Source organism: Carex rostrata, chromosome 20 (assembly GCF_964058835.1).
Source record: "Carex rostrata chromosome 20, lpCarRost1.2, whole genome shotgun sequence".
Lineage (NCBI taxonomy): Eukaryota > Viridiplantae > Streptophyta > Magnoliopsida > Poales > Cyperaceae > Carex > Carex rostrata.
The window spans coordinates 1,206,264-1,277,387 of record NC_135937.1 but is presented as its reverse complement, the minus strand read 5'-3'; the positions used below and the strand labels follow the sequence as shown (position 1 = coordinate 1,277,387).

The following is a 71,124-nucleotide window of genomic DNA, read 5'->3' as shown; positions in this document are numbered from 1 at the left end:
AGAACAAGTATTTCAGTTTCTATTCTTTGTAGACATTTGCTAATACCCGTTCGGGTACTACCCGTTTTACCCGGTCTGTACCCGTTACCCGTACCCGTGTCCGGGTATAGGCGGGTAAACGGGTACACAGGTACGGATTTGAGACGGATAGGGTACCAATATTTGAGAAAAAACTAGCTCAACCCGTACCCGCCTTACCCGTACCCGAAACCCGCCTACCCGGACCCGTTGTACCCGTACCCGCACCCATTTATCCGAACCCAAACCTGCCTACTTTACCCGTTCTACCCGCACCCTTTACCCGTTTAACCTGTACCCATTAACCCATTTAATTTTAAAATTCAAATTTTAAAAAAAAGTTCCCGCCTTGTAAAAAAAAACACAAAAAAAAAACAGTAAAAAAAACACAAAAGAAAAACACAAAAAAACACAAAAAACAGTAAAAAAAAACAGAAAAGAACCAAAAAAAAAAAACCCGTACCCTACCCGTTATCCGAGATGGGCATGGGTTTGAAACGGGTAAGGTACACTTTTTTAAAAACCTACCCGTACCCGTTCTACCTGACTACCCGTCCTACCCGACTACCCATCCCGGGTATACCCGAGGTACCCGTACCCTACCCGAGAGCAAATGTCTAATTCTTTGTACCAGATTTCTTGTAGTCGTACCTGTATACACTTTATGACTGGTACATACTTGTACCAATCCGGTATGGGAAGAGCAGATTCAAAATCAGAACCTTTCAACAAAGATAAGTTTTTTTTTTTTTTTTTTTTTTTTTTTCTTTCTGAAAAACCACACTCCATTACAGGTTGCACAGAATTTAGAAACTTTCATGGGTTAAGATTTAAGAAAGATCCATAATTACTTCTAGATAATTTTATATTACTATTCTAGTCCCTTTTCACTTTTAGGTTGTGTTCCGGAGAAAGAGAAATATCACTCATTAAGGGCCTGTTCGGCCGACAAATGGGAATGGGCGTGGGCACAGGATTTGAACTGAAAAACACTGTTCCCGTGGAAAAAATAAATTCAATTGAACTGAATTTTTTTTTTCCCACGTGAATAGTGATCTGGCCGAACAGGCCCTAAAGGAAAGAAACATGAGAGAAGGGAAAAGGCAAGTAGACCGAATCTGACCGAGGTCGTTCTCTTGCTCCAATAGAGGAAAATCAAAGAAGTGGAGGAGAATGGAGGGGAGAGAAGTGGAATTCGCTGCATAAACTCATTCAAGTTTGTCACCCCCAAATTGAAGTGTAGGCAGAGTAAACTAATCTCCGATCCCTTTCTTTCTTTCATGTTCATTCCCTCTACCTTACGTTTTCTGGAGCACAACCTTGAAAGAGAAATTATTTGATAGCATCTTTTATTTGAAATTTTCTTAGACGTATTCCACTACAAGGATCCAGCATATGCACATCTCCCTTGTTTATAAACGTCCTTATTTCTTCCTTATATTTATCAAAAAAAAAAAAAAAAAACGCACACAAAATAATAAAATTTGGTAAGCTGATGATAAAGTTGTTTCAATCTTAAATTGTATAGAGGCCCTGTTCGGTAGACACATGAGATTGGAAACAGAATTGGGATATGAATCAAATTAAACTGTTTATTACTGTGTGCGTGGAAAAAAAATTCAATTTTTCACGCGCATAGTAACTGCACTGAACAGGGTCTGAAATTCACACTATTCCGTTCCAGACGAACAACATAAATTTTTATTTATAGAAATTATTTCAAAATAATATAGGCTAAGATAGATTGTACTGATATTTCAATCTTATAGAAAGAACCCAAATTTCCTTAGGAATTCTTAAAAGTAACTGGGAAATAAAAAAATTTATATATATATTATTAGTAAATGTTGGATGTCAAAGTTTTAAATTAGGAATCCATAAGAAATTCTTACATTCAAGTTTTGGACATGTAATTTTCTATAAAAAGAGTATCGTCTTTGTTACTACACCAAATGTTGGAATTCTCTTTGAAATATTATAATTTCTTTTATGAGATCGAAATATGTATGCAATTTAATTATATAATAATATGTATTATATTATAATAATTTCTATAAATAAAAAATTCCGGATAAAAAGCTCCTGTAGTCGGAACCGTTTGTTGGAACGAACTCTGCTGCTTTTCTTTTCTATAAGAAAAGCAGGGTCTGCTTTTCTGATCTCAACTATTCAAATTTGTGCATAAAAAAAATTCTTTATAGAAACACGTGAATAAATTTTTTTGAATGATTGAAATGGAAAAAGCAGAATCCTGCTTTTTTTATTAAAAAGCAGCAAAGTCGGATCCCCGTTTGTTGGCAAGGACCATGCGGTACGACCATATATATTTTATTAAAAGTAGGTACAGTATACACGCTCGTGGTTATGAAATTTTTTTTTTGATTTCAAGCCCTTAGGCACGTGGTTATGAAATTTATTTACCTCACTTTAGATTCAAGGACGACCTAGCAGGATAGCACGGAAGTAGTACGGAAATGTACTCTATATATCCATTTAAAATATATGTAGATAATAAGTATTTTTTTTTTTTATGGTTCATGCTTTTACCTTGTGAGCATGAGTCGTCAAAAAAAGTCTTTGATTTGTACACGGCTTACAACACGAGCGTGTTGTTAATGAACTCGCTCGGCTCGACTCGTGATTGGTTCGGTTAGTTTGGACTTTGGACACGATCTAAGTTCAAAATTAGGCTAATTAACTTGACTCGACTGGGCTTGTTTACAGCAGGTCCACTATTAATTAGACAATTATGTTGATGGTCCACGACTCCACGTAAAAAGAAAAAACAACAAACAAACAAATTTTCAAATAGGGATCTTACGGTTGTGCTGCGGGCCCAACTGATCAGCGCGTTAAACGAATCTAGATTTGTTATTAGGATGCCGATATATACAGTGAGAGAGTGTTGGGTTAGGATGAGTTGAAAATTTGTTACTATTTGTTTAAATTTTTTTTAAATTATTATTTTCTATAGTTCATAATTAATCTATCCAAGAACAATAATTTTTTATCCATCTAAAAAAATAGTAAAAATATCTTCAAAAATGTAAATTGGTCTCCAATCCCATTTCAATATGGAGATCATGTTGAGTACGTATGTGTGTGTCTATTATATAGACACACACATACAAATATATATAGATCCGGACCGTTCAATATGATCTCCATGTGAATATGTATTTCCAAATCAAATTTTACATTTTTTAGAATTCTTTTTTCTATTTTTTTAGATAAGTAGAAAATCACTTGATCTAAAAATTCTGTACGATTCATATCAAGTGATTTTCTACCTATCTAAAAAACTAGTAAAAGAATTCTAAAAAATATAAAATTTTGTTTGCAAGTACATATTCATATGGAGACCGTGTTTAATGGTTTGGATCGATCGTTAGGATTTTGAAAACTCAATTATTGTGTCGTTGCACGAAGGCCCTGTATGCTACGCGTAGCACCGTAGCCAACACCTGTAAGAAAATGCTAATATGCTACGCGTAGCATAGAGGGCCTCCGTCCAACGGGTAAATATTTGAGTTTTCAAAATCCTAACGGTTGATCTGAACCATTCAACATGATCTCCATATGAATATATATTTGCAAACCAAATTTTACATTTTTTAGAAATTTTTTACTATTTTTTTAGATAGGTAGAAAATAACTTGATCTAAAAATTTTGTACCATTCAGATCATGTGATTTTCTACCTGTCTAAAAAAATTCTAAAAATGTAAAATTTGGTTTGCAAGTACATATTCATATGGAGATCATGTTGAACGGTTCAGATCAACTGTTAAGATTTTGAAAACTCAAATATTGAGCCGTTGCACGGAGGCCCTCTATGCTACGCGTAGCACCGTAGCCAACTCATATATATATAGGCTGTGGCTAATTTGCTGCCGTTGTTTTTTTTATTTTGTGATGTCCAAACAATAAATCCTGTGCTGATTTTACTAGGGCCAACGGTGGCTGATTTTACTGGAGCCAACGGTGGCTGCTGATTTTACTGTTTTTATTTTGTCCCCAGTAAAATCAGCAGCCACCGTTGGATCAACAATTTTGTAAAATACTTAATAAATAGTAAAAAAAATCAGAAAAATGTAAAATTTGGTCTCCAAGCACATATTAATATGGAGAACAAGATGAACAGTTTGGATCTGTCATTTGGATTTTGAATTTTAGATTTATGGTCCAATGCACAAACCCCTCCATGCATTGCAATGCACCATAGCCCATCTCTCTCTCTCTCTCTCTCTCTCTCTCTCTCTCTCTCTCTCTCTCTCTCTATATATATATATATATATATAGGGTCTGTCTAAATTGCTGCTGGCAGCATTTCGACAGAGGTGCTGCCGGGGCTATATTTAGCCGTGTGATGTCCAAACAACAAATCCAAACCGTTAGATGTTTAATCTATATTATAATCTACTTGGAGACCAAATTTTACATTTTTTTGAATTTTTTTACTATATATTAAGCTGGTTTGAAAACCGCTGATTTCAGTAAATTTCTGCAGCATTGAAATCAGCGGTTTTCAAACCAGCTTAATATATAGTAAAAAAAATTCCAAAAAATGTAAAATTTGGTCTCCAAGTAGATTATAATATAGATTAAACATCTAACGGTTTAGATTTGTCGTTTAGATTATAATATAGATTAAACATCTGCCGGCAGCAAATTAGCCACAGCCTATATATATATATATATATATATATATATATATAGTATGGCTAAATTGTTATTGTAGCACTTCGACTTAAGTGCTTACGGGGACAAATTTTAGTATTTGATGTTTAAACAATAAATCCAAACCGTTAGATGTTCAATCTATATTAAAATGTGCTTGGAGACCAAATTTTACATTTTTTGGAATTTTTTTACTATTTATTAAGCTGGTTTGAAAACCGATGTTTTTCAATGCTACAAAAATTTAATAAAAACAGCTTTCTTCAAACCTTTGTTTATATTACAGGGGATCAGTGGCGTAGCCAGGATTTGAGTCAGGGGTGGGCAAAAATCGGGTTCGAATATTTTTTTAAACGGGTTCGGATTCAAATCGCCTTCGTCCGCCTACCAAATTACATTCTGCCTATCGAATCGGTTGTAAAATTGCATGTGCATTGCCGAATTGAACAAAGATTTAAAAATACATTTCTTTCCTAATTAGATTAAATGACTCACAAACCATCTTTGAAATATGAACTGACAATCGGTACTCCGAATTGAATCTAGAGGTAGGCAAAATCAAATTCAGAGGTAGACAAGACCTATTAAAAAACCTAGTCAAAAGAAGAAAAAAATTTCCAGGGGTAGGCAGCTGCCTACCCCTGTACCACTGTGGCTCCGCCACTGCAGGGGATATTCTCATTGTGTGAGTACGAACAAAAAAGATGTGAATAAAACTAATACTTAACAGGTAAATATAAAGTAAAGATATATAAAACTAATTTTATACATATACGATATAGATATGAACATGTTATGTAATTCGTATTGTATTAATTCGTTGACGCCCCTATAGCAAACGTATCTTCTCGGATCAACATCCGTTGTTTTAATTTCTTAAGTGAAAAGCAGAATCCTGTTATCCTTTTTCTCTCTATCTCTCTCTTCGAAAAAGAGAGGAGAGACAAAAAAAAAATAGAGAGAAAAGCAGAAAATAGCACATATTTTAAGAGCATTGGATCTCATTCCTCTCTTCTCACTCAAAGATTCGCGCTATAAATATAGGTACTTCATAAGTCGTAGCCATGATTTACAGTTCGTATATACCATCTAGCACATCTCACCATCTATACACCACTGTTAGTTACAATCCACGTGTGTACGTAGTCAGTCATACATCTCTTGTCCTGGTTGTTGCTTAATTTAGATCCGGTTCCCTCGAACTTTCTGAAATTCATATAACTAGCACTGCAAAATTGGCCCGGTAATTAATTATGGATGCCAACAACTATATACCAATCATGTTTAGTCTAGTCACATCAAGTCATCAACTATTGCACGTAAAAGAGAGATCGAGCTTCAATCTCCACACGAGTGGGTTGGTGCATGTGCATGCATGCATGGGGTCGGTCGATCGATCTTTCCTACCATCCACACGTACCCTGTAGCACACTATAGCTATTAATTTCTCATTATTCCAACCTTTCTCCATCTTCTTTTGTTCGTTGAAAATGACTCGATCCCACATACATCAAACTATCTAATTAACAATATATTAATTAATTAGTATATTACCCATCGTTTTCCATCGGAAACTTTCTAATTAGTTCGTTTCTGATCTTCTACTTATGATTGAATTCGTTTTGTTTTATTCGTAATGTTGCTTTCTGTATACACCAAATTACGATTCTTATTTGATTAATTTACCTCTCGTAATGTTCTTTTTTGTTTGTTTCTGAACGCCCGTCGGCCTGACAGTTGTGAGTACTCATTATTGGATCGGTGTCATTTGTAAGTTTGCTGATAGAGTAATACTTCACCAAATTAATTCCTGATCAGATTGGGAAATGACAGCGATAATTCAGGTTCCTTTTTTAGGTAGGAATGTGATATTAGGTATTGCAGAGGAGAAACACACGCAACTATGCAAACTGCAAAAGCATTATAGCTAGGAAATTACTAACAATATTAATTTTCTTGAATCTAACTGTCTGTGGACTTAATTTGTGTTGGAAGGAAATGGTGCACTGTGATTTGTGAATGTATTTTTTATTTTTGTTGTGATCTATGATTTTGATTAACACAACAGGATTGTAAAACATTATTAAATGCACTTTTCCAATCATTTGTTGGTAGCTAGGTTGTGTCAACCTTTATTATACTGGGCACCAACTTGTCAACTGTTTTCATAACAGAAACAATATATCATTATGTATGAACTTGTCAACAGTTATCATATATTCATATTCAACCGTGAATATATTCAACCGTTAGTGATGAGAGAAGATCACTGACGATTTCAAAAGAACCACCAGCTGTTAGAATTCCAACTTATTTATCATCAGTTTGCCGCCAAGGATTAATACTGACGCTGATTTACAAGAACTGTCACTGATGATGTGTTATGACCGAAATTATTATATTGGCCATTAAAAAAAAAGAAAGATAAACCAATAAACTACGAGTTTGTGGTAATTCCATTTTTATCATGGACGCAATAACAAATTGCGGCCACCAAAAGAGTGACCGCAATGACAAGTTGAGGCCACCAAATTGTGTTACAACAATATTGACAATATTGAGCAATATTGGTGGCCGTAATTTGTCGTTGTGTCTGTGATATATTTGGAATTCAACGTGCATGGTTTATTGGTTTTTTTTTTAAATGATATATTTAAAAATTTCGGGTGTTATGTACCAGTGAGTAGTTCCATATATAACTGACCCGCTAAATGTGACTTGGTAGAGAAACCAAAAAGAATAATAATGACATATATACATGCAAGCGCACGAAAATTCTGAGCCTTTCTGGTTTCTACTTGTGGCTCGAATGTGTACCAGCTGTATTAAAAAACTACAACTTTCTTTTTGGGCCTCGGTTTGAGAAAGTTCTGCAATTTCTCTAGAAGAGCTGAGCTTGTTGTTGGATTGGTTTGGGCCTTTTGGGCAATGTTGACCAGTTTCTTAGTAAAAATCAGCCTGGTCGGGGCTTCGAGTAATCGACAATCTCGAATGTCCACGTGTACTCACGTGCACAGAGAGTCGGGTCCGGATCTCTAACTAAACATTTTGAGATTCGATCCGAACTGACCGATCAGGAAGTCCTTTAATATTTATGCATATTCTATTCCATCATGACATTAATTGTTTTGTCATCGTGATTAATTATTTAATTTAATTTATAACTTTTCTCATTTAGGGCATTAATTGTCTTGTTGTCGAGATTAATTAGTTTATTTTCTTTATAATTTGTCCCATTTAGTTTCATTATGGCATTATTAATTGTCTTGTCTTCGTGATTAATTAGTTTTATACTCCTTATTCACAGGCATAGTTTACCTAGAAATAAATGCATACTTCAACATAAAGATGTTCAGTTGTTCACTATCTATATGAATTAAATGCATGATTGATCACAAATATGTTCGCAACCTATATAACATAAATGCGCATGCTTGATCATAAATATGTTCACTATCTATATAAAATAAATAAATGCTTGATCATCCTCATTATATTTACCAAGAAAGGGTTAATTTTCTAGATACCCTTCAAAACAACTTCAATTTCTTATTTACCCCTCAAGTCTTAAATTTATCTTATTTATCCCTTAACTCTTACAATAGTTTCTTATTTACCCACCACTTAACTAATTCTATATTATCCCTAGCTAAATTATAAAAAACTCTTAATTCAACTTTGATTAAAAAATAAAAGACAGTCTTACCCTTCACTACATGTTGTTCTCATTCTCCCCTCTTTGCACCTGCTATCTCTCTCCCCCCCCCCCCCCTCCCTCTCTCTCCGTAGCTGCTCCTTTGTCACTTTTCTTTTCTTCAATTTTATTAAAAATAATAAAAGATCGCTAGCTAATACATTTACAACAGAAGAAGATAGTGAAAACAATTCATCCCCTTCTTTGTTTCTCTTCTTAATCTGAATGCTTGTTTCTTTTCTTTTCTTATCTTGATAATATGATGAAAGAAAAATTAATGAAGTGAAAATTTTCCCGTTTCTTACCTACGTTGTTCTTTTCCTTTTTAGATTCTCTTATGATAAAGCAACATTATAGAGTTTATAATTGATCAATAGGATTATTCATAAGAGAGAGGTAATAATTTCTGTCAAGTTTTTTTTATTTAGTAATTGTAAATATCTTTATAAATTAATCAACGTTTACATGGTCCTAGACCTCATACTTTACCATTAAATACTGAAATACATTATCACAGTATAAGCTTGATTCGGAGAATTGTTAAAATGCTAAAATGCTAAAATACATTAAATACTGAAATACATTATCAATGTTAAAATGCTATATATTAAGGATGGGAGATATTAAGGATTATTTTTAGAATTTTAAGACTCTTGTATGTAATTACTTGATACATTTGAGGCCAGAGAAGTTGAAATCTTTATTAATGTGTATAAATTAAGCACCACTCAGCAATATGCTCCCCAAAAAAATCCAATGCATTATGATACTATACCTATACTAATCTCAGTTGAATTTTTTTATCTACTGGTACTCTAATCAAGGTAACGAATTAACGATTATCTTAACTGACTGGTGTCTGAGTCGAAATGGTACTTTATCGGAGAAGTCTATTGAGATCAAATATACCTGGACTAAAAGAATAACACAGGGATTAAACTATACTCAGCAGAAAATTAATAAGCAAAATTATAGATGAAAAGTTATTGTGCAGCTGCAACAGGCCCCTTACTCTATTTAGCGGCAAACGGCATGAAAGTGATATAGTGACATCTGTAGTGAGGTGATTGATGTTGAATTTCATAACAAGGCCACATGTACCTTTTAATGGTTCCTCCTTAGTATCCCATTTCCGATAATAGCGAACCAGGTGTTTTGCAAAGAGCCAAATCGGTTCTGTTGTTGGCAACATTTTCAGAAATAAAAGAGAAGGGAAAAACTGTTTTTTATTTTTAATCAAAGTTGAATCAAGAGTTTTTTTATAATTTAAAAAGGAATAATATAGAATTGGTCAAGTGATGGGTAAATAAGAAACTATGGTAAGAGTTAAGGGATAAATAAGATAAATTTAAGACTTAAGGGGTAAATAAGAAATTAAAGTTATTTTGAAGGGTATCTAGAAAATTAACCCTACCAAGAAATTATTATAATTTATATGGCGTAATGATTGTAGGCGACTCTCCTGTTTATGCTTATAGTAATATTGATCGGTCTGTACGATATAGTCATACACCTAGATTAAGATATTACTTTAGGGATCACTTCCAAACTAATTATGTTCATCATTGTTACTAGAGAGGTTTTCAATACCAAATTTTTGTATTTCAATATTTCAAATTCAAATATCAAATTTTAAATGGTATGTTTTACAAAAGAAGATTAAGTAAACGTAAAATCTGATGATTTTTTTTTAACTCATTTTATACTAGACATTCAATGCATTTATTTTCCAATAAACGATTGAATCTAATTAACTATGACAAAAAATAATGTGTTTATTTTAGTATAAAATGAAATATCAGTTAATATAATTTTAGGTGGATTCCCCTCATAAAAAAGAAAGAGCAAAGATTTGAATTTGATATTTTTTTTTTCAAATTTTAAAATATAAATAAAAAGTGAAGCTGTGATTTTTTTTTTTTTTTGGGGTTGATATCGTGACCCGTAGGCCGGAGTTATGACTTTCAGCGGCACATAAAAAATTGTGGTATAGAAACCGTTATTTCGTTGATAAAATTAAATGAACTAAAAAATTACTATAATTTTAACTTCCAAAGTTCTATTTGCTTCGTTATTATGTATAAGATATTATTAAACGCAAACGTCATATTGAGATTTGCGACAAAGAAAAAGAAAAAAAAAGTTTGATAATTCGATATTTTTAATCTTGGGCAAAGACAATATCTTATGTACAAAAAAGATCACATGTTTCAAATTTAAATATAGTTTTTTTTTTAATATTAAAAAGTCGTATAACTCAACCTCTACCAATACTGTATGCATATTCTCTCAAAAAAAAAAAATACTGTATGCATAAATATGTGCGACACAGATTTCTACAGAGATAGTACCACAAGAAACTAACAACGGAAGCACACTTGCACAATTCACAGTAACGCAGAGCTGGTCAGTCACGTGCTAGACACGTGGTCACGAATTCCAAGAAAGGGAACCTCAGGGGTTTACTGGAATGTCTTTTTCCTTTTTCTCTATTCTTATTCAGTTTTTCTCTTTCTTCGTCGATAATCCATTAATAATCGGTCAATTCCATTAAATAAAGGATAGTAAGATATTCTGTGATCTCATGCATTAATCCTTCCCTGTAAATATCTTCTGACAAGAGCTTTTATTTGTTGATTTTTTCTTCTTACTTATTATTAATAATAAAAAGATAATATAATTATATGTACTTATCTAAATTTAAGAAGAATACTGCGAAGTTATTGAAAAAGTCGATCCTTTTTACTTCTTCACAGATTTGACCACGTTGCATAAAACGCGTAAAATCTAGCGCAAGGAATAAATGAAGAATGAACTAAGAATAGAGAGAGCCACCTTTCTCCCTCTCCTAAGCCCCTCACCTCCTCACCTATTTTCTTTTTATTTCTGACTGATTCAAGAGAAAAAATCCATAAGAATAAAAAGGAGGTGGAAAGAGGAAGTCGATTCAAGAAACCCCCATTGTTTAACAAGGTATCGAGGGAACAAATAAAAATGAGAAGAGCCGAAAGAAAGACAAGTGACGGGATAAATTGATGATGCTGGGGTATTTCATGATGAGAGAATTTGAAATTTCGCGGTATGTATCTGTTTATTTTTCTTATCATTCAGCTTATCTTCAGTTTAATTTTCTATCAAAGTTTTTCATTGTTTTAATTTTTGAACAAGAAATTTGGTCTTTATGTGCCAATTGCTCACAGAGGAAGAATATTCTTGGTTTATGTGTCTTTAGGGATTGTGAAATTTTTGGAGGGCATTCTTCGAATTTTCAAACTGGTGCGAGTTGTTTAGATATATAAATAAATAAATATACGTATATTGACACTATTAATATTTCAAACCAATCCATAGAAACTTATTATGCATCAATATCAATGCATTCCAATTGTCATTTATGTTTACTGCGAATTTGACAATATCACTCTTTTCTGCTCCAATTTTGAAATTCCATTGTAGTAGCAACCTATTTAGCTTAACACATTGTAATTATTTCAATCTTGATATCTGCATTAATGAATGAGGCATCGATAATCTTTTAGCCGTTATCTCTACTAGTTGCTAAAAGATGGTATGCATTCTTTAACTTGCTATAAAAGTTAGAAAATGTGGCATTTTCGTGTGCCTATGTTAAGTTGAAGGTGCTTGCTTATGCAATAAGAAATATAGCAAAGACCAACCATAGGGAAACAATTTGATACCAAATGAGCCTATTTCAGTTTTAAGCATTCATCACCGAGTTATGTTTATACCCTCATACTACCCTAATGTAAAGTCTATCAAGCAATGGTCAAAACCACCGAAGAATAATTTGTTACCGAATGCTGTATCTTCTCCTATGTTACCCGAATCAATTGGAGGTTTAATTCTTCTTAATTTGAACTGCATGGTTTCAGCTAATTTAAGATGTTATGGCTTTTAAGATGCTGTTATTGTTGAAACAGTACCAGCTAATAGGTATGTTGGTACCAAATTATCCCAAGCTCAGAGCGACTGGAAAAAATTAGAGCTTGTAATTAAAAAATTTACTTATGGCAAGCCTTGGGCATTGTCATTGTCATAATTAAAAATATATCTTATTATTTGTACTTCAGCATGACAAACTAGTTCTGTGTTAATTTTTATTTACCATTCCAGGTGACCAAGTTCGGTTACATTGCCCCTAACACCATTAAACCCTACCAAGCGATGGCCAAAACCATCTCTCCTCCCTCCACTCCCTCCAAAACCACAAGACCCCCTAACCTCCCCTTCAATCCTCTTCTCCTTTTACTACTTCTCCCTTTCTCTCTTCTCACCTTCTCTCTCTACCCGCTTCCCTTCTCTCACCGCCACCTGACCTACCTCCTTCGCCCCCTTTGGGACACACCACCTCGCCCCTTCATCCATCTTCCCCATTTCTTCTCTCAAAACCTCTCTGTCTCTCAGCTCTGCGGGCTCCATGGCTGGTCTGTTCTCCCCTCCCCTCGCCTCATCTATGATGCCATACTCTTTAGTAATGAGCTCGACTTGCTTGAGATTCGCCTCTCCGAGATGTCCCCCTATGTGGACCGGTTCCTTATTTTAGAATCCAACTCTACCTTCACTGGCCGTCCCAAACCCTTGTACTTTTTCTCCAACATATCCCGTTTTGCATCTCACAAGATTATATATGAAATATTACCTATCACTTCCAGCCCGTATTACCAAAGGGGGGACCCATTTCGGCTTGAGGCGATTCACCGTACAGCCCTGAACTCACTCCTCCACCGTTCTGGTATCAAACCTGGCGACATAGTTATCATGGCAGATACTGATGAAATACCCAGCCCTGAAACCCTACAGTTGTTAAAATGGTGTGATGGTATACCACCGGTAATGCACTTAGAACTAAAGCACTACGTGTATTCCTTTGAGTTTCCAGTTGATTATAGTAGTTGGAGGGCGACGGCACATGTGTACCATAACAATACACGGTACCGGCACTCACGCCAGACTGATTTTTTGCTTTCGGATGCTGGGTGGCACTGCAGTTTCTGTTTTAGGACGATTGAGGATTTCATTTTCAAGATGACAGCATATAGCCATGCTGATCGGGTTCGGAAGAGAACCTACCTTGACCCGAAGAGGATACAGAGGATTATCTGTGAAGGTGGAGATTTGTTCAATATGTTGCCAGAAGAATATTCTTTTAGGGAGTTATTGATGAAAATTGGGCCGATACCGAAGTCAGGTTCTGCCGTAAATTTGCCAGCATATTTACTTAGTAATGCTGAGAGGTTTAAATTTTTGTTGCCTGGCGGCTGTTTGAGGGAAAAGTGAAGAAAGTGAAGCACATGCTGATTTGGTGACATTTTACCATCATTAGATCAGTTCCAGTGAATTTGTTTGAAAACCTTGTATTGGTTTATCCGTGGCTAGCTTAAACTTAGCCAGTTGTAGAATAGAAGGATGCTAACCCAAGAACAAGGCTTAGAGAAGACACTGTCGGAACTAAATAAACTCATGCTGTTAGAATTTGTATGATATATTGATATAGGATGTACATTGATTTTTATATTGAGTGTCATTGATTTCATTGATTTCATATTTTTTTTATTTACCACCTGTGATGTGATGTGGATAAATTTGAGGGGCAATATGCAGTGATATTATCACTAACACTCTAAATTTTGTATCCGTTAGATGGATGCCTGCTCTTCGTTTGTAATTATAAGCAACTTTTCCATGCTTGAGCTGATGAAAATTATCTGCTTGATATGGTTTGGTAACATAAAAAATTTCCTATAGTGCTAGGCTAAAAATGCATGCAGTAGTCAGAGGTCATTTGAAATGTCCCTCTAATCCATTTAGTATTGCCAAGGAATTCTTACGGGATCCAAATTTCATAATTAATCAAACGATTCTCTTCAAAATTGTGATTTTGTTTTTCTTTATCCTGCTATGTAATAATATTGTGTGATATTTTAACAACACCTTATGTTGATAACCTTAACAATATCTTTTCAGACATGTCAAAAATAAAATAAAATTAGGAAAAAAAAATATAGACATGTTTGTTTTTTTTTCCTTTATGTACTGGTTGAGTGGTTGTGTATTAATTTCATGCAATTCTAAAATAATAAATATGTACCATTAAAAAATTTCTGTCGCTTAATGAACGGTAAAACATGCTTCTAATTATAATTTTTTCAAAATTTATAATATGTATGGAGTATATTATGTTTTACTTGGTTGATCTTAAAATTATTAAGTTATTTTTAATGAAAGAAACAAATGGCTTCAATTTTTAAAAACTACCTATCAAATAATATAATAGGAGACGTTGTACGGACATGCAATTAAACAGTGACAAAGTATAAAGGCGACTTCATTTGGAAGGCTGGTTTCAGCAAGACGACAGAATGCATTAAGAGTCAAAAAGTAATATTCATATACTAATATTTTGCTGCCCGAGCAAACATGCCACTATAAATTCTTGAAAGGCGACTTAGGCCGTTAGGCGAAACTTCTGAGTTCTGACATAGTACAACAGTCAACAGAGATGCTTCAATGCCTCAGGGATATGGTCATATTAAATCTGTGCTGTAAACAAAGAGGGCCGCAGAGTCCCGTGCTGACATGTTTGATCCAGCCATTCTCTGAACCTATAAGAACAAATTGTGTGATAGGCAAAAGAAAATGAAGGAATAATAGAAGAGAGAATTATGATGTAAAATTTTACTGTTACAACTTACAAAGGTAAAATAATTGGCAATGGTAGTGATACTTCATTTTGGCTTGATAGATGGCATGGTGAATGTGCTTTATATTGTTTATACCCTAATTTGTTCAAAGTTGTTGCTGATCCAACTATTACTGTTGCCTCGGCCTTTGCTACTAACTCTCTCAATTTACATTTTAATAGGCAACTCACTGGTCTTTCTCTATCTGAATGGCATAGTTTACAAACTAATTTTAGTACCATCCCTATACTTGCACATAACCCAGATCTTATTACTTGGAGATGGACTAACTCAGGCCTCTTTACTGTACATTCTCTTTATCTCTGGTTAGGTTTTGGGGGTATCCTAAGTAAACTTTATGATTCTGTTTGGAAATCTAATATACCCCTCAAAATTAAAATTTTACTTTGGCTACTTAGACAAGATAGAGTTTTAACTAAATGCAACTTAATTACCAAGGGGTGGCAAGGAGACATTTCTTGCCCTTTCTGTGGTTTACCAGAATCGAGTAATCATTTGTTCGTCACCTGTTCTTTTATATCTTCTATTTGGTCATGGATTGCTACTCATAATGACTTTGTATTTAATTGTGATACATTAGAAGATTTATGGCTTATTGATGCTTGCATCCCTCTAAAAGATACATTACTTGTAGAACTTGTAAGAGCTGCTACCCTTTGGGTTGTTTGGTTGACAAGAAACAAAATTTGTTTTAACGGTTCATCTATTCCATCTCTTGCGAGTATAGGAACTGCTATTATTGCTCTTGCCTCTTATTGGTGTAAAGTTAAACACGATAACATTTTTTTTAAACTAACTTTAATTCTACCTATGGATATTTCCTTTTTGGCTCAGATGGACAGCGCACTTTACCTGTCCACTACAAGTACCCCGGAAAGGGGAAGCTTCCAGCAAGCATCCGAGGGAGAGCCAGAACTTGGAGAAGAATTTGATTTGTCTGCCTATTTTAGAGATTTAGATGATATTGCAGTTCTTGATAGTGCTGCCATACCAATCTCCTCTGATTCTGACTCTTCTGGTTCTGCATCGGTTACTTCTGATTCTTGGGATTGTCCTAATTGTAATAATTGATACTGTACTTTGTTATGTTGTGTATTTTGTCTTGCTCCTTATTAGTCAGGATTTCCTAATATGCTACTTTCTTACTTGCTGATTAGGTACCTAAGATGATCTCTTAGATCTCTTATGGGCATGTTCTATTTTTCGTTATATTTTGTATCCAATGGATTTATCCATTGCTTTTGTAATAACTAATATTTGTTTCAGCTAATGAAACAGGTGGGTCACTCCCACTTTATTCAAAAAAAAAAAAAACTTACAAAGGTAAAATGCAATCCATGGAAACGACAACCTAAATTGGTACAACTCGAGCGCTCTTCGCATGCTTTCCAAGAGAATTTATGTTGAACCTCGAGCGCTCTTCAGATTCAAATTAAGATGATTCTACTTGGATTATTCTAACATCATAGTCCACTAGGTATTTGATGTTCTGCAACTTGCTTTAGCTATTCACTAACCCGGTCTAAAAACAAATAGTAAATATAGCAATTCTTGCAGTCTAACTTAATAATGTTTATGATTTTGGCAGTATTAAATAATTCTTGACAAAATAATTGATTTCTATAGTAGTTTTTTTTTTTCTTTGAAAGTAGCAGGTCATTGGCGGTTATATTTCATTCAATAAGCGATAGCAAGGCCATTTATAAAAATTATCCAACAAAATTGCTTCAACTAGAATTAGGAACATAATTAGATTGATAGAGAATGAAATTCGCCTACAAAATTAAGCAAAACAGATACCAGCAGCAGATCCTACCAGGCAGAAACAAAGCATCTGCATTTCAAACTCAAGGTCATAAACACCATAATAACTATCCTCGCGCATTCCGACTCATTCAAGCACCTCACTAAAGTAAAACCGGAATACATGACCAGTTTCCAAGATTGCTACGAAGAAATGCAAAAACTTAGGCACCACAAGTAATAAAATAAAAATAATAAGCAGACAGCACGATCAACCTACAGCAGGTATGTAAACAAACTATTGAGGTACAGAAAATCCATTGGTGAAAGCTAAGAGCCTTTGGCAGATTCATCAGCTGGCAATTCATCCTCATCATCATGGTATATGTTCTCAGCCATCTGCCATATCTGAAGGATGTTGTCTTCGGCCACGCTGGCGATGACCCAGTCCTCGCATGGGTTCCACGAGAAGTCAGAGATCTTGCTTGTGTGGCCCCCGTGGATGAATAGCAGCTCAGGGGGACCATCCTCTGCATCCTCTGGTGTTTGCTCCGCATCAATTCTTTTTATGACATTCAGATGAAACAATTGTAAATTATTAATCGAGTTTTCTTTGAAGAACAAACTTCAAAAGCAAACACCAGTTTCAGTATTATACTAATGAACTGTTGCTAATAATTCTAAGAAGTTAACTGGAGTAATAATGAACAAGGTAAATTGAGGCACTTGCAAGTAAAACCAAACTGTTTGATTAGTGCAAGTATGTGATAGGAAGGTACATTGCTAAATATTGACAGTTACATAATTTTCTTGAGTGACTGAAGGAGCCTCGTATCAATTGCAATCATTGGAAAAATATACAAATTATTAGGATAATTTACAAGAATTTGTCTTATTTACTTCTCATTTGGATCCAACTATTATATCTCAAGGAAAAAAAAAGAGCAAGAAGATGGATATTCACCTGCTAAGATCCCAGACCATAAGCCTCCGGCCGAGACAACAAGATGCAAGTATTGTTTCATTCTTGGGGCTCCATCCTACTTGGAATACGTCCTCTCTAAACATGACAATACATTCAATTACTATCTAGAAGTTTGCTATTTTCACCTCATTGGAAAATAAAAGGGTTGTAAAGGTGTTGTGGCCCCAGCAAAACTATAGAATTATATATGTTCATTGAAAGCACGAAAAATAGTCATGCACCCAAAAAAGAAAATTCATCCACCTTTTTGAGGTTTCTTCAAAAATGAAATAAAATTTTACACATAATGTGTGTGGTTTATAAGCACTGCATGTTATTTTCTGAGTATGATGCTCTTAATAGATAATCAAGTGTGAACAGATAAGACTTACTTATGACAGTCAAAAGTGTGCAGAGCTGTGCTAATTTTACGCAGATCAAACAACTTGACTGTTTTGTCAGTTGATCCTGTTGCCACAACCCACTCATTGAATGGATTGAATGCCAAGCAATTCACCTAGAGAAATAGAAGAACAAATAACTGTTGTAACAAGTAAATACTATATAGCATGTTCCATGCACCAATAATCATATTAGAATTACAACAGCAACCAGTAGTTCTCCTTGTTGCATTGCATCAGTAACATACTTGTTTCGGCTGTTTGGAAAAATACACCCAACCATTCAAATGAAGGTTAAGTAAACACAAGAAAGACTAAATCATCCTGACATTACCATACCAACCATCCAACCAACTAAATGACCCCCAACTCATGCAAACTTAGAAATTAACATATATTACTCCTTTCAGATTACTACATAACACATCCAGGTGACTACATGACCCAATGCCTCCATATGACTACATAACCCATCCAGACGACTGCTTAACCAGTTCATGCAAACATAGAAATTAACATATAGATGTAGACCTTAGGAAAAGAGAAAAAAAGTGTAAAAGCTTTTTTCAAAGCAGGGAAGTAGAAATAGGCACATACCTCACCTTGGTGAGCAACGACCTTCTCAACAGGCTGTTGGCTGCGAGAGCGCAAGTCCCAGATGAGCAGGTGGTGATCATCACCAACTGACCCAAACAAGTATTCATGCCTAAGGTGCCATGCCACATCTTCTACCACCCCTTCATGATACTAAGACAGCACAAAGCACAGACTCATCGTTATTAGATCAATAGAGATTCGGTTGTGTTAATCTGGGGTACAATTGAGAATTTTTTGGCAAAAAAGTTGCGACTCAATTTGGTTTAATTTAGGAAAACTGAGGCATAGTTGGACTAAATCAAGCCTCAGTTTTATTTGCACGTGCCAAGCACCTTTATCCCCAGTAGCGTTCTGTTGAATTAAGAATTCACAGAGCATTTGGGTTTAATCTGTGACTTCTCTTAGTAGCAATAGAACTACGCTGGTGCAAATATATTACAAATTTTAGATAACCGTAAGAGTGCATAATAATAAGGATATCAGGATAGGCCTGTATAGTAAAAATTTAGTTTGTTATACCAGTACTAAACCAGATAAACAAGCTTTCTTTTATTATTTTCTCTTTGCTAGCTTAGACTTTTTCCCAATACTCCCTTTTGCTAAATATCCCTATTTAATCATCAAATCATTTTCAATCGATCATAATAAAGCCTCCACTATTAATCAGGAAACAAAACAAAATAGAAAGCAATGAGAGAAGAACAAACCTTAAAAATCTGAAGAGCATCAAGGGTTTTGTTCTTACTATTCCCCTTGATATCCCACATACAAATCTGAGCATCGTCGGAGCCACTCAATAAATGTCCATCCTTAAAAACGCTCCAAGAGAGGCCATACCCCTCTGAGCTATGGCCTCTGAGCCTCAAATCTGGGTTGCATGTGCCATCTAGTGGTGGCTTAGAGGGGTGCTTACTGTAGTCGAACACATATACCTCAGCACTGACAGTTTTTGTTGCAATTATGAATTGGTTTTGAGGCATGTACCGTGCCCGGTTCACTTCCCCATCATGGTTTATTTGTTGGATTATTTGCACCTGTATCCAGAAGAACGTCGAATTTGTCTTAGCAATGCTGTCTTAGTGGGGCCCTACTTATGTTCAACAGAAGAACCTTAGTGCTGATTGGCTGGCTTACAAAATAATCTTCCTTCTAAAAAAAAATTGGAACACCAAACTTTGGTAGTATGTTTAGGCTGTTCAAAACAAAGGAGTGTTCTTTAAATAATATAAAGAATGATGAAGTGCCTTGAGCTTTATTCAGGTTGCCGGTAAATCTTTTTGAAAGGAGGAAACCTAACCATGCTAAAATTTAAAAGGATTCAACAAAAATTGTAAAGCCTTGTAGAAGAACCCATGCAAAGATCTCAGTACTTAACAGATTTATTGGAGGGGGGACAAAAACAAAAATAGAAACAAAAATTAAGGTATAATCACAAATTAAGCATATTACATACCAGATACTAAAACTAACCGACAGTCTACATCTAGAACAAAGTTAATCTAAATCCCACTGCACGATATAGATTAATTTCATTGGCAATTGAAACAAAACTAACCCAAAATTCCAAAACCCTAAACCTAAATTTTCAGTACCTTTCCAGTGGCGCACCCAAACCCTCCAATCTCGCCATGCTCATCCTCGTATTGTCGCGCATCCCCCTCAGCATCCTCCACGGGAAGCTGGACCTGGGCCAGCATTAAATAATTGGGTTCATTATCTGAAGTGTGGGTCCCTAGCACCATCTTCTGAACCGAGTAGTCCTTACCCGCCGGCTCATCCCGGTCAGGCAACCACTGCACGGTCAGAGACGGCCACTCTAGAGCATGCGTCACCACTAGATCGTACAAAAACGGCGTGTTCTTCTTCCAGATCTTGTACTCCTCGTTTATTAGCCGCTCTTCAATCTCGGCGCGCATCTCTTCGTCGTCCTTCGGCATGGTGGCTTCAGTGTTAGATAAAGAGGTTTATTTTTTTTTTCTTTTTTTTTTCTTTTTTAGGGTTTGGGAGTTGGGAGGGAAAGGGAAGAGAGAAATGGCGCGGGGAAATGAAGGAGAGAGAAAGTTATGCGAAATAGCACAGGTTTTGCCTACAACTGCACATAGGTTTTTTTTTAAGGCAAAGGATCCAAACTTACCAAAATCGGACCGGACTGTTTGACCGGGAAAGGGTCTGGAGACTTCCGGTTTGATTCTTTGAATAGACCGGTTTTCGGATAAGAAGAACTGGGCTCTGGCCTCTGGGGCTCTGGGCATAGGAACTGTTCAAAACAGGGCTACTTAACCGATTTTTGAATAAAAATCCAGTAACCGTTTAGCAAAAAAAAAAATAAACGGTTCAATAAGATTCCTTAAATTATCGAGATCTCTTTGTTTCTCTCGTACAATTAGAAACAAATCAAATCATGCAAAAATTAGAGTGATCTTTTTCCTCATTTGCACATAGGTTAGTGTTCTGGTAATAATTAGAGAGATCTTTTTCCTCATTTGCACTACCAGTTCTTCTGATCCTCCTAAGTAACAATAAGCATGTTCCCTTTTCTCATTCATGGCCAAATTTATACGCAAGTTCTTATGGTTTATCCTCCATTCGTTTTTATCAAAAGCTAGAACCTATCTGAATATCCGATTTTATCAGTTGATTTTTTAAAACATTTCCTACTACTAAAAGTTTTAAATATTTAAATATGGCACTGCTGATACGCACAATTTTTTTTTTGCATTCGTCTTATTTAAATGTGAAATTTCCAAGTATTAAATAAAAACAATCGAGTCGGTAACGATCCTTGTTAAAATTTTCACCAAAGAAAATTTAGTACGTCATACTGAAAATAAAGATAAAGAACTATAGTTGAGATGGGAAGATAATGCATAATAAGTTGGCTGTTAAGCTAAGCTTTCTGGTTTAAATCTGTGGTGGAAGATTTTTTTTTTTTTTTTTTCAAATACGGGGGAATCAATCTCTCGACCTTCAGGTAACTAACAATTTTAGGACTTTTCTTCTAGCCAACTGTGCTACCTCCCCTTTCTCATGGCTAAAGATTTTTTTTAAGCATTTTCTAAGTAAATTGTAAGGATTCCTTGCATTAAATCAAATTAATGAAAAAAGAAGGTGATTACAATTAACCTCCATTGAGTTGGTATGAAGTTAGAAAGCATTTTCAGTTACTTGTTTGATGGTTAAGGATACCAATAGCCTCTACAACCAATTTTTTGAAATAAAGTTTTACAATTTGAAATACTGGACTGGCGTAAGTATAGGATGGCAACAAATCATTACATAGTGTCATTTTATCCTTTAACCTATAAAATAACCAGTGATTAAACAAATACCTTATGTAGGGAGCTCCACCTGCCTGTGGAGTTTAAAAAGCTATCATATGATATGAGTCTATCAGGTTTGTTAATATATTTTCTCTTATTTACGGTTAGACCGCCTTTGATTTTACTGGGGTGTTTTTCCCTTGAATATTAAGCTATGATGGATTCAACTAAGGCTATCAGGTTTGTCTATACTGTTCACCTTTCAGTTTTCTTGTATTAATCCAGATATGTTATGGTAGCAACTCTTTCAACCTTTTAGGTTCTTCGTAGATGTTGGGTTCCAACCTTGAGCCAAGAAATAATTGCCGGAACCTCAAACCAGATCTTTACATTTATTCAACAACTAATATTAATACTTCGACAATGGGGCACTACATATGAGCTGGTATCTTATTTTGTTTTACTCCCACTGAACACAATTATTCACTGCCCCCAAAGCAATCATAAATGATGCCATGTGTTCTCATATTTTATCACAAACAATCTGTTTTTGCTTGAACATTCGAGCTAGCCAGTGCACCAGTGATTGTTGGTCTTGGCAACTTCAATCAGGACTGTCGGCAGGAGATTCACATTGCCACAATCACTGAAATTATCCTAAAATTTTGCCACAGAAAAAAAATTCCCAAGTTCTCTGGCTTAACTTAAGCACCTAGCTAGAAAGCTTGCCAAAACTGGAACTAGTCTCTTTTACTATGTCCAGTTACGGAGCAGTCCCTAAAGCATCCCTATCAATTTCCAGCACTGTGCAGTACCAGAAACAGTTACATGTGGGTACTGGTAACAGAATCTGCCTTTACTGGCATGATATGGTATGATATCTAGAGAAAAACTTGTTTGATTAATACATACTGGCGCGCTGAACTCCGCTGCTCTCCAAATAGGAGAGCAGGACCCTGCTATTCAAAACCTAACCGTTCATCTGTGTTGAGATTCGTGCATAAACAAATTCAACGGTTAGATTTTGAATAGGGTCCTACTCCCCTATTTGAAGAGCAGCGGAGTCGGATCCCATACTGGCACAGTACAAATGGTCTCAAGAGTTCATTGTTCTGCTTTTTCTTTGTTGGAATTTCATGTTCACCCTTAGTTATACTAAAATTATGCAGAAGGCAAAAGTTTCTCTGAGCCGGATTGTTTTATGTAGGTTTAGAACCTTAAGTGACTTTTCCAACCCTAGTGCGCATTGCTTCTTTAGTGAACAAAATGAAAAATAATGCACAAAGTACCAAGTGAAGCATTATTTTACAGTCATTACAGGTGTTAATGAACAAAATCAGGACTTTCTTTTCACTGCAATATATATTGCTTTTCACCGTCTAACTTGCAAGAAACTACAAAATTTACATGAAATAGCCCTAGACAACTATCTACTATATACAAAACCAAACCTGTGTATCTACCTGCCTGTGGAAAACATCGGATGATAATTAAATTATAACATTGGCGGCTAACTAACCCTGACGAGAAAAACCGTTGTTCAGATTTCACCCTGTAGCTCTCTCTTGATTAATTTGAGAATCTCCATCACCTGTGAGAAGTTCTAAGATCCTTAAAGCATATAAGAAAAAAAACATAGGGGAACCAAATGGCATATGGTTGGTGTGGAGTCCTATATTAGATTGTAGGTTACAGGCGCAGTGTGTGGCAGATGTTGTGCCATATGCCATATGCACAAATCATGAATTACAGAATTTTTACTTAAAAAGATATTTGAAACCGATTTCGTGCAAATTAGTGATGATTGGATGTTAAAAAGAAAATAATGGATATATGTAAAATTTAAAAGAAACCTAAAGGCTTATAGGGTAATTTTCTAATTGACATTTCTAATTTTATGTTAGTTATATAAGTAGGGTAAGTTTAGGTGCCTTGTCAATATAATTTTTTTTATTAAATATTATGATGTAAAACTATAATGTTTCCTTAAATCTCCTCATGTAACTAGTGATTAAATCCTAAACTCTTGATTTTTGTATCCTTGTGTGGTCCATCCCTTTTACCTATATAGCAAAACTTTTAGCCGTCTAAATTAGGTGTTCACTCCATTTCAATATATGATTCAAATTTGATGCTGGATCCGGCATAAAAAGGTTATAGTGTATGTACTTTTGTGGGAGGATAGGAGCTTTATTTTTAATCAGTTACGAATTTGAAAAACAAGTTTGACATCAACAAATATCCAATTACTGCCATTAACATGATGCAAAAAAATAATATATATATATATATAGAAGAGATCTTACCCCCGGATAATGTACAAAAACTGGAGAGTAATGATCGAGTGCTATGTATAATTTTCCCAGTAGACTTGTTAGTGCATCCACCTCATCGCCTAACAAATCAACCTGATGCAAAAAATCACAACAAATATCCATTACAAAGATAAAACAATAATTGTTATAACCATGGGGTTATTTGATTATAAAATTGATTGAAATGAAATAATACCTCAGCTTCAGCCTTAGCTAAGTTAGAAGTTCTGATTTCAAGCAATTGCTTGTAGAGGAGCTCATTTTGCGTTGATTGGTTGAATTGTTGTGCCAGTGTACCAAACTCACCAACCAATGTTCTTAACCTGCACACACAATATCCAATTTATTTCAGTGTTCAAGAAGTTGACATCAATATAGAAAATGACACTTTTAGTCTTAGTATAATCCAATTTATTTCAGTACCCTTAAAAGTTTGTAAGTGGAAGAGAGAGGTCAAACAGGGTTTGGGTCATTTGGGGCTGATATGGTTTCAGGTTTCAGCTGAAATCAAGTTTGCATTAATGAATTTGCAGTTGCTTGACTGATCATTTGTCTAGAGTCAGGCTGAGTTTAGGTCAGGAAATTCAGGTCAGATCTAACATTTTTTAGCTAAAGTTCACCGTTTTTGGGCCTTTTTATGTTCTAAATATATAGGTCGCAATAATCAGCAATGAACTTAAATTGACCCAGAGAGGGATTATTAATACAGTTATCAAATTTAAAGCTCTAAATTAAAAAGAACTTAGCATGAAAACTCTGATTTTGTATCTTTTGCAACAAATTGTTTCTCAAGCATCAAAAAGAGAAAAGATACCTATTTTCACTGCTTTTAATACTCTGCTGCAGTTTATTCTCAAAATCTCTGAATTCAGCCAAAATTTTCTCCTTAAAGTTGGAAACAAAATCTAATACCACATCCCCCTCTTTCTCCTTCCTCAGGAGCAGAGATGAAACCATTTGGTTCTCTTTTCTATTTCTATCAATCAAGTCTCTTTGTTTCTCTAACTCCATTTCATACCAAGCAGCTTGCACCAAGGCCTCATGTAATCTATTTTTTGTTAACTCAATTTCTCTTTTTGAATCCGATGTAGAATCAAATCGAGTCTTTAATTTTTCTCTTAGAGTTTCAATATCACCAATGATGATCTCAATTTTCCTGTTTTGTATTGCTAATCTTGAATCAGTCTCTATTGTGAATTTCTCATTTTCACCCAAATATACAGAAGCTATCTCATTTAACTTTTGCATCTGTTGATCTATCCCAACCAACGGCTTCTCTTCTTCTAGTTTTTGTTTTGTTATGATAGATTTGAGTTTTTCATCTTCAAATTTGCATCTGCTTTCATATAATACTTCTGCTAAAACAGTTTGGTTAACCGTTGTTCCCACCTCACTTAAAATTTGCAAATCTTCAATTTCAGCCGAGAGATCCTTAATTTTACCAAAAAGCTGATCTTCTGACAGAGACTGTACTTTTCTGGTATTCTCAAGCAAATCCCTTAAGTTTCTATTCTCACTAAGTAGACAGTCAATTCTACCTTTCAAAGCTTCAGTTTCAACAGAAAGTTCTGAAACTTTTTCTATAACCCCCTCATCTAACAAAGACTGTGCCTTTCTGGTATCCTCTAGCAAATCCTTCAAGGTTCTATTCTCATGCACTAATTGATTAATTCTGCCCTCCAACCTACGTATTTCTTCTACCTTATCCGCACAGCTTACACGCAACTGCACCTCCTTTAACATGACTTCATCCAGCTTCACAATAACCTCAGGTAACCTTTGCTTTACATATTCAAAATCTTTATCCTTTCGTAGAGGTGCTGAATTTCTTACTTTTAGCAGTTCCCTTTTCAATTTAAACAATTCTTCAGTTCTCTCATGCATGGCTGTTTCATGCTGACGCCTCATCTTGTTTATTTCACATTTAAAATAATCTATTGTGTCCTCTTTCGACATGTGCTCTAAATGAACCTCTAAGATTGCCATTTCATTCTCAGATAAAGTTTTATCTGTACCAGCAACAGTAGTAGTATCATGGTCTTTCACCTTCACAGAAGCAGTGGCCATTTCTGACTCCAGTAAGGATTTCGAAATCAAATTCAATTCTTCCCGCAAGGTATTAAGTTCCTGGAGCACCAATTTCCAAGCACCTAACTTTTCTTGCAATTTTGATTCAAACTCTTCATAGAAACCCTCAAAATAGCTTCTGAAAACAATACTGCTAACTTCCTTCTGCAACTCGTGCTCCCATTGGTTCTCAAAAATGACAGATTTTAAAACCCCAAAAATGTGATTTATTTGTTCAAAACTAAAATTCAATACTGAATTTAAAGCATCAATTTTTTCTTGTTCCACTTCCCCTTTTAGTGCTTGAATTTGTTCTTCCAAAGAAGCCCTGAATTTCTCAAATTGGGCTTGATAACACAAATCCAGGCCTGCTTCCATCAAACCCTGGCGCAGCCGCAAAACTGCTCTTGTAATTTCATCATCTATTACAGCAATATTCGGTAATTTCACATCAATATCCGTGTTTTTGTATTTATGTAATTTACTATTAAGTAGATATATTTCCCTTTCCTTTGAGGCAATCTTGTCCTTAGCCTCTTCACACACGGCCTTGACCATTTCCCGCATGATTGAATCATGTACAGTCTGGGATATGCTGAACCGGTCACCAAGCTCATCCCAGTAGGTGTCAAAATCCTCCAAGAATTGATTCTCACTATTAATGGAAAGGGAATTATCTCTTAAAATGGAACTGCAACCATTCCCATTCCTTAGGTGTTGGTTTTCTCTGATATCAGGTGTAGTTGGTGTGGTAGAGACAACAGAGTCACAGGCTGAGCACTCCATTTGTGCCTACAAAGTGAAAAAACAATTAATATGGTTTAAACTTTTGCAAACTGAGACCTCAGTAATTTAACTGATTTGAAAATATCAAACCAATATTTCTTGTATGTGCAGCAATAAACAATGTTTTTATTTTATTGGCAAATAAAAACTCACCATTATAACAAGGATAAAATTGAACAAAGTAACTAATTACCCCATGCTACATGTAGTTTCAAGCAAATACCTATATTTATTTGGCATAAATTTCAGTCAAATTTGGGCTTAGGTAAACAAATGATCTCTTGAGATAAGAGCAGATTGTCACCATCTATAATAGAACATGTCTTTTCCATCAGACTAGTCTAAATATTGAATTTTCAACTGAAAATACCTCAACAAATGTTCGGTGTTAGTTACAACATAATAAATAATTAAATATCATGTGTTATACCAAAAAACTAAGAAAAATCATTACATCTAGCAAAGTCAATAAGAACTTGTTTTAGAATAGGTAGGCACCGAAGGTACAGAGGAGCTTTTGTATTAGATAGGTACTTGTTATCCGGGGGGGGTGAGGGTGGACAATTCACCAAAGAGCTGGCTGCAAATTTTTCAAATCGTACCAGTTACACTGTTACCAAATTGGCAACTGTGAGGAAATGGTCTACCAATGATGTTCAATTTTTTTTTTCCCATACAATAAGTTTCAGTTGGCAACGTACAGTAGAGTAGAGGTCATTCCATATAAAATTCATGCACGGTACCGATATGTAAGAATAATGGTACCGGCGTACTGCACGTGAGCAGCAATGGTTCAGAATTCAAACTATGGAGCAGTGCTCTTGGTTCTAATAAGTAATCTGGCCACAAGTATGGTTTACAGGGATTTTGTAACTCTGCCCAACGAAGGCTTGAATTTCTCAATAAAATCACACGGGTTCAGAGATTCAAATGTTAATCGTGGTAATTTGACCTTTTTCTTTAAATTAAATTTACAAAGAACTACCGAATTTTGTAAACAAAACAAAGGAAGAAAAGAAAAGAAAAAATCCGGCTCTTACTGGTATAATGGAACAGAATCAGAAGAAGCGAACTAAGTATTCAACGAGCAAGATAATCGATTCAATTACCTAAAGAGAAAGCAAATTACGCAAACTAAACGATGTCCAAACTCGTTTAGTTGCGAAAAGCCAGCTTCGAATTTCCCGCCACAAGTTCTTCTCGTTCAGATAATGTTTTCAAATTTGTCTCGTTTCTCCTCTTCCATATACTAACTGGCGTCTGGCGCCGAACAGTGGAGAGAAAAAGCAGGGACTTCCTCCCGAAATACCGAATTTATTTTTCCCGATTGATTTTATTGTATTAGGTAGTACGGAGCAGAAACGGATGTAAATTATACAAATAAATGAAATGATAAGGACAAAAAGAGAAATAAATGAAAATAGAATGAGACAAGGCGACAGCCAGCCGAGAGAGCGCGGCCTTTGCAAGCACACTGGAAAATTCCCGGGTTGCATGTGGCGCTTAGTTTGTGCTCCAGTGTGCTGGAATGGCAAACTCGCCCGAGTCGGCCAGTCGGGTCGCATGCGCTTATTTTTGGTTCGTACGTGTTTGACTTTGGTAAAACTGGATTGTTGTTATGATTACTTGATTAAGTTACTAAGTTTTCAAATGAAAAATAGTACATATTTAAATAACTTAAATAATAACGCCTATAAATTGAATATATTTCATTTAAAATTGAAATAAAGTACATATGTAAGTCGGTTCGGTCAAAAGAGTCATTTGATCATTAAATTTTTCGATTTGTTATCTTTTTTTTTCAATCTATTGTTTAATCAGATCATATTCAAATAGAGCCTATAAACTGAAAAAATTGTCGCTAAATTGAATACTGATGATAGTAGCAACGATGTATCTATATATTAACTCTCAATCAAAATAATATCGTATTTTCAATTTACTTTATATCTCAATTGATTTGATTTTTCTTTAAAATTAAAGATAAATTAGTTGGATTGAGATAAAAATAAATTTGACTGATTTCTAATCTAATTTCTCATATGAACATTCAAGTTTGATCTAATATCGAGTTGTGTTTTTGCTAAATTCAAATATAATTTTAATGTCAAGTCAATAGTTCTAAATTTCTAATCTAATTAGATAATGATTGGATTTAGTTGAGAACATGAGAGGTAGAATACTAGAATTGGCGTTTTGTTTAGTACAATAATGCTTACGAGTAGATATTTTTATAAGTTCATTTACTTAACAATTATGTAGATGTGTGAGTGATAAAAGAATTATTTTTTTATTTTAGTAATTTTACGGTTTCATGAAATATCTGGTACTATGCATATCACGGGTTGTTACCGTGCTACGGTTCTATATTCGAGTTTTCAAATCCTAACGGTCGATCCGAACCGTTCATCTTATTCTCCATATTAATATGTGTTTGGAGACCAAATTTTACATTTTTTGAAAAAAATTTACTATTTTTTTAGATATTTAGAAAATCACTTGATCTAAAAATTCTGGACCATCAAAAAACAGTGATTTTCAATAAATCTAAAAAAATAGTAAAAAAATTTAAAAAAATGTAAAAATTTGGTCTCCAAACACATATTAATATGGAGAACAAGATAAACAGTTCGGATCGACCATTAGGATTTGAAAACTCAAATATAGAGCCGTAGCACAGTAACAAATCATAGACTCACTCATTCATAATTGTATCAAGATTAATGATTTTTCGTGCGGAGTTTGTTACAGCAGTAACAGCACGGTGCTGCACAGAGAGAAACACCTGTTCGATCTAGTTGTACATTTGCAGAGCTGTCAAGTTTGACCTGTTCAGTCGGTCACGAGTCAGTTAGAATTATAGTTATATTTTTTTTGCATGTGGCGCTGCGCTGCGCTGCAATCATATCACCAAAGGTAACAAAATATCTCTGTTTAGATCTGGGCCGTCCATCAGAATCCTCACGAATACCAAAAAAAGAGCCATGCATTTAACTTCGAATCGAATTGAGCCGAATTCTGATCGAACGGCCCGGGTTTAAACAGAAATAATCTGTTACCTCACAGATAACAGACTCGCTGTGCCGTTTCCCGTTTCTATCGAGAATAATGATCGAAGAATTTGAATTTAAGATGTTTTACAATTCGTTTAAATATATATATATATTGCTATTTGTCAACCTACGCTTTTCCAGGTAACACATTAATTAAATTTAGGACCACTGTAACGCTGTCCCAACCAGTTCACCAAAAAGTTTGTCGACATTTATTTAATTTTTGAATAAACCCTCGGTACAAAACTTTTTATAAAAAATAGAGCATGGCTAAAAAATGTAATATATTGTTGTATCCGCAGTTTATTGGCTAATGCAAAACTCTGGCGGCATATGCCATGAATTCTAAAAAAAAAAAAAAATGTTAATTATCCAATTTAATAAGAGTAAGTAGAAAAATATTTACTTTATTTGTAAGACTAGTTTCTAACATTTAATAAGAAAAATTATTTTTATATTAATCATATTGGATTTTAATAAATCTCAATAATATAGCATATCATTCAACCAGATAAGTATAAATCATATGATAATTGGTGTACTAGAGCAATTTTCTTAAGATTTTTGCAAGGAATTCTACACGTTTGATCATCGTCATTATTTTGGCCCCTATTTCTTTTGTCTGTTTTTAGAAAGAGCGAAGGCATCGGTTCCGTTATATTAAAAGCCAAATTTTGACTTATCGTTAGAGAATCTCATATAAATTGCCACAATTCAATTTGTATCAGACGGTCTAAATTGGGACTAAGCAATCACTTTTCTCTAATTTTAAGAAATATTGAAACTTTTATCAAACAGAACTTCTCTATTAAATTTTTTTGAGTGAGGCTATGGTAGACGTTTGCTAAACCCCTAACGGGTTCAGCCCGTTTTGCCCGGTCCGTACCCGTTACCCGAGCTACCCGTACCCGTTGCCCGGGTACAAACGGGTAGACGGGTAGACGGGTACGGGTAATAAACGGACCGGACAACCTAATTTGAAAAAAAACCCGTTATACCCGTACCCGTCTACCCGCCTACCCGTACCCGCCTACCCGTACCCATCTACCCGCATACCCGTACCCGCCTACCCGTACCCATCTACCCGCATACCCGTACCCGTTACCCGTACCCGACCCGTTTCACTTCAAAAAAATTTGAATTTTTTGAAAAAAACAGAAAAAAAAAGGGAAAAAACAGAAAAAAAAAAAAAAAAAAAAACCGGGCGGACCGGACCCGTACCCGGATACCCGGATCCGTACCCGCGGTACCCGTACCCGTCAACCCGCAACGGGTACGGGTAATAAACGGACCGGATAGAGGTTTTGAAAAAATTACCCGTCTACCCGTTACGGGTTTTACCCGTACCCGACCTACCCCTTTACCCGTCCTACCCGTTACCCCTAACGGGTAACCCGGAACGGGTCACGGGTAACCCGTTAGCAAATGTCTAGGCTATGGTACTTTACAATGCGCGGATCGTACCGTACATTGGATTCATACTTCAATCTTCAAAGTTCAAATAGTCGATCCGAATCGCTCAATATTATTTGAAGACCAAATTTTATATTTTTTTGGAATTTTTTTTTCTATTTTTTGAGGTAGGTAGAAAATCACTACTTTCGGATGGTTCAGAATTTTTAGATCAAGTGATTTTCTAATTGTCTCAAAAAATAATAAAATAATTTTAAAATATAAAATTTTATCTTCGAGTATATTTTCATATTATAATAATTTTGAGCAGTTCAGATCAATTATTTAAACTTTAAAAACATAGATATGAATCCAAACAAAACAATCCGCACATTGTTTAAATACTTGCATTTCTCATTACAAAATTCGAATTATATTTTATTCGCAATGTTCAAATATTGTTCCAATATAACTAATATTTATGGGCCGTCATCAATATGTTATTGGGATTAGCATCTACATCATAACTAATTTAATATGTGAATTAAACAGATCACAAAATTGATGATTCGTAATTATATTTGAGTAAAACATACCTCACGTGCATTCGGCAAGGTAGCGACACTTTTGAAAAGTCTGTCTCCTGGAGACAAATTCGCATCATATAGAAAGGTTGCCGATGAATGCGTAGTGGTCTAGTGGATCAATTTTACAGTAGGTTGCAGATGAATGTGTAATGGATTAGATGTGTTAATGATATTTTCTTATTCGTTCTATGAATATGATTGTTTTTTCGTTAACTTATCAAATACAAGTAATTAATAAAAAAATCATTGCTGGCGGTTCTTAATCGCTGTTCATGGTAAAAAAAAAAGAAAAGAGAAATGTTAGCTTACAAGGTAAATGTACAGATAAAAACAATTTTTGTATCCGTTAGTAATTAATAAATATAAAATTATATATGATAATTTTTTTATACATACTAACTATATAATATTTTTAGTGAGGCTATAGTACTATGCATAGTGCGGATTGGTCCATATTACGAATCAATATTTTTATTTTTAAAATTATAATGATCGATCTAAACTGTTCAATATAGTTGTCATATGAACATGTCCTTGTAAACTAAATTTACATTTTTAGAAATTTTACTATTTTTTAGATGGGGAGAAAATCATTGTCCGTGGATGGTCCAGAATTTTCAAAATAAGTAATTTTGTATTCATCTAAAAAATAGTAAACAAATTATAAAAAATGTAAAATTTGGTTTAAAAGTACATTTTCAAGTAGAGACCATATTGAATGATTCGGATCGACCATTAAGATTTTCAAATTGAAAATTTAAGTCTATAGCGTACGTCAATATGCGTTATGGCTTTAAATACATGATATATTTAATATTTTTTCATTAAATTATATATACTATCAATTCATTCGTTGATTATCGCTACTGTTAAGCTACATGTTATCTTTAATAGATAAGAATAGAGTATGGATAAGCCAATATTTAGATTCAGCTCGAATGTCATGAAATCCATGAAATTAGATTTGATTGAGTTGAAATTCCCAATCTTTTCCAAACTCTGCTCGGATGGCCCAATATTTTTTCCAAACTCAACCATATGTTATTCCCAACATGTTTCATTTCAGTGTAGTTTTTCTGATTCAAAAAATATAGACTCAAAACTCAATTTTTTTTTTCTACCAATCTTCCCTCTTCTTTTGAGCTCATTTCAAAAACTAGATAGTTTTTCTTTTTTGAGTCGTACTCTTTCTCTCCCAACCCCACGTGGCTGAGCTCATCTCACTCTTTTTTTTTTCTTCTTCACACACACATCTCATCATCTATATATAATGATCCGAACAATATATTTATTCCCACTGTGGGACTGATAAAATGGTTAGGATCCAGACATGTTTTTTTTAATCACATATTTTAAATGTTTATTTGCTTATAAATATTTATGTTTTTATTTCTCAATCTTTCTCAACCTCTGTTCGGATGATCCAATACTTTTCCAAACTTAACCATATGTTATCCCAATATTTTTCTGGTTCAAAAAACCTAGACTCAAAAATCAATTTTTTTTTCTCAATCTTCTCTCTCCTACTTAGCTCATTTCGAAAACTGGATATTTTTTCTTTTTTGAGTCGTATTCTTTCTTTCCTAATCCCACGTGGCTGAGCTCATCTCTCTTTTTTTCTCTCTTCACACACACATCTCGTCATCTATATATAATGATCCGGATAACATGTTTATTCCCATTGTGAGGCTGATAAAATGGTCAGTATCACATTTTTTAAATGTTTTTCTTCTTATCTCTCCTCCTTATTAAGGAGCTTAATGTCTAGATCCTGCAATGGTCATGATTTACTGTTTTTTTCGGAATGATGCTTAGCTGTTGAATTTCCAGATTGCACATAGATGAATTTTCCAAATTATGAGCTTCAACACTTAAGTATGCACGGGTCGCGCCGCATATGATCCCAGTGCCCGTAGACCGCGCGCTGCACCCGTGGAACGCGCCTCTGAACCACGCACGGCACCTGCGGACCGAGCCTGTGCACCGCGCACCCTTTTTCTTTTCTTTTTTCTGCTGAAGGCGGGATTCGAACCCAGTTGGGTTTTGTTGGTACCAAAATTCTTACCACTACACTAAAGTTCACATGTGTTATCTTGTAGATAAATATAGTATTTAACTATTTTTCACTACAAATTTGATTTAAATTATCTCTCCTCCTTATTAAGGAGCTTAACGATTTCTACTACATAATTTGCTCCCGTTGCTGTGCACGGGCACGATTACTAGTAAATATTTATGTTTTTATTTATTTCTAAATGTTTCATCTATTTTATTTAATTTCATTATTATAATTTTATAAATAAAAATAATTGTATAGTATCAAATGTTTTAGAAAGAAAATAGAATTTCTTACATTTAATCTCAAGGTATAACCGAAAATCTATTTCAGTATATTTTCATAATTAATTTTGTGTGTATCGATGATTCGATGTCCATGAGTAACATCTATCTCACAATTCCGTGAGTTTCCATCCTCGTAAATTTTCATACTGCACAATCACGTGACAAACAAACAAATAGATTGATCCTTAATATATTCACCCAACTCATATTGTACCCACTGACACCCCAATTTTAAGGGGATAATTGAAATCTTTAATTTAAAAGAAGCAAAAAATTTAACCTGACAATCTCCGCTGAGGTTTAAAAAGAAAGAAAAGAAAAATATAAGCTGCAGAAAATTATACCTCAATTTTGACGAGCAAACTTAATTTATTAAACAACCGTCTACCATACATAAAATATAAAGAGAAAAGTTTTTTCTTCACTCATAAATCTGGTACATGCTTCTGACTCCCATTTAATATTCAACTGTCGCTATTTTAAATCGGTCCTGTTTTCTTCATCAATTTTTTTTCCAATAAAAAATAAGTTCTCTGCTCACCTTGTAAAGTCGCTCCTATTTTCTAGATCAAATTTTTGTCTGATTAAAATGAACACATTAACTTATATGAGAATTTAATTTATCTGCGAAGGTAAAAGGAATTCGTATCCTCTGAGATATCTCAAACTTTGCGTGACTTTATGGAAAATCCCAACCATTTAAATACGCTCTGCACAAATCTCAAAGCATACATAATACTGACCCCCTACATCCCCGAATAGGCACCAGATACGTCGGTCACGCAAAAGTTGAGATATCTTAGAGGATACGCACTCAGGTAAAAGTACTTAATAAATAATAATGTTAGTGTGTTCTTGTGAAATTTACACTCCTTTGATTTTGTATTGATGCGGATCGAACGGTCCAGATTCTTTTTAACTACAAACAATATGAATTCCAATTAAAACTACTACTTATAAATTTTACAGTAACAAAACAAAACATAAGACTCCATGCACTTAAAAAAAAAAAAAAAACAGTGAACAAAAAAAACTTTTAACAAAGTCTTATTGGCTACCTAGATGAAAGTAAATTATTATTTCTCTCTTCCGTTGTCTTTTCAAATAACAAGATGTCTCCGTCTACCAATGATTTTTTTTTTTTTTTGAAACTTGTTGTTCTAAAAAAAATGTTAACTCCACTTGTAATTGATAAACGAAGCGAATAGATATAGGAGGTACGCTGCATTACTTGTATTATTTAATTTCATGGAGAAGCAATTGAATATATCTGTTACCTTATTACAGATAATATAAAACAGGAACCGATGACTTCAATCTCGTCGAAATTATTAATTTTTTAAGGGAGACCGGGAAACATCTCTTTTTTTCGCCAAAAAAAAAAAGAAGGAAAAACAAATAGATTATGCACGTCTTTTTCCAATTCAAATGCGTGTATAAGAGTTTCAACGTACCCGTCGATTCGGAGATACTTTTTGATAGATACACTCATTTAAAAATATTTGCAAATCAAATTGGATCATTTTTGTCAAAATTCAAACAAAATTAAGAAATCTTAAAAATAATAAAATTTAATACCTCGCAAGGTTTTGAAATATAAAATGTACTGAGCAACTTGGATCCACCGTTTGGACATGAAAAACTATAGTTTGAGTAAATTGTCTTTTAAGTCGAAATACAAATATTTTATACAATAGGCTAACTCATATTTATAAAAAAAATTTCCGGTTTCAATACCAATTTTCGGAAAATTTTTTTTCGAAAATTGAATCCTAAATCCGGAATAATTTTTTCCGGATTTAGGATTTTTTTTTTAGGCAATTTTTTTTTTCCAAAAATTTTTCTTTTAGGAAATTTTTTTTTCGGATTTTTTTTTTTTCATTTTTCAGTTTTTATTTATAATTTATTTATTTTTTGTATTGAAGTATTACAAATATTTAATATATTTTATAAAAAATATATGGAATACTATATAATTTGATTTATTCGAAAGACTGCTACAAATAATCCGGATCAATATTTTTCATGCCGGATTTTTTATGGCCGTAAGAAAAATTAATATAATATAATATATGTATATGTATATGTATAGGTATATATAATATAATAGAGAAGGGTTTAAATGCACCCAAATGCACCCTATCCTTTTTCTCCGTTTTCAAAGTCCGAATAGTCAATCCGAACCATTAGATGCGATCTATATATTAAGATGTGCTTGGAGACCAAATTTTACATTTTTTGGAATTTTTTTACTATTTATTAAGCCACTTTGAAAAATCGTTGATCCAATGGTCCAGAAAATGTAAAATCAGCGATTTTCAAAGTGGCTTAATAAATAGTAAAAAAATTCCAAAAAATGTAAAATTTGGTCTCCAAGCACATCTTAATATATAGATCGCATCTAACGGTTCGGATTGACTATTCAGGCTTTGAAAACGGAGAAAAAGAATTTGAAAGATATGGTGCATTTGGGTGCACAAAAATTTGGGTGCATTTGAACCCTCCTCAATATAATATATGTATATGTATATACTAGTATCGTGCCCCTGCGTTGCAACGGAGACATATTATAAGTGACTAAAAAACAATTCTCATACAAAATGACATATTTTTAATGCATAACAATTTAACAATTCTCTTAATTATAAATGGAGCACCAGGACAACCACGTCAACAGTTGAGCAATAAATTTTCGAAGTTCTTTTTTTTTACTTTAAAGCATTAAATTTAATATTAAGACAAGTATATAATACACACATTCATGTTATACATTAGTCAACAGTTGAGCAATAAATTTTCGAAGTTCTTTTTTTTACTTTGAAACATTAAATTTAATATTAAGACAAGTATATAATACACACATTCATGTTTCCAATGTATAACGGAGTTTCATCAGATTTTGCTCTCAAAAAGTATATACTGAACTTATTAGAAATTTCAAATTTAAGCATAACTACATTATAATTACTCACGTCCATGTTTTCAATGTATAACAGATCTTCTTCCGAAAGCCTAGATAAAGATATAATATTGGTATATAAGAAGCAATGAAAACTCAAACCGAACTTTTAATGAAAATACTAATTTACAAGAATTTTTATGTCCTTCAAAAAAGACAAATCCAAATTAGAAATCCAAATTCAAGTCAGGACAATCAGAGTATGTATACATCAAATAGATACTTGCAAAACCAGGGAATCACATTACTACAAGCATCTATTTTTTTTACGGGTAATAGAAGACAATTTTTTCCTGAAAATTGAAGAGAGGATAAGTGTGCCCCACGTAAGACATCTGTTTCAGCCTAGATAGATTAGCAAGTTGGTTAGCTCTTTGATTGCCCTTGCTTGGTATATAAACACATTTAAACTGGGGATGTTGTGACAACAATATCCCAGTCTGCACAATTTGCGAGTATGCCCTCCAGTCTGCAGCCTCCAAGTGATGCTGCAAATTTCTTGTATTAAAGGTCGGTACCAGCAGCTCCGAATCCGATCGAAACAAGCATTCTGATATACCCAAGCTACATGCTGCCTGTAAAGCATAAAGAAAAGCAATGGCCTCCATTTGAAAGGCTGAGTCAGCATCCGATTTATGTACAATCTCATACCTTATGAGTTGGCCATGTTTTTCTATGAAGTATGCCGCCCCTCCCTTGTCAGAGTCTTTAAGGGACCCATCAGTCCATCAAGTGAAATTGTCAGATGGCCGTATGCAGCATGGTTACTATGTGCTTTGAAAATTCCTGTTCTTCTTATTGTTGGCGCGAAAGAGGATAGCTGAACCATTGAATGCAACATGGTTACTATGCGCTTTGAAATTTCTTGTTCTTCTTATTGTTGGCGCTTTGAAATTTTTTGTTCTTCTTATGGTTACTATGCAACCTCTCTTCTATGCCTTCCTCAAATGCAAGTTTTTTTTTCTGCAGTTGCAGCTGCTGCCAGTTAGACTCATAACATGGAGAACAAACTGGATATGAAACATTCTAGGAATTAAGTAAACAAAAGCTGAGGAGTGAAGTACTTAGTAGCCCAATTCTTGCAGGAGAAAAAGGAGGCACACCATCAAGGGTCTCTTCTACAGGGTCAGGTGCATTACGGATCCACCGGATCAGATACCCGTTAAGGGCCTCGATAAAATACTTTTGAGTCCCAATCCAATCTTCTAGATGGTGGTGCCATCTGGAAATTTCTTTCTCCGGTTGTAAGGTGAACCTTGCCACCGGCTTTGGATCAGATCGAATTCAGGGCTTTATGTTGCAGGTGTTTAGGCCCTTTATGGCTTTTAACTGCTTGTGTTTGGCAATAAAAAATGGATCTCCACATTATGATCAAGCTGATAATGGAAAAAGAAAAAGAAAAAAGAAAAAAGAGCAAGTCAATTGATTGGTTTATTTTATCTCAGATTATATTATTTTTTAAGTACCTTAAAAAATTACATGTATATACCCATCATATCTAATTTATGAAGCAAAATAATCCAAACTTAGATTATTTTCATTGTCCTCGCTCAGGACTTCATATGTTTTGTGGCATATAAAATAGAAATTATTGCTTTGCAGGAGCATAGCTGAAGTTTTGAGTTTTTTATGAGTACAAGTGAAATTTGTCTTTCATAATCAAAGAGATTCTGATAGAAAGCTAATCTATTCCAAAGTTGATCCTTGGCGTAAAGTGTTGAGGTGTACTTAGCCTATCCAATCAGAGATTTTTTTAATACCAGTTGGTTACTTGCTTAAATGAGCATATCTGTCAATATTGGGTTTATCCCAGCTTGCAATCCATGCAAAAATTAAAATGGTACTATTCATTTTACCTCGCGGTAAAAAAAAAAAAAAAAAAAACTTATAACTACTGAAACTGCTCGTCATCCATGCAAAATAATTGGTAAGGAAAGTGCAAAAAAAATTGCAGCACCTCGACATATGAAACTGCCGAAAGATAACCACTATTCTATTTTCTTAAAAAATATTGCTAACTTGTTGAGAGGTATAGATCACGCTGGTAGTTAGGATACCAAATCGTATACTTCCAGGCGCATATGTGCTCACAATTTAATTAATAAGAAAGAGAAAAAAAAATTGAAATTAAACATACCTTTGCACAAGTTGTGTGAGCTGGAGCTGTAGCTCTTCGTCCCGTATGTGGTGTATCCGACTTGAGATTGTATCAGCTGACCTCATTACTGTGCTGATCCTATTGCTCAGGCTTGTGATTGCATCATTGGCAGTTTTGATTACATTATAGTCTGCACCGTGATCATCCAAGTACTTGAGCCTTCGGTACTTTTTCTCATATTCAGCTCGAAGCTTCTCTTCATCCTAGAATAATAACCTAAATCTATCTCAATTTTTTTGAAAGAGTTTGAGGGATGGTACATGAGATTATATTCTCATTTTATGGGGCTGTATAAGACAATTTAAGATTTCTAGGATTACTTGTGAAAGTTTCTATCAAGGAGGGAAAAAAGACAAAAAGCTACCTTTGACTTCATTGTATAATTTCTTTTCCCTCACATATAATTTGTCCAAAGTCAGAGAAAGGCTGACAGGGGTCAAACCGTTAATGCCACCATTGGCAGTGCCTGCAATAGAATTCCCACTTGCTTTTCCAGTTTTGCCCCTGGATAGATGCTTGTGAGGAAGACAAGAGTTGGGCAATATAGGAAGAGGGTCCAAGATTGTAGAAGAGATGGCTGCACCAACATTTATAAGAGATATTTTCATTGCTACCATTAATTGTAATGATGTAAGAGAAAAAAAAAATGCTAAAAAAAAAGATTATAACTATTGTTTACAAATTGAACAGAGGTCTCTCTTTCTTAATAAATAAAAAAGATCTTCAAATCATTGAAAGGGGAGAAATATTTTCCCAATTACTTCACAAGTTTAGGGCATTTGGGCAAATTTCACAAAAGAGATAATTTTTTGGACTTCAATAGCAGTCATAAGAAAAGGAGATGGTTCTTTCTCATCTTCTGGTAGATATTTTTATTACACCCAAATATGGTCAGTACTGATACTTGCTCATTGTTAATTTGATGATATATCAAGAGGAGACGAACACCTCACCTGAGATAGTCCCGTGCTAAATCTTTGAGCTGCTAGGACAAGAGCATTGAGCAAGTCGGTCTTTACTCTAGGATTTAGATTGTATCCTTCACTTTTGATCTAAAAACCAAACAAAAAGTAAAATTGATCAGAAAAAAACTACAAATTGAATTTCGTTTAACATTGAAGTCGATAGAAAAGAGATTGATGAGAAAACCTTGCGACGAAGGATCGATGCTGGTGCTGATGCTGAGGGGCGCGGGTCTGAGGCGAGAGAGCGAGAGAGAGATGGCCGAGAGCTTTTAGGGATGGGAGAGAGAGAGATAGGTTGGCGCGGGTCTGAGGCCATAGAGCGAGAGAGAGATGGCGGAGAGGGCTGAGAGAGAGAGAGATAGCGGAGGCGGTTAGGTTTTTTTTTCTTTTTTTTCTTTCTTCGGAAGAAGGGATCGGGGAGGGGCAAGCAAAAATAATTCGCTAGAGGCGCCTCTAGTGAATGGACGAGCGTCCCAGCGAAAATTTTTGGACATCTGAGATTCAATCCGTAAGATTTTTTATTCAGATCCGACGATGCAGAACAAAGATATTTGTGATAATAGGTGTAGCAATACGTGTAGCGGGTACAATTTGAACTAAATGTAGACTTCTACACATATAAAGGATGTATTTAATCAAATGAATGCCGATTATTTGACTGGAGCGTTCAGATTCAATCCGAATTTAGATCAATCAATCCCAACCGTTAAAATTTCTGTCGGCCAATTCAATTTAAGATACATAATATATAGGAGAGATACTTCCTAAATTTTTTCTAGTAAAGGCATATCTAAGAAGCACCAGACAAGATGTCTGCATACATGATCAAACACGTCAAACAAACTTCATCTCCTATTTAAGAACACCTTAGAATTAACCAGCCCATCACGCACTTAAACCTCTCTACGTACAATGTACATAGACCAAAAAGAAGGGAGAAAAATACACCAGTTCTACTACAGTCATCTTTGAGGTTGGAAACTTGGACGGTTGGTGCTGCTTCAGCTTCAGACTGTAACCGTATTAAAATTCGCATATGCGGCTGCATACCATATATGTATTATATAGTGGTCTTCCGCATGCATGAACAAAATCGTATTTAAAGAAACACTAGTTGAAAAGTAAAGAAATCACTCATTTGTTCTTGAAAATAAATCAATTAGAAGACTAGTGTTTTTTAAATATGCTACATATTTTTTATTTCTCTCAATAAAGGACAAATTGGGTACTTATAAATTTAAAATGAGATTTAATCAAGCTTCTAAATAGCTAGCTATAGCGAAGCTATAGCGGTTTTGGACCCAGAAAGCTAAGCTACGGGCTAAAACTGCGCTAATCAAGCTACGACCGCTATAGCGGTAATAGCGGTCCGCTATAGCGCGTAGCGGCAATAGCGGTAATAGCGGTCCGCTATGCTACTTTGTTTATGATTTTGCAATTTTTTTTTTCTGAAAACATGATTTTGCAATTTTAATGGGCCTTAATATCTAGATTGGTTTTTTTTTTTTACTTTATTAAGCTATATCAATACAATGGAACATGTGCGGGCTATACCGCTATATCAATTAAATTTTGTATCATGCATTAATATATGGTAGTGGTATATTTTGAATATAAAATATATCGATAGTTTTTGAATTAGGGATATTTTGAATGACAATTTGAACTTTGTATTGGTTTAATATGAATAATATTAGAACTTCTTAATTAATTTGATTTTTTTTTCTTGATGAGACATTTTTACTAGGCAAAGCCTTCTATGGACATAAGGACCTATTTGTAAAATGAACATATTTTTATTTTTAAAGCTCAAACAGTCGATCCGAACCGTTCATCTTGTTCTCCATATTAATATGTGCTTGGAGACCAAATTTTACATTTTTCTGATTTTTTTTACTATTTATTAAGATGGGTACAAAATTCAATGGTCTGAATTTGATAATTTTTATACCCATCTTAATAAATAGTAAATAAATTCAGAAAAATGTAAAATTTGGTCTCCAAAGATATATTAATATGGAGAACAAGATGAACGGTTCGGATCGGCTGTTTGAACTTTGAAAATAAAAATATATTCATTTTACAAATAGGCCCTTATGTCCATAGAAGCATCACTCTTTTTACTATTAGTAGAAATATAAAATATAATTTTTGAAATAAAAAAACGCTATTTATAATAGCTTTCGCTATAGCTCCGCTATTCGCTAAAGCTTTTTTTTTTGGTCTCCCCGCTACACCGCTATAAACGCTATTTAGAAGCTTGGGTTTAATATAAAAGAATAAAATTAAGAAAAATTTGTGACTTTTCAAAATTTAGAAGGATAAATATGATATTATAATTTTGAGAGGTGGAAATACCTATTTGAAGTTTTTGAGAATTATACATAAAATTTCCCCTTTAATTATACTGTTTTAGAAAAAATGGACCTGAAATAAGCATATAAAACTGTTTGCATATCAAGCCGTTTACCACTTTAATAAATTAGAATTAAATCATTACCATCCGATTAATCGGATTTAAGGTTCCACCACGAATGCATACCCAGTATGCGCACGGATCTCAATCGGTACGTGGATTGGGTATGCTTACCAAAATTGATTTTTTTTTGAATTTTTTATTATTCCGTCCGCATATCCAGTATGCGCATGGATTTTTTTTTTAGTTCTGTTTTGAATTGTTTGAAATTTTTTGACTAAATTTTTTTTTCTATTATGCGTATATAATTTGTAGTATAAAATATTTATTAAATTGTTCGTGTAATTTGTAGCGATTTGTGCACCAACTCAGTACAAAATGCTGCTCAAATTGTGTGTATAATTTGTATGTCGGTTTTGTTAATTGACGAGCCGATGACGAGGCCTGCTAATGAGCGGATTTTAGCTCAAAGTCGGCCCGATTGGCAGCCCGTTGACGCGCTCTCTGAAGTCTGAGTCTGACCTGGTAAAATGAGATGAAAATCAATTTATTTCCATCTGCCCCGAATCACGAATCTCAAAGACTCTCTCTTTCTCTCACTACAATAGTGCAATTTCCCAAATAAGTAACACTTGACTGATTGGTATTTTGTACAATTTTTTTTGATAAAAAACTGATCCTAAAAGTTTTTTTTTTTTTTTTTTGCAAAACCAACTTTGAAAAAAAAAATTTGTATCAGGATCGGTTTTTTATAAAAAACCGATCCTGATACTATTTTTTTTTAAAGTTGGTTCTGCCAAAAAAAAAAACTATGAGGATCGGTTTTTTATAAAAAACCGATCCTGATACTTTATATGAGAAAAATCACTGAGGTAAACCCCACTCATATTGATGGTCTATCAACCATCAAACGGCTACCATTTATTTTCTTTTCTGTTTGGTAATGCATGTACACGGATAAATATTAAGAAAAATGTGAAAAATATAAAAATTATTTATTTGTGTTTGTATGGCCAAATCAACTCTACCATGATCAATTTTGTACAATTTTATTATTATTAATGGCATCAAATTGTTAAATGGAATGCAGACCGTTCATTTCTGCATGATCATCCAACGGTGGGTCTGTAATTAAATGACATGTAATAATTTTTAAAATGATCAAGATATAACATGGAACATTAATAACGTAAAAGTGCCGAAGGCCCGACAACTGTAAGTCTTGATCCAACGTAAACTATTTATGGCCGTGCGATGTTGCTATATTGTTTTGCTTTGATGAACTAGTAAATGAATCCCGAATTGTATCAAATTTTATAATGGTGAAATTAATATGACATTCTTTCATTTTAACGGTTCCGATCGACCAAATGCTGATGTTTGTATCCGTTCCTTCACAACCCCACACAACAAGGGTTCAAGTCCTATGTATATTATTATATGGCACAAGTCATTGATGCATCATGCATGATTGTATAAAAAAATTCAATAGTCAAAATGACTTCAAAATGAAATATCAATGTCAAATAATTAATTATATTATCACATAAATTTTAATAATATAAATTACATTAATTTTCATCAAAAAAAAAAATTAATGTAACAACTGATTGGTTCTGCAAAAAAAAAGAATATAGACTACATACAGCCCCACACAAAGTTGGTTCTGCAAAAAAAAAAAAAAAATAGTATTAGAATTGGTTATTTGAAACAACTGATTCTCATACTATTTTTTTTTTCAAAGTTGGTTCTGCAAAAAAAAAAAAAAAAAAAAAATTAGTATCAGGATCGGTTTTTTATAAAAAAACCGATCCTGATACGATATATAAGAAAAATCACTGAGGTAAACCCCACTCATATTGATGGTCTATCAACCATCAAACGGCTACCATTTATTTTCTTTTCTGTTTGGTAATGCATATACACGGATAAATATTAAGAAAAATGTGAAAAATATAAAAATTATTTATTTGTGTTTGTATGGCCAAATCAACTCTACTATGATCAATTTTGTACAATTTTATTATTATTAATGGCATCAAATTGTTAAATGGAATGCAGACCGTTCATTTCTGCATGATCATCCAACGGTGGGTCTGTAATTAAATGACATGTAATAATTTTTAAAATGATCAAGATATAACATGGAACATTAATAACGTAAAAGTGCCGAAGGCCCGACAACTGTAAGTTTTGATCCAACGTAAACTATTTACTGCCGTGCGATGTTGCTATATTGTTTTTCTTTGATGAACTAGTAAACGAATCCCGAATTGTATCAAATTTTATAATGGTGAAATTAATATGGCATTCTTTCATTTTAACGGTTCCGATCGACTAAATGCTAATGTTCGTATTCGTTCCTTCACAACCCCACACAACAAGGGTTCAAGTCCTATGTATATTATTATATGGCACAAGTCATCAATGCATCATGCATGATTGTATAAAAAAATTCAATAGTCAAAATGACTTCAAAATGAAATATCAATGTCAAATAATTAATTATATTATCACATAAATTTTAATAATATAAATTACATTAATTTTCATCAAAATTACATTAATGAAATATCAATGTCAAATAGTACCTATCTGCTGTTTAATATTATTTAAGTAGAATTTGAAAATTAAATAAAATTTCTATTAAATAATTAACTTATATTTCTAATATGTAATTTTTTATATTTATTTAAACATAACCATATGAAAAGATTTTCCAAATAAAAGAAAAAAACTATCTGGATCGGTTTTATTGCTAAAAACCGATCCAGATACTATCAGGATCGGTTTTTAGCAATAAAACCGATCCAGATACTATAAGGATCAGTTTTTAGCAATAAAACCGATCCTGATACTATCAGGATCAGTTGTTCTAAACAACCGATCCTAATAGTCAACTATTAGGATCGGTTGTTTAGAACAACTGATCCTGATAGTATCAGGATCAGATTTTATAAAAAACTGATCATGATAGTTCACAAATTAGGATCGGTTGACTAAAAAATCCGATCTAACTAGTTTTTAGGATCGATTTTGTTCAGAAAACCGATCCAGATAGGTATTAGTATCGGTTGTTTCATATAACCGATCCAGATAGGCCGATCCTGATTCATGTTTTTCCACTAGTGTGATCAAAATAAACTATGAAAGAAAAGAAATTAAACTGGTGATAACATGATGATGTGAACTAATAAATTTGAGATATATATTTTTATATATTATTAATTTGTACACACAATTAGTGTAAGGATTAGTAGAAGAATAGATAAAATTGGATTAGTAGATGAGAATGTAGAGAAAATAGTGATTTTTCATATTAGTGTAAAAATAGTACTGTTAATGTAGTGCTACCGAATTAGTAAAAATATTGTTTGGATTTTGCATTTTGAATAGTGAAGTAACTGAACTGAGAAAAAATAGTGTTACTGTGGTGCTATTTACTGCTAATAAAGACGAAAGATAGTCAAGTGAGATCTGAAATGAATTGCTACAATATGGAGATGACAATAACGACGTCAATTTTATTAGATCGAGACTGTGATGATGGAAATTCAAGAAATAAATATATTTTTTCTCTATCTTCACACACGCAGTGGCGGAGCTAGCTCATTATTGGAGTAGACAACTATGTACTCTTGGAAACTAAAAATTAATTACTCCTATATAGATTAATAAGGTTTGCCTATACCTAATTTCTCACCTGTCTATCTCTGTTTCGCTGTCTAATTCTGCAACAGTCTGTTTAGAAGAATAAAGAATCTGAGCCCGAACTCGTCGTGTATAGAGCACAATTCAGAAAAAAAATCTCATCAGGTGGGACTTGTCGGAAGAAAAAAGAACATAACAATATATAGCAATTCTCAGGAGTAAAAACATGATTTGGAAAAAAAAAAAAAGAAAAAGGACAGTTCAGGTGGAGACGAAAAGATAATTATGGAGGTGATTCAAATCCGTTTAGAAAAAAATAACTCGAACCCAATTTGCCCAGGAATGCAAATCAGTATTATCTACCTACTTCTGACTCAAATCTTGACTACGTCACTGTACACACAAAAATAATAGTTATTTCAACATTTACAAAAAAAATAAAAAAATAGCGTTGTTCTAACTATTCTAAATAACAAAATATGTTATTTAGATGTTACAGCTATTTCAAATAGTAACTATGTTCGAATTGGCTATTATTCTCATCAATGTAAAGTTGGACCGTCGATCAATATGAACTCGTTAGCAATATTATGTATTCTGGGATGCATAAGTATCATGAACCCTGTTTAATAAATAAATTTTATAATATTTGAGATACACGTGTCAGGTCTTCAGAGATTTTCTCTCTCTTAAAGTCCACGTGTCCGGTTTAAATAAAAGTACACTTGTCTACAGATGCGCTAAAAATTGAAAGTGCATTTTCATTGTAATTTACGTTTCAAATTTTACATTATTTTTAAGTAGTATGTATCAAGAAGTCTGGGGAAGCGGAAGTTGCAATATGCTTAGCCTTAGTTCGTTGTTATTGTTTCTTGCATTACAATAACATGTATTCCGATAGAAAACAATTAAAAGTAAATAGCTTGTTTTCCTAGATTGTCTCCTTAAATTGCTCTGAATCTCTGAATCCTAATGCTGATTTTGTCGCCAAAATAAATCACACCATTGAATCTCATTTTATAAAATGTTCAAGTAATTTTTTTTGTAAGATAATTTAAGAGCACTGGAGTATATTATGTAGCTGAACCCATGTTATGTAGCTGATATAATTAAAAATCAAATTTAAGTATTTAACCATGTGGTCGATATGTTCATGCAAAGGGGAACAATTTGGGTTGAACGTGTTGGAAAAATATGAACTAACCAACTAATTTAAATCTGAATTTTAATCAATAAAATAAATAAAAATATATTTAAAATTTAATCAAGAATATAGAAATTAAAACTTTGTTACCCGGAGCTGCAAAATGCGGACCTAAGGCAACTTCCCGTCCTAAGCACAGGAATAATCGGTTAAGACTGCCCCAAGTTACGCCGGTATTCCTCTGCCTGCGGGCGCAACCGTGGTAGAGGTTGATGTAGCTTCTTTCAACAATTATAGCAGAATTATATTTTTATTTATAAAGAATATATTTGTTTGTGGGAGAATAGAAATTGAGTGAGTTTATGATATATGGAGCTAACAGGAAGAAGAGAGTCTATGAATTATTGGATGATTGCTCTCCAAATGGTATGTGCTATTTATAGGCAAAATCATAGATATCAATCAATTTGTGCATTCATGACTCTTAAAAATAATATTCAATATATTACCGTTCTTTTGTTATTAAGAAATTGAACCGAAATGCATCAATGGAAATGAAACGGTAATAAATGGTAATCATGCATGCTGGCAAATTAATTTCATTGCTTGCGCAGCTTAGTGGATTGAATTCGGGTAGGGTACGGGTACCTCGGGTACGGGTAGGGCGGGTAGTCTGGTAGGCGGGTACGGGTAGGTCGGGTAGGGTTTTAAAAAAGTGTACCCTACCCGTTTCAAACCCGTGCCCGTCCCGGATAACGGGTACGGGTACCTCGGGTACGGGTAGTCGGGTAGGGCGGGTAGGGTACGGGTATTTTTTTTTTTTTTTTTTTTTTTTCTGTTTTTAATATTATTTTTTTCGGCGGCAAAATAATTTTGAATTTTGAATTTAAAAAAAACGGGTAAACGGGTAAAGGGTAATGGGTAAACGGGTAAAAGTACACGGGTAAAAGGGTAAAGTAGGTTGGGTAAACGGGTGCGGGTACGGGTAAAATGGGTGCGGGTAGACGGATTTCGGGTACGGGTTGGGCGGGTTTTTTCCCGAATCATTGAGTCCGGTCCGTGTCAAACCCGTACCCGTTTACCCGCCTATACCCGGGCACGGGTACGGGTACCTCGGGTAACGGGTACGGGTCGGGTAAAACGGGTCATACCCGTTCGGGTAAAAGCAAACCACTACTGACAGCAGCTGAAGCAAGCTAGCAAATTAATTCAATTGATTGTAGCACAAATGGAAAGATTTATTTCCTGCGCAAGGTGCTCCAAGCCTCCAAGTTATTATCAATTAATTCAATGAGACAGCTTGCTCTCTATCATATCTATTTTATTTGATTTTCTGTGGCGGTGGATAGTAAGTTTCATATATAAATTGGATTAATCAAATGATTCACCATTAGCTCCATAATTCATAAAATTAAAACATTAATATTAACATAAATATTTATTTAAATAAATTTTGTGTTTTCAAAATATATTTCTAACAGAACGCACATCAGACTCAATTTGGATCCGATGAGTTACGTGACCATTCAATTCGTTTTGGGAGTTGTGCATGCCAGATCTGCACAAATATTAAAGTGAATATTCGTAAATATTGAATCGGAGTGCACGAATATTAAAGCAGAACGGACGAATGCAAAATTCATCGGACTTAAATTTGAATCTGACATGCATCGGACTTAAATTTGAATCTGACATGCATCAGACCCAAATTATTTCTCGTGCAAAGAGCAAGCAGTTTTTTTTTTTTTTTTTTTTTTTTGAAGAATCAGGCAGCGGCTGCCAGATTTGTGTATTAAAATAACAGAGTTGTACAACCATCATCCCTAATCGTCTGGGACACAGTGCCCTGCATACAGTGACATGTACATAGTACACACAAAGCCATGCACAATACATCTATGAAAAAACAGCAACCCTACTACAGTTTTTGCAACACTATTAATTCCTAGTTACTAAGTACCTAACTGCCTATATACATCAATTGATGATGTGTAATTGATGATAATACACAATTGTTACATCCACAGCAGATTCGGCTATGTAATTTTGACTTCTAAATAACTGATATAATCTGCTCCATGCCATTACTCCTCTAGTTTTCCGGACCTTGCATTTATAATTTCAATTTTGAGGCCCATTTATATTCGGGCCTATTCAATTGCAACATAATGAAATACTTGTTGGGTTGGAGGGGCTTTTTTTTTTTTTGAGAGAGAGAGAGAGCCCTTGAGCCGTTAGACGTGTTGGGGTGGAGTTAATTGGTTCTTCAGTACTTCGTTTCCTTCGCTAAATAAATAGAGAAGTGCTTCCAGAGGAAAATGTTCGAATTCGCATCCTCCGAGATATCTCAAACTTTGAGTGTTTTTTTCCTGGAAAATCTCAATCGTTCAAATACGTTCTGCACGAATCTCAAATCACAAATAATACTGCCCCTACGCTATCCCTGAATAGGCAATTAGGCACTGTACATGTCGGTCACGCAAAAGTTGACATAGCTCAGAGGATACGCACTCAAAATGTTCCTCATGTTTCCTCAAAAAAAAAAAAAAAAAAATGTTCCTCGTATTTAAATTATAGGAAAAATTTCTAGTGTGCCTGTACAAACTTTTAAAATAGTCAATTTATCTATAAAACCACCATAATATTTAATATTCTCAATAAAAAAATATTTTTTTCAATTCTCTTTGATTTAATTATCTTAAAAATTTAATTAACAAATATATCCTTTCATTTCAAACCCTTTTCTTTTCTCTCTTCTTCTCTCCTTTCTCCTTCGCTCTATTTAATTAATTTTGTGGTTCCCTGTTTTTGATCAACTGTGCTCCATACAACCTTCGCATAAGCATCAATCATGCACAGATATATATATATTTTTACGGAGTTCATATTTAGTAGAAATCTGTAAATATATATATATATAGAGTGATGCTTCTGTGGAAACCAAATACACAGTGATAAATTTGTTTAAACAGATCAGAACCGTCCATTTAATTAAGGGTAAATTTGGTATTCCAAAGTGTACCCCTGTTAGTCTAACGATTCAAAGGTACTCTGTTAGCCGTCGTAGCTCATCTCTCTCCCCTCTCGACAGAAGGCGTTCGAGATCCGCCGCCGCCTCATCTCCTTCTTGTTCTCTGCCATCCCCGACCCGGCGCTCTCCCTCTCTCTCGTTCACGGGACAGCTTCACCATTGCTTGCTCCGTTGTCAATCTTTGTTTCTCCCCCTTGCAAGGAACCCTAAGAGCACGTAAGTTTCTCTCTCCGTCGCTTTGCCTGATCAAAATTAGAATTGAGAAATAATAGAAAAGTTTCTCCACCTCACAAGAAATCCTTTTGTGTCGCTCTTCCTCTCTCTAATTGCAATACCGAGAAAGAACATAAAAGTTAGGGTTTTAGTAATTCAGTAAATTGGTGTCTTTCTTTCAAAATTTGCACGAATTAGTTGGTTTTTTCTGTCAATTTCAAGAAAACTCAGCTACAGTTGCCAGTGAGTATGAATGCAAACTCTGGTACACTTACTGGTATGAATGGAGTATGTCTTCATGTGGAGACATCAATTATTTTATTAATTCTCTTTTATCAATGATGTTAATGTCTTGTACTAGTAGGTGCTATTATCAACCTACTATTATCAATTTGATGTAACGTCTTCATGTGGTGATTCTAAGCTTTACTCTAGTACACTTGTTTTTTTTTTCAAACTATGGATAAAAAATATATTATATTGCCAACACTGATACGCACTGGGTTTATATATTTTTTCCATTGGAGACATCAATTGAAGTACTATTTTTTTTCCATTGGTACATTCTGGTACACTTACAATATGGAGACATCAATTGAGATACTACTTTTTTTTTCCAATGGTTTAGAATTGTAAATGCTGGTGCATGAGTTAGCTTGCACCCACTGTTTGGCTTGAGATAACATGGGATACAAAGGAAAGAAATTAGTGTTTTAGTTTGACATAAATAATTGAGAAAATCAGACAGTTAGAATACATTTCTTTTTAGTTTTTATCAACTTTTACCTTTTTAAAAGCCTAGCTAATTTCAAAAGAAGTATGCTTTGAAATATTTTTTCACCAATTTCACCAACTATTTAATCATTAATTCGTTTCACAAATTTTACTTAGTCAGGTTTATTGAGTCTAAGAAATTGGAGAGGCTAAAGGATTCGCAGGAAAAACACTCGCTGTCGATATCCCAGTTGCAGAAAAATGAGTTACGGAAACAGGAGCTCAATGCTGAGCTAAGCAAGAGCAAGGAGTTTATGAGAAACCAAGACCAGCTGAAGAGAAATATTGATGACAATTTGAATTACCGAAAAACAAATCTGAGGTAGATCAACTTACCTGTGAATTCGAGTTGCTGGAGGAAAAGGCTATCTCGTTTGGTACCATGTCAGGCATAGAAGCTGATCTTAAGAGGCTGTTTCAGGAAAATGATAGACTTCTTTCTGAGGTAGTTTTTTATTTAATTTTCTTTTTCTAAATCTTTCAATACAATGGTGATGCTGTCTTTGCTATTCTCTTTTGTTATTTTTAGTAAGTTGTTTGACATGGTTGAACTGGGCTGTTGGTACAATTAACAGTACCGGACTGGTACTGGTCAATTTATCGACACAAGGGAAGAGGTGCTGGTTAATGGGGACCCAAAACAGCAACAACAATCACAGGGGCAAAAACGGCATTTGGTCGAAAAAAAAGGAAAATAACAGGGGCATAGATAACACATAGTCTGACAAGATAGGAAGAACCGTACCGGACCGGTACGCATGATGTCTGTCCACTAAGGCGGAAGAAGTATTGGTACAGCAGGTGAAGAGTAATACCGGTACGGTCTAGGTAAAACTGGTAAGAAGGAGGGGCGGTGTCAGCAACAACTTGGAACACAACACTTGCTCAAACTGAAGATGTATATATCAAGAGAGCAATTGATGGAAAAGAGTGGGTACCAATCTGATGCAAGCAGTCAGCCACAATGAAGTGAAGAGCCAGGGGTCTACTTTGTAAAATTCACAAGTTTGAAAAAATTTCTTTTCCTAGTAGCTTTTACTGTTTTCAATTTTTTTATTTATTTTCATTAAGCTCAACAATGTTGAGTATTTTTTTATTTCTTGTAATGGATGGATACAAACTTTGTAACCACATTTATCAATCAAATATGGCCACGAGCCTTATTTTTCCTCAAAAAAATCATATCTACCTTAGTTTGTGTTGGATGTCAGCTTTAGTATGAGACATATCATTGAATTTCATTGAAGATGCCAATTCAGACATGGTAGTTCTTGATGCAAAATCTATGAATGATATTGATTCAATAATGTTGAATGTAAGTGAAGTCTTTGAGGGAAGGAAGATGAAAATAGGGATAAGTAGAAATTCAGCATAATCTATTGCAGTGTATATTTTGTTGGTAATGTAAGATTTAAGGCAAATGTTTAGTCTTAATTATGGAAGTTAGAACCTTTTTTTTAATATCCAACATTAAATAAAAAATAATACAAATGTCCAAAATATTGTGATTTTTTATTTTCGAAAAAAAAAAATTGTCAGAGAATTTATGGAATTCGAGTTATTTTGTCAGAGAATTTATGGAATAAGATTTTCATAAAACAATTCAAAGCGTAGGTTCGCAGAAGCACCAAATGTAAATTTTTAGCGGAGAAGCTTTTTCCCTCCTAATTTCCCAATTTTTCATTCCCAAATTGAGAACTACCCGGCCCACAACATTTAAATGTATATTGCAGAATAATGTATTTAATTGTAGAAAATGTATATTGTAGAACATGTAAAAAATGTATTTAATTGTAAAATTGCATATTAAAGAAGAGTAGACTTAAAATGCACCATTGGTTTTGTGCCTCAACCATACCTCACGTCTCTATCTCCACTTATAAAGTTCAAACAGTCGATCCGAACCGTTCATCTTGTTCTACATATTAAAATGTGCTTAGAGACCATATAATCAGAAGCAGAACTGGAGGCATTGCTTGAGCAGGTGGAGGAAGAAAAAAGGCATCTTGGTAAACGGTGAAAACTTCTCCAGTAAAAGCACATAAATTGTATTACTTTATTCTTGCTAGTAAAAAGCATGAGATTGAGAACTTTTTATATTTATTAGAACAAGGATTACCTCATAGTTGTATTTATCAATTTAGCAGAACATATAACCTGGCTTATTTTTTATTTCCTACTCTAGTTTACACAAACTAGAGAAAATAGTTCAATGTAAAAATGGAGTATGTGCTTGGAGGGCTTAAATTTTTGTAGACACATGCATGGAGTATGCGCTCGAAAATGTAAAATTGCAAAGAAAGAAAAGGTCAATGATTTCTATATTTTTGGTCGGTTTTTTTACTTTTGGACTGTGTCATTTTTATCCATACTTTACATGAACTTTTAAATCGAAACATATCAAATTTATGTTACTTAAAAAATATCATAATTTGAAACTTCCAAGACGCATAATTTCAGGACGCATAATTTAGTGATGCTTACTGAGGAACATTGATTTAAGGACACCCTATGCAGTGGTTCATAAGCCAAACTCACAATATCATAATTTGAAACTTCAAAAATATCATAATTCGAAACTTCCAGGACTTCACAAGCCAAACTCACAATATCACACAATCTGGCAAACAACCATCACTCTGGCATACATCAAGGATGTAAATGAAGTAGGAAATTCCTCGAGCATTCACTTGATTAATAACCATAAATCTGGCAAAGCAGAATTGTCCATGTATACAAGAAAGCCTCTCCAAAATGCCTCTCAAATCCAAATCTCTTAAAACTCAAGAATAATAGATTCCTTAGTGACAAAGAATAGGGAACAATTAATAATTGTAACAGCCTCAATTAGACATAAACCTTCACAAAAATATTATACAGCAAAAGGAAATCAAAATTAACTGACAACAAAAGAAGAAACTACTAATTTCCAGTCAAGGCACTGGCGAGATCAATGTTCAAGCCGGGTCTCATTGCCCTCCTTCCTACTCCCACCATTGCCTTTTCTCATCGTTGCTGTAAACTCACTATAATCTATCTGTCCATCCTGTAAATAAGTAATTCAAATAAGTTTAGTCAAAAACTGTTGTATATAAAAATCTCTAGAGGAGATAAAAAAAATAAAGCTTATTGAATAAACAATTCGTATTAACAAATTAACCTAAACTTTGGGTCAAACTTAATTGTAAAATGATGAGTGGTTCATGTAGAGTAATGGCAATTCAAATATTAATTGAAGAAAATTCTCCTGATTTGTGGTAGTAACTCAACCTGATACAACTTGGAACAAAAGGTGGCCATGACCCAACCCAGAGAACCAGTCTGATTTGGAATCAAACCCGAACCAACCCAGTAATTTTGAAAAACCAATTTGACATGAATCTGACCAAACGTGAATATGAATGACCTGAAACATGCATCCATCTAAAGCTATAGACAACTTGAAATCAATCTGAATTTGAACTACCTCAAACCCGCGTCGACTGCAAACCAGGTGATAAAGACCCCATGACCCGAAAATCGAAAATGTGAACCGAGATGACCGGTATTTGGTACTTGTGAGTTTTAATTGCAATCCGAGAAGATTGGCTATCATCCAACCAGTAACCGAGATAACCTGGAATCCATGTCAATCTGAAGTTGACTACCTGAATTCAATCTAGTTTGAACCCAAACAACCAAAAACTCATGATGATTTGAAGCTCGATGGTCCAAAACTTGAATCGACCCGGACTCAAATGATCCAAAACTCAAAAACAGACCTTAGTCAGATGACCTGAAAGCTGACTTGACTCTCCTGATTGCCACCTCTTTTAAACCCAAGATATAAATTGGCATAGAGCCATAGATTGATTTATTAAAATCATATCTTCGAAGAAACACTTCTTAGTGCTCCTTTTTTCTTTTTGAGGGATACAGTTGCTGATATATAGAAAAATATATATATTTCCCCTTATAAACCAACAGTAGGTGTTATTTGCAAATATGAGATAGTTTGAAAAGTTTCTTGTGTGTTAGTCGCAAATTGAGAAATGCGGGGTGTTTCGAAAGTAGATTCAATTTGCAATGATATTCTTATTGTAAATTTCTGGGATGTTAAAAAACACACATTGTATTATCAATTCTGTCCAGGTTTGTGGCGATTTCTACAGGAACTGTGTACTGTGTCTATTATGTAAGTACTCTTTTCAGTATAATTAATTAGAAAAGATCTGTAAGTACTCTTTCCAGTACCTAAGCTAGAGATTACAATTTTGGCCTACAATTGGTAGAACTTTTGACCTACACCAATATGAGATCAGTTCTCTTGGCTAAGCCTCAATCACCCTTTATTGCATAATTAGGCCACTTTCCCGAATTAAACCTCAATTCTTGTTTTTTTTTTTTTGGTAAAAGTTGTGAGTAAAAATTTAAACTTGACAGTAAAATTAAGCTAAATATCAACCTATGCCAGTCTCAACTTATCCCCAAATTGTGCAATTGAACACAAGACAAGATCTTGAGGCGCTGGTGTCAGAGAGAAGAAATAAACTATATTTGTTACTGACCTTGAGGCGCTGGTGTCGGAGAGAGAGACATGAAGCACTGGCGAAGCACTGGAGTGAGAGAGAGAGAGTAGGGGGTGGCTGAGGGAGGTGCTCGAGCGAGAGACGCGAGGGGCTGGTGGAGAGTGAAAAAGCAGGAGGGAGAAGAAGACGGGGGGCTAGACGGCCGAAGGAGAGGGGTCGCGGAGGGGTTTGAGTTTGGGCAGTGCTCGGCGAGTGAGAGAGCGGGAGAGAGAATCATCGGGTTTGGATTTTGGCGAGTGAGAGTGAGGGAGACGAAAATTTTAATTGAAAGGGTAAAACGAAAGAAGAAGACGGTTCATTCCAAATAAGACGATTTTGCCCTTCTGCACAAAACTTCCGTTAATTTTAACGACATATCCGGTGATTTATTAAATAACATGGACCATCCGATCTGAAAAAATGAACGGTTCTTCCACAGAAGCATTTGCCATATTATTATTATAAAAGAAGAATTGAACCTAATCCCCCACAGTTTGATGTTCTTCCACATCGTGTTACTTCGGGCCGTCTCACCTCACCGTGTTAGAGAGAAAGAGAAAGAGAAAGAGAGAGCGAGCGAGAGCAAAACAAGAGAAAGAAAGATGTTCTTCCACATCGTGTTAGAGAGAAAGATACAGCTCCACCCGCGTTACTTCGGGCCCCACCTCCGCGAGAAGCTCGTCTCCAAGCTCATGAAGGAGGTCGAAGGCACCTGCAGGTTTACCCCCTTACCCTACTTACGCTCTTATATAATCATCATTTTTCTGTAACGACCCTCAGCTCAAACAGGCACAATCAACACAAATTGAACAAAGAATTTCTTATATTTTATTGAACCAGTACAATGGCTACAAAAGGATGATACTAGTAAATGGATACAAAGAACGAAACAAGGAAAGTAAGAAATTGAAATTATCAGATAGCAAAGAATTTGAATTGGAATGAAGGAAGGCTGTAATTCAATTAAACTGGTAAATTGGATACAAGGGATCGATAAAGTAAAAACTGAAAAATTGTAAATATCAGACAACAGATTTCATAATAATCATAATATCTAGACTAATTCTTTTTATATAGACGAAGCTCTTTGAGTTGGAATCAATCCAATCCGTCGGTTGGATTACTTGATTGAACCTCCGCTTGCCATCTCAGCACTCCCGTGGATGAACTCAGCGCCTCCCTCTCTGAACATGTTGGTCCCACTTTACAGCGCCTGTATATCACACCAAGCGCTTCAACGATCGACTTCTCTGAATCAAGCTCTGGCCCCACAGTCAGTGTTTCATTTGGTTTAATTATTCTGCCCGATGCTTCCTCTGCTCTTCCCGTTCTGCCCGAATACCCTTCTTCTCTAAGCTTGTTGACCAAGTCCAAATCAATTTGGATTTTTTTCCCCAATTTAACCTCAGTCTGTGACATTTTCTCTCCAATCCTCAACAATCGCCATTCTATTCACACTCCTAAACCCTAATTTTTCTCTGCTTCTAAATCATCACAGATAATAATAATAGCTACTTGCAATCGTTTTGGAACTGCTCCTATGCTACTAAACCCTTCACCAATATTACTAAAAAGTTTTAAATTTATTACTCAACTAGATGCATTTTTTTCATTTCTTAATTAATATTGTACTTTCCCTATGCAGTGGGAGGCATGGATTTGTGGTGGCTATTACTGGTGTAGAGGATATAGGTAAAGGGCTTATAAGGGAAGGTACCGGTTTTGTCACCTTCCCAGTTAAGTACCAATGTGTGGTGTTTCGTCCCTTCAAGGGAGAGATTCTAGAGGCTGTTGTCACCATGGTTAACAAGGTTCATCCTTTCTCACTCTCTCTCTATCTCTCCATTTTGTATCCCCCACGCCCTCCTCTTAATTCCGTTAAATGCAATTTGATACTTGCTGAATGTGTTTATATATATATATATTTTTGGATTGTCAGATGGGCTTCTTTGCGGAGGCTGGTCCCGTTCAAATTTTTGTTTCAAATCATGTAAGTGTGTTTCTACCAAGAGCTATGTTGTCTCTTTGTACCTTGTCTTCACTGGCACTATTACTTCTATGGTCATATCTGGTGCCAGAATGCACCGATGAAACCCTTTTTAGCTATTTTTTATGGAAATGTACTGATCACCTGAACCTGCTTCTTAGTAGAATCTCTCTAGTACATAAAACTGTGCCACTGCATATGTTATTTCAGCATTATTTTCTTGTTTCAGTATAACTGGAGTTATATTAACAAAGGAATATGCTGTACAATTATATTATATTTTTAAGAGGCTTGAGGACAATATGGGACACTGATATATCAAGATAAATTTGTGCCTTCATGAAACATTCTTACCTAATTTATCAGCCCCCCATTGCTTTCTGCAGTTAATTCCAGATGATATGGAGTACCAAGCAGGGGACATGCCGAACTACACAACGTCTGATGGATCAGTAAGTTTACTTTTTATTACATTAGTTGCTTTTTTTTTTTTATGTGTGTGCATGTGTGTGTTTGTGTATTTATATTTTGGTCACTTAATTAATTTGCATTGACATGGTCCAGGTCAAAATTCAGAAGGACAGCGAGGTTCGCTTGAAAATCATGGGCACCCGTGTTGATGCCACTGAAATTGTACTTTTTTATGTTACTTTCTGGCACCAAACTTGTACTCTACCAACAGTCTTGAGGGATACACCTCTTTTTGGTCAGATTTAAATAACGTGAACCATAGAAACAGAGCCAACAACAAAAATAAATTAATATATATATATATATATATATTATTTTTTGAGAATGAGCAATTCTGAGTTAACACAATTAGGATGTCTGGCCTGATGCATCCTCTATTTTTCAGAGATGGTATCCTGTTAATTTTTGTTCTTTGGGTGCAGTTTTGCATTGGCACAATAAAGGATGACTTCTTGGGAGTAATTAGCGACCCTGGTGCTGCCTCATAGACCCTCTTTAAACGTCTCATTAATTTTGTAAATTTTATGTTTAAGGCCCAAGGACATTTTCTTAAATATGTTTTTAAACCACCTAGCATGAGGTGATCAACAATTAGATACTTGTTCTGTAATGAGCTGATAAACTATTAGATACCTGATCTCCAAAGTTAAAAGTTGTCACTGAGAACAAATATTGCAAAGCTATGTTACTGCTTGCCTATGGTTAATTTAACTGTCGACTCTCCACTGCCTCTGCCTCCCAAGAACGTGTGCCATACCTCTTGAATTGTCTCTGCAGGCACCATGATTTTATATTGGATACCTTTCTCCAAACTGCTGTTACAAACAGGAGATGCAAAGTTGTTTCTCTCTCACATCAAATATGGTATGCAAAGTTTATTTCTGGATGCATGCGGAAGACCACTATATAATACATATATGGTATGCAGTCGCATATGCGAATTTTAATACGGTTACAGTCTGAAGCTGAAGCAGCACCAACCGTCCAAGTTTCCAACCTCAAAGATGACTGTAGTAGAACTGGTGTATTTTTCTCCCTTCTTTTTGGTCTATGTACATTGTACGTAGAGAGGTTTAAGTGCGTGATGGGCTGGTTAATTCTAAGGTGTTCTTAAATAGGAGATGAAGTTTGTTTGACGTGTTTGATCATGTATGCAGACATCTTGTCTGGTGCTTCTTAGATATGCCTTTACTAAAAAAATTTAGGAAGTATTATGTCATATACACCGTGGGGTACCAACCTCTTGTCTGGTGCTGCTTAGATATCTGCCTTTAAAATATCTAAATTTTGTTCGAAATATAAATATTACAACATCCAATGAATACTAAATGCGAACACATGCAGAAAGCAACTATCTCATTCTTATCTAAATATTGTGCAGAACACATGGACATCAGAATCAGAGTAACATATAGTGTCCAATTTTCAGTAGAACTGGGAAAAAGAGATGCAGACAAACACCAATTTGAAAAATCCTGTGATACTTTGACAATCTAAACCTAAGTCAAAAACCAATAATACAACCCCACCTAATTTATATATAATAAAACAAAAATCATACAGGCAGGGCCGACCTAGCATGGTGCCTTGCGCCATTCCTCCCAAGCCCCAACCCCAACCCCAACCCAAGCGGGGCTCCATGGCCCGCTTCAGGTTTCCCCTTCCCTCCTGATTGACTGTGGCCCTTACAGCCATGTCCATTCGTATGACAACGGTGTTGATGCAACTGAGCCTGGTCATCACCGTTGGCGGTGTCGGTCATCTGAATCATGCCAGCAGTTGATTCCTCATCAGAGGCGGGTCCCGCAGTGCGGTGGTCGGGTCCTCGTTCAATGTCCTCATGATAGCCCTTGATGAAGAAATCAGAGCAGTTCTTGCGGATGCCATGGTCGTAGGGGTTCCAGAACTTTCCGCCGGCCCCACGTAGATAGCTATACCGCATTTGGTTTGCCATTTCATTTGTAGTTATATTTCTAGCAATCTGTTCATCAAATGAGCACAAGTTTTATTATTCTGCAGTAGGAAAATCAACAGCCAGGAGCACTCTGGCATAAAAGACCAAATTTTATTAATTTATTGACATATGTAAAGTGGAGCCTTTGCAAAGGAACATTAGATCAAGAGAAGTTGATTAGTGCTGTTTGGCTAACACATTTAGGCAGAAGTCACTGACATTATGCATTTATGTGTTCTTTCTATATTGATGATTCTTTTTTTTCCTTTATATTTATTTGTTTATTGGCATTAATAAATGCATTAGTATGTGCATGTTCAGGGGTGGAGACTAGATCTTGTCTTATGGAATCAACAAGGTACAAGAGAAATAAATAATCTTTTAGAAATAAGATTTTCGTGAATAACACAGTAAATGAATATGATATTAATCTGGGAAAATGCTCAAAAATCATTTGGGGGTCAAATTAGAGCTATTTATTAAAAATATCATAAGAAACATGAATCACTTTAAATAAAAATTAAATTTTGCAAAACATGAGGACTCAAATGACCCCCATTCCCATAACAACAGGATTCAATCACTAGTTAAATTGCTTTTTAATGGCAAAATAAAGGGAACACTTGCATACTTCTCAATTCTCATAAACAATTTACTATATCATTACTGACAAGACCATTTATTGCAAAACCATTTATTACATAAACACACTAGTGACAGAGAAAAATCAAATTAAGAAGAATATGTCTTACTTGGGATGCTTGGACCATAGTTAGAACAGCAACACCAAAAAAGAGAAAAAGATCCATAATCAGGAAGGAAAATGCACCAGGATGGTTACTTGCAGAATAACTCAGCCATGTACCAAATGAACCAGCTGCAGCTGGGTCTTTCACAATCCCTTTCAAATACAGACAATAGCAACATTTGCAAATTAATACATGCTATGGTAAGTGTACAGAACATAATACTTTAAATTCAGATTATGACTTGTATATTACTACAAGGGGCAGTAACAAACCAGGCATTAACTTCTTTTTTTACAAAATTTATTTATGATCATTTTAATATATATATTTTTTTTAACTTCAGGCATTGGGTTATAATATATTTTTATTGTGATTGTTGTTATTATTTTGTTGCCAGTAGTTTTTCATAGACTACTTATTTTTAAAAGCAATGAAACAAATATAAACAAATAAAATATAATATTTGAAACTCCAAATTAAAATCGAATAAAACAAAATTATAACATAATGTATAATGAATACAGTGGGATACCAAATTTGTGTTCTTTGGGTCTCAATGTTTCATTTCATTTAGACCTTTGCTTGGTTTATACCAGTATCAGAACAGCATGAGGATCAGGTATGGCAATTCTAGTTCAAGAACTATTGCAAAGAAGTAAAGAAAAAAGGATCTCAAAAGGAGCTTACTTATAAGAGCTACTGTGCCAGTAATGATCATGGCAGAAACTTCTAATATGAGAAACACAAAGAACTCCCACTTATTTTTCTGCAATTACAACCAAACTAAGATCAGCAAATATATGGGTACAAAAAAGAATTAGACAACTACAACAGCCACAAGTGCCAAATTGAATCAGAGATCGAGGATACAATGAGATACCTTGCCTATACAATTAGAAACCCAAGGGCAGTGATGGTCAAACTGCTCTACACAACGATCACAAGTAGAACAATGCTTTGATCTCACTGGCCTGACAATCTGAGAAATTTATATCATCAGTAAATTCAGAAGAAAATTTACCTCTTCTCATAGAGAGAATGGACAGAGAGAGAGCAAGAGAGAGAGAGAGAGAACCTTGCATGTGATACATAGCTGGGACCAGTTCCCAGCCAGAAGAGCTGGATTCTCCAGCTCCGTCTTTAGCAAGGGTTCCTAAAGCATGTTTAATTATAATTGGTTAGTTTAAGTTATTGAGACATATTTAACTCAATGAACTATGAAACTCACATCATCTCTTATGTTTTGTGAATCCCGTGTATTCATCTTAATAAATCCTGGATCTTTCTGTACGAATGCAACATGAAAGTCAGTACCTACCACAAACACTTCTAGAGAAAACTTATTTAAAGGAGTCAACTGAATACCTACTCATAGCTTGTTGAAAAGCTATCGTTTGTTTGGTGCTGGTATGTAGGTTGACTAATAGTAATTAAAAGGATATTATTTGCTTGTGCAACTTTTACCCAACCAAAATTTCATGGTAACTTTAGTACTTGATAACCACACCAGCTGGTTCAGTACTGATCTAAACACTGCTAGTATAATCATAGAATGAAGGTCATAAGCAAATACCTGCTACACTTGTAAAACATGACTAAACCAGCACTGGCCGAAAAAACCCCCAACCAAGCAAATAGCCCAAAGAAAGCCGCTAAATTCAAAGTGTAGAGGCCTTCACAAACAGAAATTTCCCTTTCTTTTTTCTGTGGCTACACCACTGACCACACCACATTATAATTCTCGGCTAGCTTGTGAAGAGATAATATGACTCACCAGTCCAGTCAATGAACTTACGACCCAAAAACACTCGATCATTGACTCATTGCAAGTACCTAATTAATTAGTAAACCATTTTAACAAAAACACATCAGAAATCATAATTACCAGAATAACTTGCTTAAAAACACCTGATTTTTTTACCCCCAGTGTTTTAAGAACAAATAAAAGGGCAGAGCCCAAATTGTTTTATTTTATTTTTTTGTATTCCAAAGACCAAGTCAAAAAATCAGGTCCATTTTCCTTATCAAGCGAAGACAGAGAGAAGTAATGCTTTATTATCAATAATCATAAGAACTTATCTAGCAACAGAAAAAAATTCTCCGCTCTTTGTCCAAATTAGCAGATGAACAGGTAGCGTAGGTCCACAATATCAACTAACGCAACAACTGTTAAAAAAAAACTCACGACTTTTACTGAACAAACTCATTTAAATAACTAAGCAAAAAAAAAAAAAAAAAAACATATGTAGCCATCATGGTGCTCTTTGGTTCCTTCTCTACAAGTACTTGAAGAGGATACCACCGTGTGTAGCGAAAAAGGGAGCAAAGACGAGAGATTCTACAGCCATGAGCTTGATTAGGATATTGAGAGAGGGACCCGATGTGTCCTTTAGGGGGTCACCAATGGTGTCACCAATCACAGCAGCCTTGTGGGGGTCAGAACCCTTGGGGCCAAGTGTCCTGGCATGTTCTGATGCTCCAGCCTGAACAAGTAGAAAAAATTGTAAACCATAGAATTTGTAGCAATAAACATAGTGGACAATAGTTATTTATTTAATTTTTTCTAAATTTTGAAGAAAAGAACAAATGTGGTCATTGTCAAGCAAAATTTACCTCGATGTACTTCTTTGCATTATCCCAAGCACCACCGGTGTTGGATGCAGAAATAGCAACCTGACATAAACAAGCATAAACAGATGTAAAAAACCAAAGCTCACCAAAAAACTGAAATCCAATGAACACAAGAGCTAACATGCATGAGAGACGAACACAGACCTGAACTCCTGAACAAAGTGATCCTGCCAGCACACCAGACAAAGTCTCAACACCAAAAAAGAAACCAACAATAAGCGGAGTGAGAATAACCAATGCACCAGGAGGCATCATCTCCTTGATTGATGCATCAGTTGAAATCTTAACACAAGTCACATAGTCAGGTTTGGCAGTTCCTTCTATGAGACCAGGGATTGTGTTGAATTGACGGCGAACCTCTTCAACCATCTCCAACGCAGCTCTGCCAACACTCTTCATTGTCATGGCAGAGAACCAGTATGGAAGCATGGCACCGACAATTAAGCCAATGAACACCTTAGGGGTTAAGACATCTACAGTTGTGATTGCGGCACGGCTCACGAAGGCTCCAAAGAGGGCAAGGGAGACGAGTGCAGCTGAGCCAATAGCAAAACCCTGGAAGGGCAATTTGATGAATTGCCAAGTAGACAACATAAAATGCTTTTATTTATGTGTGTACCATCTTTAAATGTTTAGCTGCTGGCACATAGGATGATAGTACATGTTCCTTATAGCAAATAGCACAAGTTGGTTACCGTATTGGTATGAGCCGGCGTCATTGCACTTAAATAATACCTGAACTATATATATGGTACTTATTTTTTTTTTCTTCTTCTTTGTTCAGACTTAATCTTAAAGCTTAAATTCAAATCAAGAAATGTGATTAAAAATACAATATCCAAGAAAAGATAAGCTTAAATCATTAATACCTTGCCAATGGCAGCTGTTGTGTTTCCAGCAGCATCAAGTGCATCAGTCCTCTCTCTAATCCTATGGCTCATGCCAGCCATTTTAGCAATACCACCTGCATTGTCACTGATTGGGCCATATGCATCAATGGCCAAACCAGTGGCAATTGTACTGAGCATGCCAAGAGCAGCAACTGCAATACCATACATTGCTGCCAAGCTGAAGCTGACAAATATGCTCACAGCAATGGCAAAGATTGGGATGATGACAGATTTGTAGCCTAGAGCAAGACCAAATATAACATTGGTGGCCGCACCAGTGCGGCAGGAGTCAGCAACATCTTGCACCGGGCTGCAACAGGGAGGAAATGTCAAAATTGACAGAACTAAAATATGGCAAAATCAGTAGCAAAAAACAGCAAGTAATGTAGAGTGACAAGAGTGGATTTAGGTAGCAGCTTATTTAGAGGTCAAATTGGTACTCTATTTACGTTGCTTAATGGAGTGCTTAACAGAAGATCCTCTTAAATTATAAATTGATGCAGTATTCTGTATTGTTCAGTGACATTACAGAAAGATGAAGAGGACTTGGAGCATTTTTAGGCTATGCTTAATATCTTAATCTAGGAAGAAAAATAAATTAGCAAAAAAATTCTGTTCTATTTGTAATTCCATAAGCATATTATACAAGCTAACTTCAGTAAAAATTAGGATCATACATATATCATTACCTGTATGCATTGCTTGTGTAATACTCGGTAATGAAACCGATGACTAGACCAGCCCAGAGACCTACAGCCACACAGAAGAACAACTCCCTACAAAATTTATTATGTACATAATATGAGAAGACTATAGAGAACATTGCAAAAAACCAGGCTGTAATTAAGCCAGAGCTTACACTGACAAGTGATATGTCAAGCATGGATACACATTACAATTGTAAGGAAAATTTTAACTCAAGAAGCCAAAGACATACCAGTTTTTCACAGTCTTCTGCACACCAAAATTGAAGATGGTGAAGCTTGATGGGAGAGCAACCCAACTAACAATAGCAATTCCAACAGTCATGAGAACTGTTGAGATAATCAACTGATTCTTTAGCCCAGGCTCGATTGACTCGACCTCTTTAATCTCAAAAAAGTCAGTCGCGAAAAGTGTGGTTATCAAGCAGACGATGATGCCCATGGAGCTGATGAGAAGTGGGTACATCATGCCAGTGAGGTCATGGTCAATACCAAAAGAAGAGATTGACTGATTGAGGCAACAACCAATGCTGCACAGGAGGATTCCGCATAGGAGCCAAAGAGGTCAGAGCCCATGCCGGCTATGTCTCCAACATTGTCCCCAACATTGTCAGCAATGACCTGGTATCAGAAACATTCATCATAGCAGAAATTTAGTAAACGATATCAAGGGTTCTCATATCGGACAAACTTATTTTCAGTAAATCACATAAAACTATGAGATGAACCGGTGCCAATATGGCATTGACCTTCCCAATACATACCACAATATTGTAATAACAGTTCTAACTGGTAAAAGTATGGGTACACAATATGGTAGTTATTTATAATAAAGTAAAAGGAACAAAGAGAAACTTACAGCTGGGTTTCTGGGATCATCTTCTGGTATGCTCCTCTCAACCTTCCCAACCAAGTCAGCACCGACATCTGCAGCCTTGGTGTAAATCCCTCCACCAACTCTTCCAAACAAAGCCATCGACGACCCACCGAGACCATAACCAGTAATTGCCTCAAACAGCCCCTCCCAGTCATCCCCATAGTAAATCTTAAATAGATTAATTGCAACGTAAAGCACCAAGAGACCGTTAGCGGCCAACAAAAAGCCCATGACAGCTCCAGAACGGAAGGCAACAATGAAGGCCTTGCCAACCCCCTTACGTGCCTCGAGAGTTGTGCGGGCATTTGCATAGGTGGCAATCTTCATGCCAAGAAAGCCAGAGATCAAGGAGGTGACTGCTCCTAGTAAAAATGAGATTGTGCTGAAGATAGCAGTTGCAAGAGCTGGCTTGCAGTACTTGTCTTTGTTGTATGTGCAAGGTTGGGGCTTAGTGCTAAAGCCCTCAACAGAACCAAGGAAGAGAAAGATCAAGACAGCAAAGACTCCCATGAACATTGTGACATATTTGTACTCGGTGAAAAGGAATGAGGTTGCTCCTGTATAGAAAGATCAAAATTAAGGAATTTCTTAGATTTTTTTTATAGAAATTGAGAAAGTAAATCAGGTCGAATCCAGGTGTCCGAGTGATAGATGCACTAAAAAGGTTCTAGTATGAAATATCAATTACTCTTAACTATCAGCTGATTTTAGTGTGCTTAATTTAAATTTATTTTGTTTGTACAAGTTCCATGCAGCAGTGTTCTACACATACTATAACAGTGTTGTGCCTTGTGAGTTGTCAATTTTGGTCCTAGCAAAACTAAAAATAAAATGCACTTCCCTTTAAACAGTAAATATCACTAGTAGTCTCACTCTCAAAAGGTTATTGCAGTAACCCCCACCCCTCCAAAATTTATTTTCTGTTGATGGTTATACACAGAAAACAATGACAAAGAAAGGGGTGCGAAGTTTTTGTTTTTTTTTAGGGGTTAATTTGCTTTTTATGTTTTAAGAGGATTTAATCACATTTTGACTTGCCATAATAATAAAACAAGAGTAACATTCCTTGGGCTTCTAGAGAATTTGTTACCAGAGGAATAAGAAAGAGACAGAGGGCATAAAGGTAAATATGTTTTTCTAGGTAAGAAAATAACAAAAGAAGCTTGTGGAGCATCTCTTATAATCAGAAAAGGCCAATGTATGGACCACAAGCTACAAATCAACTTAATATATCTCTTTATAACTTGTAGGTTGAGACAGTCTTTTGCTGCGGACTCATGACTAACACTTTATCTCTGACCACCCAATAAATATCTTCATTCAAGGCTTATCGCGATTCCGTTTAAAATCATACGGTCTTTCGCTCTTTTCGAAACATAGAATAAAATATCCCTTTTTCAAAAATTTTTTTAACAAAATATCTTCATAGACGATACAATACTTATAAAATTAATTTTAGACGGATATGAAAATGTTTACATACCGTGATCTGTAAATGAGAGAATTAATAAAGGCAGGATCCAAGGAAATCAATTTGAGATACGAATTATATATAATTAGTAGAATGGACTTAGATCGTAAGTGGGAAAATCAATGTTTCGATATAAGTGCATGAATTAAATAGCCGAATACAAAAGTACAAAACTTGATTAATTAATATTCATATATGTTTCTTTTATATATATTTTTTTTTTGAAAAGTAGTGGTTATACCACCGATTTCATTGAAATCAAACATACTTGATATGGTACCCAAATTAGGTACCATAACCAAATATGTAAAGGTCTACAACAATAACGTGTCAATAGCAAAAGATAGAAAACATACAAAAAACAACCAACAAGATAATAGAAATTACACGAAACAATAACAGACTACTAAGTAAACAAAAACAAAAGCTAAACAATTAGCAGAAGAAAAGACTACTAATCATAATCCAGTAAGTCTTCATCCGTCAATTCTTCTCCAGACATTTGACCTGGAGGGCTGCCAGTTCCAGAAACCTGGGTTGACTCCTCTTCCTCCTCCAGTATCTGATCTGGGAGGTTCTTAACATCATATGGAAGCATTAGACTTAATTTCAAATATGAGTTTTCAGATCTAGATTTACACCAAAAAGTAGCTAAAGAAATTATCTTAAAACCTAATGATTTAGAGGAAATGGGAGTAGTATCATTATTAAAGATAACTCTATTTCTTTCTAACCATACAATCCATAAGATAGCTCCTCTTAGCAATTCTACAAGTAATCTATCTTTTAAGGGAATAGAAGCATCAAGTAACCACAGATCATCTAAATAATTACAATTAAAGGTAAAAGAATTGTAGGATGCAATCCAATTCCAGATCAATTGTACATAAGAACAATGTAGAAATAAATGTTCAGTACTCTCATGTTGGTCACAAAATGCACAGGTAAGATCTGCTGGCCAACCTTTATTTGCTAAGTTAACCTTTGTTAGAATTTTATCTCGTCGGACCAGCCAAAGAAAGATTTTGATTTTTAAATGGATGTGAGATTTCCAAATAGTATCATATTCAGAATTTGGTATACCACCATACTCTAACCATTTATAAAAAGAATGAACAGCGAAGTAATCATCTTGTGACCATCTCCATATCAATATATCATCTAAATTAGGAGACAAAGTAAAATGTTGAAATCTAAATTGCAAAGCATTCCATTCTACTAAGTAAATACCCGTAAGTTGTCTCTTAAAGGACAATTGTAAGGAGTTATCAAAAGCATCTGCCACCGAAATAAACCTATTATAAACAATTGAAAACAAATTTGGGTATAGATGTTGCAAGGCATGTTCAGTAAACCATCTATCGAGCCAAAAAGCAGTTGTTTTGCCATTTCCTATTTCTTTATTTAGACCTAAATTAATTACAACATGATCTTTTAGAATAGATTTCCAAAAAGGGGAACATACAGAAGGGGCAGTTCTGACACCATATTTACAGTGAAGAAGATCTTTCCATATACCTGTAACAGAATTGTCATGGAATCTTATCCACCACTTGGCTAGAAGAGCCTTATTCATATTTTTTAAATCTAAGATACCGAGACCACCTTGATCCTTACCCTTACATACTATATTCCATGCTACCAGTGAATATTTTTTCCTAGTAGAATTACCCCCATGCCATAAAAATTTCCTTCTAATCTTATCTATTTTATGTCTAATTTTTGCGGGTAATCTATAAATAGACATCCAATATAGAGGAATAGCCGACAAAACTGAATTTAAAAGGGTAACTTGACCCCCTAAAGATAATAAAGACCCTTTCCAACTTTGAAGTCTCTTTTCAATTTTATCAATTAAAATTTGCCAATCTATATCTGTAAGAGACTTATTATTTATTGGAACACCTAAATAAGTAAGTGGAAGATTAGCTACTTCATCCTAACACAGAAGATAATTCATCACATTCCGATACAGATAAATTGAGAGGATACATCTCACTTTTCTCAAAATTTATCTTAAGACCTGAAACATTTTCAAAAGCTAAAAGAAGCCATTTAATATAATTCAAGACGTCCTTATCAGCTTTAAGGAACAACAAAGTGTCATCTGCAAAGTGTAAATTCAAAATATTACCAAAATTCAGAAAGTTTCCTAAACCCTCAATATATCCCCCTACTTTTGCCATGTGTAAAATTTTATTCAAAACATCCGTAACTAGAATAAAGAGGAAAGGTGATAGTGGGTCACCCTGTCTAACCCCCCTTTTACAAGAAAAATAAGGACCTAAAGTACCATTTAAGTTAACACATGTTCTACTACCCTCTAAAGTTAATCTCACCCATGTAATAAATCGTTGTCCAAAGCCCCTAGCATGCATTACTTCTAAAAGAAAATCCCAATTAACATGATCAAAAGCTTTCTCAAAATCTAGTTTAAACAAAACACCATTTTGTTTTTTAATCTTAACTTGATGCAAAACCTCATGTGCACTAACTACATTATCAAGGATGAACATTCCCTTGATGTACGCGGTCTGAGATGGATCAATAATAGAATCCATAACTAAGGCTAATCTATTAGCTAGTAACTTAGTAATGATCTTATAACTACAATTAATTAAACTAATAGGTCTAAAATTCCGTACAGTAATCGCATCGTCCTTTTTTGGAATTAAACAAATAGTAGCTAGATTAAATTTAGACACATCTAACTCATGAGTATAGAAAGCAGTGAATATTCTAAGTAAATCATCTTTAAGAATTTCCCAAAAAGATTGATAAAATTGAAAAGACATGCCATCCGGGCCTGGTGCTTTAAAGGGATTACATTCAAAAACTACTTTTTTAATTTCTGCTAATGTAAAGGGAGTTTCTAAAGAGAGGCGTTGTTCCATAGTTAAATTATTAGAAG

General features: G+C 34.7%; 6 protein-coding genes, 2 long non-coding RNA genes and 1 pseudogene across 12 annotated transcripts; 3 read left to right on the top strand and 6 right to left on the bottom strand.

Annotated features, from left to right (window-relative positions):
• The first annotated feature begins 11,285 nt into the window (after positions 1–11,285).
• LOC144572674 (uncharacterized) lies at positions 11,286–13,954 on the top strand. The gene is made up of 2 exons (XM_078322336.1): positions 11,286–11,470; positions 12,526–13,954. Exon 2 carries the CDS (start codon positions 12,577–12,579, stop codon positions 13,687–13,689), a length of 1,113 nt encoding a protein of 370 aa, XP_078178462.1. The 5' UTR covers positions 11,286–11,470; positions 12,526–12,576; the 3' UTR covers positions 13,690–13,954.
• A 2,896-nt stretch (positions 13,955–16,850) lies between these two features.
• Positions 16,851–20,914, bottom strand: MSI1 (Transducin/WD40 repeat-like superfamily protein). Its single transcript, XM_078322004.1, has 6 exons — positions 20,411–20,914; positions 19,526–19,852; positions 18,819–18,968; positions 18,213–18,337; positions 17,821–17,916; positions 16,851–17,418 (listed from the first exon to the last, which is right to left on the bottom strand). Exons 1-6 carry the CDS (start codon positions 20,753–20,755, stop codon positions 17,187–17,189), a joined length of 1,275 nt encoding a protein of 424 aa, XP_078178130.1. The 5' UTR covers positions 20,756–20,914; the 3' UTR covers positions 16,851–17,186.
• Positions 20,915–23,364: 2,450 nt separating this feature from the next.
• On the bottom strand, positions 23,365–28,627 carry LOC144572392 (WPP domain-associated protein-like). Of its 2 annotated transcripts, none has more exons than XM_078321953.1 (5): positions 28,356–28,627; positions 25,208–27,252; positions 24,590–24,716; positions 24,385–24,486; positions 23,365–23,669 (listed from the first exon to the last, which is right to left on the bottom strand). In XM_078321953.1, exons 2-5 carry the CDS (start codon positions 27,244–27,246, stop codon positions 23,619–23,621), a joined length of 2,319 nt encoding a protein of 772 aa, XP_078178079.1. In that variant the 5' UTR covers positions 27,247–27,252; positions 28,356–28,627; the 3' UTR covers positions 23,365–23,618. The 2 variants fall into 2 exon arrangements, with proteins under 2 accessions (XP_078178079.1, XP_078178080.1); XM_078321954.1 differs by having other exon boundaries at positions 28,287–28,521.
• Positions 28,628–37,669: 9,042 nt separating this feature from the next.
• Positions 37,670–41,116, bottom strand: LOC144572530 (uncharacterized). 3 transcript variants are annotated; one of them, XM_078322134.1, is made up of 6 exons: positions 40,888–41,116; positions 40,692–40,790; positions 40,103–40,315; positions 39,718–39,954; positions 38,645–38,956; positions 37,670–38,555 (listed from the first exon to the last, which is right to left on the bottom strand). In XM_078322134.1, the coding sequence occupies exons 1-3, from the start codon at positions 41,017–41,019 to the stop codon at positions 40,175–40,177; spliced, it is 372 nt and encodes a 123-aa protein (XP_078178260.1). In that variant the 5' UTR covers positions 41,020–41,116; the 3' UTR covers positions 37,670–38,555; positions 38,645–38,956; positions 39,718–39,954; positions 40,103–40,174. The 3 variants fall into 3 exon arrangements, with proteins under 3 accessions (XP_078178260.1, XP_078178259.1, XP_078178261.1); XM_078322133.1 differs by having other exon boundaries at positions 37,670–38,543; XM_078322135.1 differs by having other exon boundaries at positions 37,670–38,543; positions 39,718–39,941.
• Positions 41,117–50,971: 9,855 nt separating this feature from the next.
• Positions 50,972–52,627, top strand: LOC144572499 (uncharacterized). The gene is made up of 2 exons (XR_013517742.1): positions 50,972–51,161; positions 52,050–52,627. It is a non-coding gene; the product is annotated as an uncharacterized LOC144572499 (long non-coding RNA).
• A 1,967-nt stretch (positions 52,628–54,594) lies between these two features.
• On the bottom strand, positions 54,595–56,725 carry LOC144572413 (uncharacterized). The gene is made up of 3 exons (XR_013517727.1): positions 56,480–56,725; positions 55,399–56,429; positions 54,595–54,978 (listed from the first exon to the last, which is right to left on the bottom strand). It is a non-coding gene; the product is annotated as an uncharacterized LOC144572413 (long non-coding RNA).
• Positions 56,726–56,996: 271 nt separating this feature from the next.
• Positions 56,997–59,607, top strand: LOC144572727 (DNA-directed RNA polymerase II subunit RPB7). Its single transcript, XM_078322398.1, has 6 exons — positions 56,997–57,197; positions 58,125–58,290; positions 58,419–58,469; positions 58,853–58,918; positions 59,031–59,099; positions 59,360–59,607. The coding sequence occupies exons 1-6, from the start codon at positions 57,082–57,084 to the stop codon at positions 59,423–59,425; spliced, it is 534 nt and encodes a 177-aa protein (XP_078178524.1). The 5' UTR covers positions 56,997–57,081; the 3' UTR covers positions 59,426–59,607.
• An 885-nt stretch (positions 59,608–60,492) lies between these two features.
• On the bottom strand, positions 60,493–63,456 carry LOC144572788 (protein S-acyltransferase 24-like). Its single transcript, XM_078322459.1, has 6 exons — positions 63,415–63,456; positions 62,716–62,793; positions 62,521–62,619; positions 62,328–62,406; positions 61,644–61,792; positions 60,493–60,918 (listed from the first exon to the last, which is right to left on the bottom strand). The coding sequence occupies exons 1-6, from the start codon at positions 63,454–63,456 to the stop codon at positions 60,493–60,495; spliced, it is 873 nt and encodes a 290-aa protein (XP_078178585.1).
• On the bottom strand, positions 62,521–67,306 carry LOC144572091 (pyrophosphate-energized vacuolar membrane proton pump-like; annotated as a pseudogene). Its single transcript, XR_013517676.1, has 9 exons — positions 66,725–67,306; positions 66,099–66,486; positions 65,851–65,937; positions 65,141–65,471; positions 64,416–64,826; positions 64,254–64,313; positions 63,214–64,123; positions 62,716–62,793; positions 62,521–62,619 (listed from the first exon to the last, which is right to left on the bottom strand). The product of XR_013517676.1 is annotated as a pyrophosphate-energized vacuolar membrane proton pump-like (transcript).
• Between the last annotated feature and the right edge of the window lie 3,818 nt (positions 67,307–71,124).

Coding starts and splice junctions, on each gene's coding strand:
- LOC144572674 (XM_078322336.1), top strand. CDS start 12,577: ATGGCCAAAACCATCTCTCCTCCCTCCACTCCCTCCAAAACCACAAGA.
- MSI1 (XM_078322004.1), bottom strand. CDS start 20,755: ATGCCGAAGGACGACGAAGAGATGCGCGCCGAGATTGAAGAGCGGCTA. Junction 19,853..20,410: donor TTGGGTGCGCCACTGGAAAG/GTACTGAAAATT, acceptor TTCTGGATACAG/GTGCAAATAATCCAACAAAT. Junction 17,419..17,820: donor ATGGTCTGGGATCTTAGCAG/GTGAATATCCAT, acceptor TGTCATAAAAAG/AATTGATGCGGAGCAAACAC.
- LOC144572392 (XM_078321953.1), bottom strand. CDS start 27,246: ATGGAGTGCTCAGCCTGTGACTCTGTTGTCTCTACCACACCAACTACA. Junction 24,717..25,207: donor ATTAAAAGCAGTGAAAATAG/GTATCTTTTCTC, acceptor TTGTGTGTGCAG/GTTAAGAACATTGGTTGGTG. Junction 24,487..24,589: donor TAGCTAAGGCTGAAGCTGAG/GTATTATTTCAT, acceptor TTTTTGCATCAG/GTTGATTTGTTAGGCGATGA.
- LOC144572530 (XM_078322134.1), bottom strand. CDS start 41,019: ATGGCCTCAGACCCGCGCCAACCTATCTCTCTCTCTCCCATCCCTAAA. Junction 40,791..40,887: donor CATCGATCCTTCGTCGCAAG/GTTTTCTCATCA, acceptor TTTGGTTTTTAG/ATCAAAAGTGAAGGATACAA. Junction 40,316..40,691: donor TTAGCACGGGACTATCTCAG/GTGAGGTGTTCG, acceptor ATGTTGGTGCAG/CCATCTCTTCTACAATCTTG.
- LOC144572727 (XM_078322398.1), top strand. CDS start 57,082: ATGTTCTTCCACATCGTGTTAGAGAGAAAGATACAGCTCCACCCGCGT. Junction 58,291..58,418: donor TTGTCACCATGGTTAACAAG/GTTCATCCTTTC, acceptor TTGGATTGTCAG/ATGGGCTTCTTTGCGGAGGC. Junction 58,470..58,852: donor AAATTTTTGTTTCAAATCAT/GTAAGTGTGTTT, acceptor TGCTTTCTGCAG/TTAATTCCAGATGATATGGA.
- LOC144572788 (XM_078322459.1), bottom strand. CDS start 63,456: ATGATCGAGTGTTTTTGGGTCGTAAGTTCATTGACTGGACTG. Junction 62,794..63,414: donor TAAGTTCATTGACTGGACTG/GTGAGTCATATT, acceptor AACATGCTTTAG/GAACCCTTGCTAAAGACGGA. Junction 62,620..62,715: donor AGCTATGTATCACATGCAAG/GTTCTCTCTCTC, acceptor TAAATTTCTCAG/ATTGTCAGGCCAGTGAGATC.